Consider the following 69,233-nt stretch of genomic DNA (forward strand, 5'->3'; position numbering starts at 1 on the left):
AATGCAAAAATGACAGGCCCCGCTAGCCGGGATGTAGTAGTGGCATGTCACAATAATATGAGAAATTTGGGTTACCGTATGTTTTACACGTTAAATAAAAAAGTAATCTAATTCGGCATATTATGTTTAAAAAAGTAGTAGGCAAACACACAGACAATAGCATGACTATCCAGTCCAAGATGTTGATATAAAACCACTGGTTGGAGCACATCGCCATCGCTTCACGGAAATATTGTCCCCGCACAATGCGTCTAGAGCGAGAACGCCCAGCGATGTAAAATTGTTACAAAAAGACTGCAAAAAATGAGCGACTAAATACCAAATATCTTGGACTTGCCTGCAGCCAAGCAAGTGATTTGTCTACAAGTTGACTGTCTTTACCATGATCTAACGATTTAGGATGGTATATCAATGTTATAATTACAGTCTCTTAAAAAACATCAGTTTTATGATCAAACAAAATTTATTTAGCAAAAGAGTGGATTAACCTAGATTAAGTTTTACGACACAGAAGTCTTGTTGTTGTTTTTAGACAAAAATATAAACGTGGTCAGTAAAGGTTAAGTTAGCGCAAACTAAGGAGCAATTAATAATGGATTAAAGCTTTTCAGAACAAATATCTTGAAACTTCAAAAAAACAGGTTTTTGTTAGATTCATGTCAAAAGAGATATGAATTCAAAACGAACTCTTTTGGCCCATTATTTAGACTTTTAGGCATAACTTTTAGCTCTTTTCTAGGTTTGGAGGCTGTGCAGATCTAAGATATTGTTTTCAAAATACTGTTTTATCAATGTATCTTTCAAACCTTTTAGTTTTGTAATCGTTTACTTTTGTTAATGCCAAACTCGTGTGTTGCCAGCAATGAAAAATAAAATTGAATTGAAATAAGTAATTCGAAATATATCGTTTGGACAACAAATTTGTGGTGCTAAGTTGCTAACAGCTAGACTTCTACAGGAAGATACTAATTTCTGCTCAGATCTCATCAAGACCTCCACCCTGATCAAGATACTGATTATTCAAACATTACAACTTTTCTCTTTTAGGTACCGTATTACCCATTCAAATGTTAAATTACTTTCTTTCTCAATGTCATACTAGCTTTTGATTTGAGGTATTAAGACGAAATTAGATTGAAAAAGACTAAGCTTGGTCATAACTAACAAAACCTTTTCAAATCATCACTCCAGGAGTGACTGACCACCAATCTAGTAATAGCAAATATCGTCTAAAGTCTAAACGAACTCAACTAGCAAAGTTACAATAAACGAGTTCCTTTCCAGGTTCAATAAATTTACGACTTCATTCTGCTGTAATAACATCTGATGCAAAACAAAACTACCTGTCTGATGAAACCACGTCACTAAAGTGAAGCTTTTTGAGCTGATTCAAAGAAGGAACAGATGCAAAAAAATCAATAATTTATCATCAGAATTCATCTCGCACAGAACTGCGACAGAAAGTGCATAGCTCGAAGTTACCTGACAACTGCAGCAGCGAGGTCATTCAGGTTCACAAGCAATTGTATCATTACGTTGACGTATCGAGTCGTTTGAGGCAGCGACTCATGCGAAGGTTTTGAAAACTATTGTATGAAAATCTGATCGTTTCGTTTTCAGCTATGCATCTCAGAGATGTCACATTTCGATTTATAATAAAAACGTATTAAAAACGTAAAATGCGTCGTTGTTGTCGTTGTTGTGCTGCGCGACCTACTCTTGTACATCAAAGCGAAATAGATAAAAATATGTAACTTTCTTTCAATTTTCGATCAAGGGTTTTCATCAACATTTATAACAAACTGACTCCGAGTTGAAGCCTCTCAGTGTGCAGTTGATTATAATAATCAATTTTCGCTTTAATTATTATTAAAGTGAACTCCTTGTTTCAACACAATTGAGGAAACCACTTGAAAAAATACCTTTGAAAGCATCAATATAACTGCAAATGAATTTGTAAATTCTCACAGACGAATAAAATTTAAAAACCTATTCAGGTACAAACAAACCTCAAATCTTATTTATAAAAATTACTTTCCTTTACAAAAAATAGATTTTATTACAAGTGAAACTTGCTTTTACATTAATTCAACGTCTGAAGATGTTTGGCGACGTTAAATTAATGTAAAAGGACCAATCCCAGACAGCAAAATCCGTCATTTTTACATTCTGCAAGCGTCTGCAGACGTTGAATCAATGTAAAAATGACAGATTTTGCAGTCTGGGATGTTGTTGGCTGGGATGAGCAATGTTTGAGGTAATTTTGCTTCTAGCCTAACTTACCAGTAATACCTAGTAACTTAAAATAGCAATATTTCATTTTCTTTGTAACTGTTGACATCCAAACCTCGCAAAGCTTTTCTTGCCAATTTTTTTTTCAAGTTATCTATAAACTAACTCTCTCATAAAAAAAATCTGCAAAAAAAGTTTAATGTTAAACAGCTTTCTGCTCGGTGCCTCCCTAACCCATGCTGAGTCAAAAACTGCTGAAACCATACGACAATAAAAGCTTTTGTAAACTCGGACAAATCAAGCGCCTGAGAACGTCATAAAACAAATTCATTCAAAGGTAAAAATAAATAAAGGACCAGCTAACAATGAGAAAGGTTATTTGCTGTTGTAAATAGACGGAGAATCGAAGAAAAACTTCCATAAAACAATCAACTTATGTCTTGCTAAGAATACTTTGACACATTTGAGTTACAACGTCGTTCAGAAATAAACCGTTTCTGTAATAAATTTATGGTCCTATGGCTCTATATAGCCTACCACTGAGCCTACACTGAACAAGACGTAGTACATTAACAAATAGTTCAGTTGCAACTCACAAGTAATATATCCTTACCCTCACCTAGCAAGTAGACTTAATTACTAAACTGCGAACACATAAGTAAGTTGCATCAATTTAATTATTTTTCTAATTTCTTAAATAAGCAAATAAGTTAAGTGTAGGCCTACTAGGCTACATCCTTACACATACTTTAGCAATGTTTTGCGCTCTCATGCTATAGAGTAGACAATAAGAACAAAGAAAGTAACAACATAGAGGTGTTTGAAAGAAAAATTCTTAAATTATTTTATTGTTACATAAAAATTCCGTGTAGTAGTTTCAGTTTATTTAGAATTATATTATTATTAAAACCTTTAGTGTTGCTTCCAAAATTTAATTTCAAATTGTTCTTCGCAAAGTAAAATTTCTTTTCATTTCGAAGAAAAAGTCATCTCGAACAGTTCTTACAACAAACAAAGTTTTCCTTAAACCTCAAAAGACAAGTGACCAACTATTATTGATATAAACAGCAAACCATTCCATTTTCCAACAGGCAATCAACAGCTGTGATTGCTTTATTATCACATCCAGGCTTGTGCCGGTTGGTTGTAGATTTAGATTATGTGGACGAGAAGGGAACTTTTGTGTCCCCCTTCAACCATGTGGTTAAGTGTCTCACCGTTACCAAAGACATAGTCTCATGCTCTTGGGCGGTGTCGAACCGGCACCCTTTCTATCGCCGTGCCAGGGTTCTCACCAGTCGGCCACACAGCCGGCTGGGGGATCAATACCACGTCGTAAACGCCAAAAAAATCGATATACCGCGGTAAATTCTTTTCATACTTTGAGAGCAAACGCAATGGGACAATTTATGTTTTTGATTTAAACATAGCCTAGTTATAAGTTCTAAAGTTTTTTTCGATTTTCTTTGGAAATGTGTTTGATTTGCATCAATGAACACTAGTTGCATTATTTGTGCACACGATAATTTTCACTATTCCGGAATCGCGTCCAATTATCATCCGTTGTGTGCACATTTATTATTTTGCTGATCCGAGAAGTCAATTGGGTTGTATTGCAAAGCTTATAAACTACAGTCCGAAGCGGAAATATGTCATGCTTGGTATGCAACTCAAACTAGCTTCATCTATGCGCTGGGCTAAATTATTATTAATCAAACTATCAAACAGAAATCAAAATACGATCAATTCCAGCCAACACATCTCAACGCATGAAAATCGCTTTTTAACTAGAAAAGCAACAGCTGCATTGGAGAAGTTAGCTCATACCCCAATACAAACACGATAAGTACTTTGAAAAAACTTGCTTTGAAAAAGTATTTTTGATAATGACACTTTTGAAAAAGTAAACATGTTTTTACTGGCCAGCCGGCAAAACGTTAAATACACCCTTTTTGGAGTGATTTAACTTCAAAAGATGACTGTTTTAGCTGCGAAGACACAGATGACATAGGATTACCAACTTACCGAATTTTTTTCTGATAGCTCGAATGCTTTTTGACAAATCTTGTTTGGCTTCTTCTTGCCAACTGTCGCTGCACCGAACCTTCCGTCTTTTGGAAGCCTAAACAGAAATGTTTGATCAAAACAACGGGACATGTGCTTTATTGTAAAATACGAGCTTAAAATATTTTTTTATTTTTTTTATTCATTTATTTGCATCAGACTCAAAATGGTCGATATTACAATCAAACATAGAAAAAAAAGTATTTTTTAGTTGATTGAAAGAACTGCTCTTGCGAATCAACATCCTCGCAATGACATGGCCACAATTTCAATACAATTGCGTACAGTAGCCTAAGTTTGATGCAAAATCGGCCGGAAAACGCGAAAACGCTTTAGTATTAACATTGCATGGAACAAAATCCAGACCAAAATTTGAGACAAAATTTAACTTAACAACAAAAGACAATTGAAAGTAATCTACACTGAAACAGATGATGAAGTTTCAAACTTAAACTCTCGGCATTTGGGCTCATCAGAACAGGCTCTCATCAGTGCAGGCTCTCATCAGTGCAGACTTACAACTATTGATACAATGTACTTACGTTTCGAAAAAATCGCTTCATTCCATGCATCGTCATGTTAAATATTCATAAATGTTATTTTCTTACTAGAATTTTTTAAACAATTTATCTACTACATAATTACATTGCAAGCTCTGGGACTAAATTCATCAATATTATCTTACGTCCAAACATATTGCTCTAAAAACTATTATTTGATAGCTCCAAGTAGCCCACTATTAATATCTAAGCACTGTTTTTCTGCGTTGTGTACATCACTGTATTTTTATACAGCGTTACATTCATCGTATATACGAGTTGCTTTAGACTAGACGCTTGCAAGGCAGACAGTTTAAGCGCAGTTGCATAGGCTACAAGCGCGGCTGATACACACCCAGACAGCAAAGTCCATCATTTCTACATTGATTTAACATATATATACAACCAAGCAACCACACGGCATTTAATATAATCCATTAAAATTAAACATAAACTATAAGCTATAAACTATAAACATAAACTATAAGTGTATGGCCGAAAACGTTTGTAGCTTATAGTTTATGTTTAATTTTAATGGATTATGTTAAATGCCGTGTGGTTGTATATGTCTGTGGTTGAAGAAAGTGACCTCTTTACCAAAATTGTATGATTTAACATCTGCAGACGTTTTTTGACGTTGACGACGTTATTGACGTTTGACGACGTTATTGACGTTTGGCGACGTTGTTTTTTGACGTTTGACGACGTTGTTGACGTTTACGTGAGAAACGGATTTGCTGTCTGGCTTACCTGAAAGCAATTTCTTAATACTGGGCCCTAAGCAAAAATGATATTTACTATCAATATGAAAGGTCTTAGGTGTGGCCTGACAAGGTGTTGAACCCAGATTTATTACATTGGAGCCCCGTACTCTATCCATTAAGCCGCCGAGCCGTTAACTCAAATTATATCAGCAACAGTGAGAAAATTTTTGGCTTTACCCTGCCACTTGAAAAAACTCGGAATCCATTTTGAAAAACAGTAACTTAACAGCAGTAAATCACTATTTTTCCATTAAATGTAAACAATATAATTAATTTAGATTAAGCTGTAGCTTTGTCACACTTTCTTTGTTTGGCTCACTCACAAATGCTTTAAAAATGAAGTTAACCATAAACCTACTCGTTTAACTAGAAAAATACATTTTTTCTTTGATTCAACGTTTATATATTGAATAAATCAACGCGAAAAAGACTGATATTGTTTGCTGAATTCAATCAATGCTACAACTACCAAGCTAGATAACACTATTTGATAACATCATGCACAAAACTTGTCGTACCTTGCCTGGGCTGAGACCTTCTAGCAGCATTTCTCTGAGTCACAATCTTCTTGCGACAAACCAGGCAAAGTGGGCTTCACCTACGCGATCGTCTTGCAATTTCCAGGTAGAGTTACCACTACTACGTTATTTAGCTGAACAAAAAAAAGTTTTGCAATCACATTGATGCAATGCTTATGTTTGCAAACGTTATGAAAGGAGCTTCACCACTGACTGGAAACGCGCTTCATGTCTTCAGACTTCAACAAAATCCTTTTACGATAAATAGTCAACCGGTGATAACGATTAAATATTATGCACCAGCAAACTGTGGTCTATTTGGAAACATCAAACAAAGGGGTTGGAAAAGTTTGGAAAATTAAACAAAAACAAAACATGTTTGCAAACTCATGCTGTTTGCATTCCATGTTGAATTACATTATATTTTCAGTCAAACCGATGCATCTGTATTAAAGTTCTAGTTCACAAGTATTTCAAATAAGCCTTTCAAAACAAACATTGTTTCAATTAGTATTCACAGTAACCTGATATGCTAAAGTCTTTCGTTTTTGTTTCAAACTAAATTTCCTTGTAAAGCGTTTTGCTTTTTAAAGTAGACATTTCGAACACTCTTTTGGCCCAACTAACGATAACAACGATAAACTCCTTCCGCACGTCTTGCCTGTTCTGCATTGGTAGATACCTTCAAATAAAGGCAACTAGTGCACTGGGTTGGATGACAAATTCCTGATGTAAGAATTTGTCTATGCATGTCTCAAATGTAGATACGCAAAATGAACTCCATATATTACTGTGGCTTACTTATGAGTTGGTGTCGAGAACCAAACAGCAAAAATAGGCCAACTACCCCGGTGTGGTACGTAAAAGTAAATTAGGCTACATAATATACAGTAGCCTACTGTGGCCTGTGCATGCAGTGGGTAACTATAAATTAGTGGCGGAGACAGCTAAATTACATCCAGCGAACGCAATTGTGATGCAAAATATAAGCTGAGGTTCAGCTTTTAGTTTGAGCTTGCTTACTGCTGAGGTGTGGACGGTTGATCCTTTGCTAATCAAGCTCTTACCTGCATGGACAATTAATAATCTTATCCGACCCTACTCTCTATTCTGTAGGCTACAGTGAAAATTTTGAAAATACAGTAGTTGGATTCTCATATTTTTCAAATATTTTATTTTAGAATATTTCATAAAAATATATCACAAACACTTCCATGTAACAGTCTGCAATAAGTTTCTAATTATCTTTTACTGTATGTATTCCTTTCTCTATTGTTTTGATGAAGATCAAAATTGAAGCTGCCCACTTCCAATTTTGACGTCTTCACTGCTTCAGTGTTTTAGAAAAAACAAAACCTAAAACTGAAACAAATTTTTCTTTGTAAGCCTGAAGTAAAGTGCAGACCAATTCACTGGGTAAACTGTTAAATAATTAATTACATTTTAGCTTCCACTTCGTTGCATGGAAGCGGATGGTGCATTCAGGCACAGCAATCGATAAGTTACATTTAGTTATTGAAAGTTACATCTACCAAATGTATGGAGGCGTCAAAACAACATACGCTGTAGCTAACATACAGACAAAGTCATTGAAAAAATTATTTCATTGCAAGAGTGAGTTTGAATTGATCGATGTTCTGACGGCATTGAACATCAACAAAGAAACTTCATTCCACCAGGACTTCTTTCTGAATAAATTTTGCTTTTGATTTCAAAACAAAAACTAAATTTTAAGTCACGTATTCTTTTGAATTGGTAAGTCATCAATATTCTTAAGTTTCCGGCATAATAAGCCTGTCTCCCAGCAGGTAGTCTTTTGTCACTTTTGGCCAGGTTTAGGTCAGTCCGGAGAGCAAAGTCAGTCAAGTCGGAAACTCTTCCCACAGTTTGGGCCGATCCCACCCAACAAAACAATTATTCAACCTCTGGGCTGGTTTGTGGAATGAGGTGCTGACGTTCTTATCGTTGGTGATACCATTTGAAGCGCTTATTGATTACCAACCAGCAGCCCTTCAACCAAGCCTTGTCCGCCGGAATTGCGATATTTATGCTTAAAAGTAGCATTAAGCTAAAAATCCAACATTGTATGGGTTAAAAGTCCCGAAGCAAACGTATGGTAACTGCAGAAGCTTCAGCTTGTGGTGACTGTAGGAGCAAAAGCTTGTGGTTTTCCGTCAAGTTTAAATCTTCAAGAAGAACGCCTTGATAGGTTATTCCTCGTAGTTTCACATACTTGTAGAGGTTTTTGACGCAGGGCCGGTTACCGAGATTGACAGAGTGAAGTTTTCTATTGTTGTTGGAAAATTATTCCATCCACTGGGTGGCACTAAATGGAGAGCAGTCATTGAAATGCGTTGCTCAAGCGCACACTCCGAGAGTTGAACCAGCGCCGCGCGATCTTGAGTCGGGCGCATAACCACTAAGCTACCGAGGCAGACAATTGGCAAAATTAACACCGACGGAAGATCGTTTTCTTATCTTTGTTCTCTCATGCCACCGACGTGTGCAAAAGAAATTCGTCAAGTTCACGCCGCAAAAGAACATAATAATAATAATGTTATGGTTTTATTTATTGTCGCTCTACAACAGCTAAGGTCTTTTAGCGACAGGGCTCATTTTTAATTTATATCAGGTTTACGATGTTATCACATTATTACCCGACTTATTCTCACTGCGCTATGCAGGATAGAACACAATCGGTACCGTTTTTAAAGTCTTCGGTTTGACCCGACCTGGAATCGATCTCAGATCTACCAGCACCAGAGCCGAAGGCGAAACCACTCGGCCACTGAGCTGGTTGCAAAAGAACATCATGTCTGGAACAACCATGCGGTCACTATCCTCACTAAAAGTTAACTGCGACTTCTAATGGCTTTACTTTTTCACTTGCGACAGTTTGCAACAGACAAATTGTTTACAAATAGGCTACCTCCCACTATAACGTAGGGGTCATAGGGTGAACAAGAACAGTGAAAGGCAATCTATATTCTTTACCTTACGGAGCCCCTCATATCAATTGTGTAGTTTATCCGGCGCAATAAGAGGTCGTTCAATACTTTTATTTGTTTGATAACTTTCCATCTTATTATCCCTTCAAGTCCGAGAATAGGACAAACTAGTGGAGAATGAAGCAGAACAAAATTAGCGATCATAGGCTTTGCCGCTTTGTCGTGAAGTAGATTGTAAGGTCGCATCTGTCTTTATACCATTGTTGAGTTACCACAAGTTGCTTCAATCAATCAATCATTTTATTTTTCGTCATTAACGCGTCCGGGACGAAAAAGATACTAACTACAAAAATCGATATAAACCTACCAGCACGTTAATGAACGGGAAAAGGTGGCAAAACCTTGAAAGATTTAAAACGTGCCTGAATGAAAAATTATGCAGTAGGCTATATATCAGCAGTTAGCACGGCCACAAAACACAAATAGCAAAAAATATACATGTGTTGAAGTAGGGTGGTGCTAGTATAGTTTTCTGTTGCTGTTACGTGAAGGTATATTTATGTTCTACTGTTTTTCAGTTGCAGTGCTTATTTAGTTTATTAAAGTCTTTAAAATGGTGTTATCTATTTTTGTTAGGTAATTCTATTTGTCACAGACTTCAGCTTGCCGGCTCGTCATCTAGAAGACGACGCTTGGCCTAAGTTCCATTGCGCCTGAAGGAACGCTTGAGAACGACTTTCCAAGTTCTTGCAGGTTATCCGAAATGAACAGCTCAAACTTCTACCTTTCAAAATGGCTGCTTAAGTGCTATTTCTTACTGAACCAATGTGCGTCACAAAGTACTATATTGTGTAATCAGAATACAAACTGCAATAAGATACAATTGGAGTAAATAAATACTGCAAATGCCGATCAAGTGCAGACATGGAGGAGGAACTAAAAAGATGAGCAAGATGACGGGAGAGTGGAAGAAAATGAAACCCGCAACAAAAATAAATAAAAGCAACAAAAAACCACAAGGTGGCCTCAGCAAGTCACGCACATCTGTAGTCACGCAATGTGATTGGCACCAACGCCAGGCAAGCATGGAACGAAGGACGGTTTGCACTAATTTCACTCTGTACAACTTGGTGAAGATGTTTCCAACAATAATTACAATTTACATCATGATAAGTTTCATCCGCTGTACAAGTGTTAGTGGAAATGTTAGACACCAAGAATGAGATGACATTTTTGCAACCGACTACAAGCGATTGAATGTAGCAAAATACTTCGAAGACTTTTAGTTCATTATCAAGTAATTGTCAAACGTCCGTGCGCCAATATGCGGGTGAGACGTTGTAGACCCAGATAAACCCGGAAGGTCAATACAGCATTAATTATGTTAATCTTTTGAATAATGTGTCAGACGCTAATCACAGCTAAGCCAATAGTTTGACGACTAAAATTGTTAAGCATCAAAATCGTGTTTTCTCAATATTAGTGGTTTTCTTCAGCAGACGAAATTTGTTAGTCCGTTGAAAAAACATCATTTTCACCTAAAATCGCACATTCAATGTTATAAAAAACGTGTTTTTATAAATGTAATTTTAAGTCAAAATCATTTTAATCAACAAATTCTTGTTCTCGTGCAAACAGAAACGAATTAAGCAAAGTTTGAAGCAGACACTAGAGGGCGATCAAATGCACGGTGGATGACTGCAGTGTTTATGACATCATCACAGTCGCGTATATGACGAACGAGTGACACACAATATCATGACGAATCTTTGTGGAAGGAACTACCTTTGAAAATACAAAAGTGATGAGCCACCAGCTTAAGAAGAAATTGCAGCAATGCAAAAGCCGCAAAATATCCTGTTACAAAATAAGTTGTTCTATACATGACATGTTCGAAATGCTATGAGCCGGAAACAGAACATTTTCCTGTTGTGCCCACAGTTCTTGGCGCAACAATGGCGCATAGTGAGACATGAGTGTAACCACCATGCGTTGGCTGGCACATGTGCCTTCAAGTAATGGTGGGGTGTGTTCTCCCGCATAGAGATGGTTGTGACCCAAGGAAAGAAAGGGTTAGCGACCATAATCACCTATTCTATTCTTCTTACATTGATTCAACGTCTACAACTCTACATACATTGAATTAACGTAAAAAGAACCGATTTGCAAGCTAAGAACAAGCAATGTACGATTAAAGCGAGAATGGAATTTAAAGGAAGTTGTTGCCGTCCACCCTGATCACATGCAAGACACAGCCTAGACACCGGATCATGCGATTGAGGAGCGTGACTTATGACGTCATACAGCGGATGCCCAATCAAAGTGGCAACATGAGGGGAACGAACTCACGACCTTGGATGATAGATCCAATAAACAAGTTCATCCGCGGCAACACGACATTAAAAAGCAAAACATAGGTTGAGACATCTGCGTCCACTTCATTACTAACACAAATAATACAAAAACTCAAGTTTGTAAAATTCTTTGATGAATCGCATCATTGAAACTAACGATAAACAACAAATGTTAAAAACAAAGTAATATTCATCTTGTCTTTCACCACCGGCTCAGAAAGACAGCCTTAGATGTTTCACCAACACATTCACTTTGTCAACACAGTCGTACTGTGCGAACATTGGTAGTTTGGAAATAAAGAACCCATATCCGCTAGACATGGCAACACTGGCATCAACGATCAAAAGTAGTTCCGGCGGCCAATTGTGGGTTGGAGAGATCGCTTGCGATTTCTTTTTGGAAAGCCTTTCTCAACATACCAGGCAGAAAAACTGTTTTCTACATTGATTCAACGTTTGGAGACGTAAAATCAATGTTACATGACCATTAACCATACTTGATATCTGGAATCCTCGGTGCACTGATAAACATGCTTCGCATTTTTAAAAAGAACTCGTGAACCAGAAGAACAAACTCCTCCATGAAAAGGCTTTCCACCAAAACTAAGCTGGAGGACCACAGCAGAGCTGAAATAACAATCAACGTAATTTGTTGCAGCAAAGTGTCACGTACAAACGGCAAAAATAAAAATAAAATATCTCAAGACGGGAGACGAACCATAGAACAGTGCTTGATGAAAGAACTCGGCTACAATGTTTTGCGAAACTAAACAAGATATATTTAGCAGGTGTCAATTCAATACTATTGTTGCAGTCGTGTGGACTTTACGGCAAAAGATCATCTAAGTTAGACGAGCACACGCTTGTTTTGCTCATAGGACAAGCAGATGTGGGAATTCCGACACGATCGAGTACAAATAATTTTGTGTTTAAAAATCTTGTAAATATTCATCGTCTTCATCGTCACTGTCGATATTGCTTGTGCTGTCTGAAGCTAGGTCGGTCAGGTAGAGGAGGTCGTAAGGGTTGTAGCTGAGTTTTGTACGGGCCGGGGGGGTCACGTCTGAGGGGAGATCGTCACTGTTAGCTTTCGACGCCCCGTCGGGAGAAGCTGACACCTCCCGCTCCAAAAAATCGATTGCGGGTTTAGGGAGCGCGCTGGCGGAGTCGGGAAGTCCTAGAGGGTTCTCCGCTCCGACTCCCATCCCCCGTTCAGATAAAGATTGCAATGCGCTGGATGACTTCCCACTGACGTCAGACTTCCTCAATCGGGCCAGGTTGGCACTGTAGGCCTGTCGGGCCTCCATCAGCTTCAGTTCGAGGATGTTGAGCTTCTTTGTGGTGGTCTGTGGAAGTACAACATTCATCAGTTCATCGCCAAATGACCACGACGCACAGTGGTACTGATCAAATAAATCTTATCTTGAGCTAAAAATGCATTTACAAACAATTAATTGCTTATTCTTCGTAGTTTGGAGTAGTGTGACTGTAACCTACTTGCGAAGACTTGAAACCCTTCATACAGGTTCCATTGACGAGGCCGTTAGGTTTGTCTACACAGCTGATGCATGCTTTCATTACATTCATAATTGTCTTATGATGACAACACTACGATCTATAACTCTACAACACTGAAACACTAACACGGTCGTGTGCGTCCTCGATTGACCAACAAGCTGTAAATCAACTGCACGCTGTGTGACCATTCAAGCGTATACTTGACTATGACGTCATACCTCGAGCTTGTCTTGAAATTCCTTCTGGACTTGAAAGTAAGGTTTCGACTTGACAATGCTCCTCTGCAGCTTCTGCTGAAGGTCCGTCTTCTTCTCATCTGCATCCTGGAAGTATTTGGCGGCTCTCAGATGGACTTTGTGGACTCTGCTCTTCTCCTGTGATGCCTCATTGACCTGGAAGCACGGCGGATGTTCAACTTTTATTGCGTTCGCACAAAGACGATAGAACGTCTTCAGAGCCTCCAGTTTCTGACGTCAACTTCAATAATTACAATAGTGACATCGTTAAAACTAACAATGGACAGACGACGTCATGCTTGGGTAGCTCAAAGCTACAATAACTAGGATAATCAATAATAGCAATCCTAAACAAACGGTAAAGCGGAGACATCGTTCAGGGTAAAGTTAACATTCAATAACAATCGGCTTTCTATATCCGAGGGACGCTGGAGCACCCTGCAAAGGCTGGAGCGTTTTTAATGCGATTCTCAACGCAAATGAACAATAACTGCGTGAAGATATACATACAGTACTGTAGAAACGGTAGAACATGCTGATGTGAAGCTGGTTTCATGCCAAGCCAGGGAAAGGTTGCGCATGAAAGTGCATCTTGTTGAGTCACACTTTATGCTTTGTCACCGTCTACGTGAAATTTACATAGCGCTCACTGCACATACAACAAACCGAAGACAAACGGGCACTCAGCTGCTAACCTTCAAAGGCACATTTCCACATGTAGTGAGATGTATGTGATTGTAAAAACTACTTTATGTTTTTATTTTCTACATTTGTCAATTGGCAGGGCAACAGTTGGTTGTTTGAATACTGAAAAGTTTGGGTGTCCATCAGGACAATTATCGTTTCTAGCACTAGTTGCAACGTTCATCTGATGAAATTGAAAGTAAAAGCAACAATAAACAGGATGGTTTTATTGCTTCACTGACGTTTCGCGCACCATGACAATGCGCATCCTCAGAGCGAAAAAATACAAAATAAAATTTTACAAAGTTATTGGTTGGTTGTTTTCTATCTGAATATTGCTCGTGACGCGAAAGCCGAAGCACGTGACTAGTGACGTAACATAAACATCACAACCAACAACAACGTAGCAGGAAGTGCAGGCTGGATGTGTTCGCGATGAATCACGACGCATCGTAACTAACTCGATTATGAAGCGACAAAGGTCGTCTGGATAACAAAGGCGACGAGCCGTGGAAGGTCATGACTACCTAATGTCCATCATTCTACTAATGAGTGTAGGAGCTTGTGAACAACGACCGAGAGAGTATCCCAACACAGGACTGATGTACGTAGATGTCATAGTCATAGACCAGTTTATTCTACTTACATCATTCTACGGCATCAGCTGCCTTCATACACATTCCCAAACCATTAAGTGTGAAGAATACGTGAACCACTCGTCAGTTACATAAGATTTAAGCATAACTCAAGTTTCGAAATAACCTCAATCATAATAACAATACCCGATAACGCAACATCAGCAAAATTTACTATTTTATGTTTGTGGTGGTAAACCGCGCAACGAATCCGGTCATATGCTGCTGTATTGTTAAGTGAACTAGTCCCTGTTAGAACAACTCGATTCAGATCGGCTTCCGGTTTCGCATCAACTTAGTCAGGTTACCTCCATCCAGCTGAAGCGCACTGCGATGAACAAGCAAACAACCTATCTATTTGATTACCCAGAGAGTAAAATCTGTCATTTTTACATTCATTTAACATCTGCAGACGTTGAATCAATGTAAAATAACAGATTTTGCTGTCTGGGTATAGATGCAACACCGGCGTATCGATTTAAATCAACTCTCCGCCCTTTTGTGTTCAGTAGGTTTCTCACTATATTGCAACAACCGTGGTGCAAATGTGAAGAATGGCTCCATACATTTGTCTTATATGCATGACAATGCTGTGACGTGCATGCAATACGGAGCTAAGCTATAGCATCCTGTGACAACCTTCCATGAACCCTCTATTGCAAGTTCACCTTAATATTAGCCTGGTTCAACATTTCCTGCCACGTTGGATCGAGCTTGTCCTCCGCCTGCATGACTCTGTCCTCCGCCACCTTCACCATGTCCCTGGCCGCCTTCTGTAGATTCACCGCTCTCTTGTACTCGATGGCTGCTTGCTGTGTGGCGAGGTGGCACTGGGGGGTCAAAGTGGGGAACGGTAACAACATATGTCAAGGTAATATAAAGATACCTACTACAGTACAATAATAATTATATAAATGAAATAATTTATCAATATTCCTTCTAACTATACGTATAGATCGTTGGGTAAGCACTGTCGTGATGGCACTACAGATTGCTTTATTTGTGTTCAAGGGATCGGCAACTATGACGTCACAATGAAGACTGCGCGGTAATAATTACGTAATGCGATGAGTGTGGAGCATATGGTCGGTAGCTCCACTAAACTTAGAAGCAAACATCCGCTGCTGTAGCATCACCTCATCAGCCTCAAACTTTCAGTTTGAATACATTGGAAATAACAAAATATCGTCACCATGTAGGCGTTGTATGCGTTGACGGTTCTAAAATGAACTATGAAGCTTCCATTGCTAACAATGATATCATTTACTATTTTCCCCAAGCCTTGATTTATTAAACTATTTATCGTGAAAAGGCTGAACGCCGCAAAACGACGCAGTGCCAAATGCAGCCGAGTAGATAAAGTAGACAGCTTGGCATTTGCCAAACCCACTTTATATGTGATCGTGAAATGGCATAACTGTAACTGCTACAAGAAAATTATAGTTAATCCGACTATATTTAGCACACCGCAGGACAAGAATTTAGCTGGTAGATCAGTGTAACTGTAAATGCAACGGTTATTAGTCACATGGTACTTGTAAAATTCTTCAAAAGTCTGAAAAAAGAGTTAAAACTATGACCAGCAATCTTACTTGTAACAAAATATTTCTCCACTATGAGATACCTTTTTGGCTTTCTTGACAGCTTCAAAGTAGGGTCTGGATCTGTTGACGCATGAACCCAACTCTTTCGACATCTCCTTCAGCCGGTGGGCGTACTTTGTCATCAAAGATCGATACTTTGCGCGGGTTTTCTGAAACGAGGAAGATGTTATACAGCATGGAGGAGAAATCAGATACAGCAGTGGCAATGTCCGCTTCAAACTGCCGTTCAGACCAGCAAAATCCATCATTTTCACAAAGAACGTTATGAGGCAACTTTAAACGATAAAAACATCAAAAACGACTCACATCTAACACGACTTCTATTTTAGTGATCTTGTCATGTGACCTTTGAACCGACTCGAGGTCATGGTGGAGTTCACGCACAGATGACGACGATGACGTCATAGTCGATTCTGCGTTACTGATGAGATCCAGGCTATCGTCAGATCCAGCCCGACCTAAGGACGGGCCTTCGTGTATCTGTTGGAAGAAGGTGGGATCGTTACTATGCAGCACAATTGGTGGCATCGTATCAAGACTATGAATGGAATATGAGCTCACACAATTGCAGTTGGATGAACTTATTAGTTATTACCATGAAACAAACTTTGCAATAATTGAAAAATGGAAAATCAACTGCATGCAAAATGTGACATTCATGCAACAACTTTTGAGATCATCTTTTCTGGCGGCAACACTGATAGCACATGAAACAAATGTACATCAGCGAAACGAAGCTCAACACCACAGAAACAATACACGCAGACGCAATCCTATCTGTCGTCATTCTCTAAACAGCTACTCGCACGCGTTGGGAGGTGCAACTGTGGCTGGAGTTGCAAGGAATAGCCGAACAATAATTCAGACAACAAAATCCGTCATTTTTACATTGATGCAACGTCTGCATACTGGAAAGTTTCATAAATAAACAATGTCCATTGCTGCTTGTTGATTCTTCTTCTCTCGTATTGTCGCTATATGTCAGGGCATCCGTTGGTTAGCCACTGCCTGGTGTCGTCATCGATGGAAATTAGGCCTTTCATACCATGTTGGTTGATGAAAGACAAGCAAGCAACCTGGTCTAGATTTTTACATCCATTCAACGATTGTAGACGTTGGATCAATAATAATATTCAGGGCTGGGTTGTAGCTTCGAAAATGTGATTATCCGGTCTTTAATCGAAGGCTTCAGCGCCAATCAATACCCTGGTCTCTTGTCGTCACCTGAAGCTACCAACTTGAAATATGCTGGCATGGTTTGGCAAATGCAACAAGCCATTGCTGCCAACTCCACGGGGACCTAGAGAAGATCTCAGCAGTCAAACACACACCACGGAACATCGAATAAAAAGTAACCATATATATATGTGAGACAAGGCGCATGCAAACAAACGAACATCAAGCCATGATCAAGCATTCGTCGGCTTCAAAAACAAATGTTTCTACACGCATTCTTTGATGAAACAAGTCATTTCTAACATCTCCAATCTCTAACAAAATCAAGTATTAGCAATAGGGACAAATCGAAAAATTTTGCAATACAGTAGATTGAGTTGGCTTACTTCACAATGTAGATATTAACGAACTGCTTTAGCCTGAAAACTTTTAGCCTAAAAACTTTCTTTCGCACAAAAGTTAGTTTTCAACGTTAGAATGTGTAAAAGTTAATTTTCTTTGCTGAGCTATCGTGGAATGAAAGTTCCTTTGGACTATGTATTGACTTGGGAGAAAAAATGTCAATGTTGCATAACTGAACCACGCAATTCCAAGCAAACTATCAATTAGTCTCTGGCCTCAGCTTCCTTAAAGCGATAATTAACATCAACAGTAGAACATCAAAGTTAGGCATTTTCTCACCAAAATGTGGAAGCTTTTGATAAAAATAAAACGTAAATTTACGTCCTTAATCGTGAAATTGATGCAATTTTGAGATAACTTGCTTCATGAACATGTTTGGCCGTCCAATGCAACTTATGCAAGGCAAGAACCGACCAGAGAGCCACAAAACTAAATACCCAGCGAAGCGCATCTTTTATTAGAAACACAACCAGCTGTTCGGCCACAATCATCCTGAAACAAAATCACAAGACGCATTCAGCGCAACCGGACGACAACAATGCGCTACTTTGACGTTGCTTCAACGTTACGAAGCGTAGTATCTACAACAAATTGATAAACGCGCTGCTGATGAGCTTGACTGGCCAGGATTAGTTTGGAACAAAAGAAAATATATATACAATAGATGCTATCCAGCTAGAAAATTTGATCTTTTTACATTGATTTATCGTCTGTAAACGTTGAATCAATGTAAAATGGGTAAATTTCTCTAGTTTGGCATGGTAGGTTGGAAGTCACAATAAATGCTAGATCGCGTTACTGCCGCGTTATGATAACATTTGAAATTCCTCAGCGGCTTCGACATAAATGATAAAACGCTACTGGCGTCGATATCGTGAATTAAGTTCAATTTCTACAAAGTAACTACATTCTGAATGGAAGTGAACGTCATGGACATCAACACTACCAGCAAACAAAATCCATATGAAGACGCTGAATCAATGCAAAAAGGATGGATTTTGTTTGCTAGGAGTTAATGTTGTGTCTCACCAAAGGTTGAGCGTTCAGCCACGGACGGATCGTCATGCTTGAGTGGCGGTCTATAAATACATTTCCAGCCAGATCTGCCCTGAGGGTGCGGTGATGTTATCTCAATATCCAGGAATTTCTATCGTTTTGAGTCACTCACAAAACTCGCCAGTCGGCTTCACAACCAAATAATCACACCTGTTCGCCGTCTAGCAACGTTAAAGTGATGTAAAGTAATTTTTAGTTCGGTCGCAGCTAAATACCTTGAAATACCATGTCAGAGTTGCCAATTTGGCTTTTTTGAAGCCAGATTTTGAGAATCTGGCTGTTTTTCAACTCTCTTGGCTTATTTTCTTTAAATAAAAAAAGCCAGAAAAATTAGCCTTTTTCTGGCTTTTTTTCATGTTTCATCGATTTTTTTGTCAAATTAATAAAAAGCTAACATATTTTTGGCTTTTTTTGGCTTAATTTTATCTTTTCCGATTTTTTTTAGGAAAAAAATTCAGTCTGCGTCAATCCGAACGGTAATTTCTATCTTAAATTTGGTTGTAGTGTCCAACCGAATGTTGTTTTGAAGCCGAAACTAGAAAATTTTCTAGTTACTTGTCTTTTCATTAACTATGTTTCTGCGTTGTCGCTGAAGTCAAAGTTAGGTGGGACACTATTTGGTTGTGCACTTTTTATATGTGTATGTTTAATGAATACTAATTGGCTTTTCTTTGGTTTTTTCAGCTATTTTCTGCTGGCTTTTTTAGGCTTTTTTTGTGACTAGGTCTGGCTTTTTTTGGTGAAGACAGGTTGGCAACCCTGTACCATGTAGTGATCTCCAGCAAATGCTAGGCATTGGCAACGGGGCTTGACGTCAAAATTGGTAAATTAGCCTACTGAATTAAAATCTATTCTTTAGAATGATTACGCCATCTTTTGTAAAATATATCTCCCATTCGTCCGATAACGAGAGCTCAGCACAAAATACGTAAAGCTTGTTACCTCACGGCAAAATATGATTTCTCGTTAACTTGTTTGAGAATTTAGTGACATTTTGTTTCAAAGTTGTGAGCGATTTCGTGTCGCTTTAGTGTTCTGCCCGATGTGAGACAGGGAGTCATTACTTGATTTACCAACGAAAAGAAGCCAGTCCAGCCTGATCGATATACAACATCTTGTGATAACTTAGCTTTACACTCCGTACTGTTGTTGAATATATTTGTACCGGTTTATATTTGTACCGTGTACAACATACATACCGTTTTTTGCAGCAGACAAAATAATAGATTTCTCTCTCTCTCAATGAGAACGCAAGTTATACGACCAAATATTAAATTTTATCAGCGCCAGTTTATGAATCAATGTAACAACACTTTAAAATATCCACTATCTAAGTTGCAACGTGTAGTTTGAGGCATTTGACCAATGAATTAATTAGTGTCGCAAGAACTTGAAAGACAAGCAAAAGACCGCACCCGACCATAGCCGCATCCAATCTTTTGAAATATTGCGAGATTTAATTCTTTTGGCGCTTAAAAATCACGTGACGTTAAATTCCGAACTTTGAATGATGATCAACGCAGATATAATTTGAACCTGTTTTGTATTTCGTCTATTTACCAAACACTGTTCAATAAATTTAGCATGTCAGTTAAACTTTTTACCTTAGCTTTCAGATGGCTGTTGGAAACAAAAATATTCCGAAACGACACGAAACTTTGCATCGCAAGTTTTCATACCTTCTTTAGTTTCGGAATCGAAGACATTTCGTTTCGATGCAAATGTCTTGTGTTGTCTTCATTGTTAAGCTAAATACTCTTCTTTCTACCTAATAAACGTCGTTTCGAACAGGTTTACTTTTACAATCTCAACAATAAGTGGGTTTGCTAATTCTATGCATGAGACAACTAGGTGGGATGAAAAACGAACGCAGCTACAATCAGCGGCGTATATTCAGGGTGTTCAAGGTGTGCACTGCACACCCCAAGAAATCTAGAAAAAAAAGAAAATTTCCATCGGTTGTCGATGTTCTTTACTTTCATGATATTCTAACATCTTGCTGCATGCTGATTGCTTTCTTTTCAATTGCAAAACTCGTCCCCTTCTAATTTTAATATTCCAACGTTTGAGGTCATTGCCTTTAATTTTTTTCGGTCATTACCTTTAAGCTAGGTGTGCACTGACAGCTTGGCGAGTGCTATTTAAAATAAACAATTAAGAAAAATGACGTCACAAGGCAGCGAAAACAGCAATGGTTTTAGGTCAGCCAGGCTGTGCACTCGCTGATCTCAACACCTTGGCGCGTCATTGGGGGAATCCCAGGCAATAGCAAGTTTTAGCTTGTTGGATTAGAGTTTGAGGTGATCAGCGTTGGAAACAACTTTTGCTAGAACTGAAGCAAAAGCAAGCTTTCTACGACGATGTAATTCAAAAATTTATTGCACAAACAAGAAGAATCGAATTATGCTATAGATGAATTTTCCTTCTGTAGTCGAGGTGTTAAACAGTTTCGTTTTTACTAAGTAGTACGGCGGTTAAAAGTACAGCCGACCAACATAGCAATCGACTTTCTTTTCTTGTTTATTATCGAGTTGCTTTGCTATTGTTTTAACTTTCACCTGTTTGTTTTCAATTCGCTTGTACATTTCTCAAGGTGTTGCGACCGTGCCTAATCCTTGCATGAAGTAAATCATTTCCATCTCGAGCACGCTTTAACTTTCGCGTTTTTTCAGACTCCTGCTGTGTTATGGCAAGTAATATTGTTCGTTTTGATGGTCGGAAATAAAAAGTGAACTGAAGTATGTGACTTTAGAACTGCAACTGAATGTTTGATATTATTAAGTCTTTCATTCAATGCGCTGTCAAATAAATATTTATTTTGTATTCAGAGATGGGCAAGATCACCAGTATTGGTGATCTTGAAGATCAAGATCAAGATCACCAAGAATAGGTGATCTTGAAGATCAAGATCAAGATCACCAAACTAAGTGATCTTGAAGATCAAGATCAAGATCGTGATCTTGAAGATCAAGATCACTTTCAAGATCACTTTTTGTGTACTTGAAAAAAAATGAAGTTTTTGGTCAATGATGTTGCAAAAAATAGTTACTATACTGTATATAAGCAACCAGGGTAAAGGTATATAGTTGGTATTGCTAACTTTTACTTTTAACTACTCGAACGCTGGCCTAAGAATTGTAATGAGTTGGTGACTGTTGCTATTAGGCCTATCAATTGTTGACGTAGTTTGCGTAGAATCGCAACGTCACCCCAAGGCCGAGGTTAATTACAATAGTAGCCTACTGAAAAAGCAATTAGTTTTATGCTTTTTATTTATAATAAATAAATAATAATAAAGTTTAACTGCATCATTTTTTACCAAATTTTTGTCTGGTTTATGTGGGAGTTTTTATTCGTGTTCCTAAGTTGTTATAACTTTTACTGTATTATGTCAATGTTTATTGCACCATTTACCCATCTGGCAACCTTGATACTGTTGTCTGCTATCAAAAAAGTTCCAGAGGTTTGCGGTCAAACAAACCGCTCCATACTCAGACCGTAAACAAGTCTTGGTCTGGTTGATTTGCTGCAATAAACCACTTTACATGACCAAAGTCGGCTAGAGTCCAGATTTTTTAACACCGCCATTCTACACTTTTGAAACATCTAAAATTGGGTCAAAGAAAGCAAACATTTCTTTAAAATTCACACATGGAAATTGTGAACAAAGTTAAATCATTTTTTATTATACGTCAACATAAAGTACACGGAAGTTGACTTATTTACTATGACCAACACCGAAAACTTTTTCAATTTTGAAATGGCAACACTGACCAGATTAGATGGAGATTTTAAATCATCTTTTGTTCGACACATACCAGATTAGCAGTGGCTTAATGTTAGTAGTCGCCACTAACTACTTTGTACAGTACAAGTTTTAAAAAAATGCCTCTATCTAGGAAGTAAACTTTAATTTTAAAGTGATCTTGATCTTATTGTTCTTCAAGATCAAGATCACACAAAAAAAAGTGATCTTAGATCAAGATCAAGATCACCAAAAAAAAAGTGATCTTGAAGATCAAGATCACGATCTTGATCTTCAAGATCACTTGTGATCTTCAAGATCAAGATCACGCCCATCTCTGTTTGTATTCTTCTCCATTCCGACAACATTATTTTTGTCAGTTCTGTTCATGTTCAGAATTTGTGCTGAAAATGCTCTCTGAACGCACCAAATTCAATGTTAATTTTAAAAATTTTCTGGGAGAGGCCCCCCAGACCCCCCGCTGTTGCTTTGCCGTCACTGAACACCCTGTCAAAGTGATCACGGTACGCCACTGGCTACAATGGGACAACATGGAATGTTTCAAGACTTGTCAAACGGGCGGTGACAACATAACGTGCGTTTGATAGACATGACGAAACCATTGTGTTTGATTGGAAATGAAATAAACAACTTTAAATATAAAACAAATGCCCTGTCATAGCACATGACTAGGGAACTGTGTTCCGAAAGCTAGTGCAATTCGATACTGCCACAACAAACTCGCAGCATCAGGCTAAAACAGATCGTTAGAATCTACACTGTGAAATAAAACAAATGTTTGGACTACCTAGTTAATAAAAATGTTTCTCTTAAACTTGCTTTGTAAGAAACAGTAACATGCAGCTGAGGTAACTAAAAAAAATAACAAAACAGATGAGGGAAGGTTGAAATGAAACAAGCTCAATGGTGATGCAATACACACCAAGGTTCTGTCAGAGTGAGACGGAGAAGATTGTGATTTTATAGAAGATTCTCGCATTTTCGCAAGCGGGGTGCCACCAGGAGTGCGCTTATTCAAATCGTTACGGAGACGGTGGTGTGAGGAAGTAGATGTGCCATCAAACTTAAAAACCTATCACAACAAATCCTGATATTACTTCAGCATCTCATAAGCTAAGATCCTGCATCAGTGTTGCCAGATGGGGAGTTTTGTCCCAAATTTGGAAAAAGTGTAAGGTCGTTGTTGTCAAAAATTTTGAATTGAGAAAATTTCCAAATTCTACAACCGGAATAGGTAACGAGATTAGCCTTAAAAATAAGTAAAGACTTTTTAAAAATCACTTTCAGGTTGGCAAACTAAGTTTTGGAGTCGATTTGAGGTGAAGAAGTGTTGATAAAATGAAGTTGAGTTGGGAAAATGTGCAAAGCAACTGTGAAGAAATTAATTTGGCGGTGTCTGGCAACACTAAACTGCATCATTCCAGTTTAACACCCAACATATCAACAACAGCATCAAAGGACACAAACGTAACGACCATTAAAGTGTCTTGTTCGGAACAGATGCGTAACGATCATCTAAGAACAATGGTAAATCAAGTCACATCGCTTTTCGAAATATGGGGTCAAAGGTTAAACAATATTAAAGTAATCCCAATTGGTACGGGCTCATTTCTTTTTAACTACCGTCTTTAGGATACCAAAATAAAGAAACGATTTATGTTAGTCAATATACTTATGTAAATATATGCATTATTATGCATACATCTGTTCGGCGCATTACTAAAGCAAACTAACTTGGTCAACAGTTGATTAATATGCCCCTAACGTGCAGAGCGCATGGTGAGTTCACATGCAATAAATGTGAACGATAAACAATAAAACTATCAAAAGAATTCTCCAGCAACTGCAAATTTCCTTCGAATTTAGCGTTTGAACAATCCATTCAGTATAAGAAAACAGAAACTAATCTCCAAACGCTACCCAACATATATGACATGCGAGCACCTGCGAATGCAAGGAGCCGACTTTATTTTGACCGGAACCGAGTTCAAGTTCTCCTCCTTCAAGGCTGTTCGAAGTTCCTCCAGGACGATTCCATCCGTTTTTTCCATTCACGCTTGAGCAAGCATGCTCTGACGCACCATCGCTGATATCCAGGAAGGATCTTCTTGAATCTCGGTATTCCTGAAAGGTTTATTTTGAGCAATAACTAGAACTGCTTGCCAGGCAGTAAATCAATCCTTTTTTACATTGATTCAACGTCTCCAGATGTTGAATAAATGCAAAAAAGAACTGACATGTTGGGTGGATGGGCATTGCTACAAACGGAACAATCCTATAAGCTTCAAAGCCAACAAAGTTTTTTATTATAAATTTGTAGCTTTCATAACTTTCTAAATTGCGTTCCCTGTTCCTGTTTTGTTGGAAGCCATCACGTTTAGTTTGGATCCGACCACCAGGGATAATGTTTGTTTGATCGCAAAAGGCTGACCACACAATGCACAGCTTAACAATTCAGCAAAAAGGCATCCGTCATTTCAATAAGCAGCTTTTAAACTTGTTAAACCAACACTTTAAAAACCATCAATCCAGCATGGTGCCTTGCAACCATTACACCGGATACGAATGGGATGGTCTCGTTGACTTTATCTGGCCATGAAGCCAAGTCTGTCCTAGCCCTACGTTAAGTGAGTTAGGCTTTTGAATGCAATTTCTAATGGCAAACAACCCCTCCAGCAAGATATTAGCAGGCTGAAGCAAAAACACAGCCTCTTCTAACCTTTGGTTGCGATCGTAGTGGTAGAGTTCTTTAATTGACAATAAAACAGTCAATGCAACTTTTGCAGCAGTTTTACCAACTCTGAAAATATGTAATTTCAGCTTAATAGAGGGTTGTATTGCAGCAAAAGCTGGTGATTGCACGATCAAACAGTTCAAGAAACCTCACTGACTGAGTCATAACCTCATCAAGGAAGTGATCTAAAATTGTGATTATGAAAACGCATTGTGTCCTAACAACAGCTGAATGTGTGGCCAGTTAATTGATGCTTTTATTATAAATTTGTGTTGCGACTGGGAAATGCCTTTAAAACCTGCCACTCACACAGAGGGTATGATGATGATCAAAAAATAATATACATTTTGAAAATCAACTCAAACATGACAAAATAGCATCTACAAAGTAGTTTTTCAAACTATGTATGATTTGAATCTAATCAGTTTGTGCCATGGTAATTTAATTGTTACAGTGGGAATGTAGAAACCAAATTCTAATCACACACACAGCTCACATTATATACACAAAATTTAAACTGTACGAGCACACAAAGTCACGTACACAACAAATGCTGGTAAATATCACTAACAAGATGTACAGTAATTGTGAATATAAAATGCAGTTAATACACAGAATGCTGTTTGGGTGAGTTTCAGATGAGACTGTTGCTATGCATGAAAATTTAAAACTCATCTAATATCATATATGTCTTTACTGATTCTGTCACTATGGCAACTAGTGAAATGTGTCCGGGCATGAAAATGCTTCTGTAACACAGCAATCAACACTGCTACAACAACTTAAACAGTTGATTGTAAACAGTTTAGTCACTTAATCATAATTTTACATAAATGCATGCCTATAATTTAATCCTGCCCAAACTGCAAATCAGCCATTTTTTACATTGATTCAACATCTGCAGACGTTAAATCAATGTGAAAAATGTTGATTTCCTGCCAGGATGGGGATTCAAGCTTCATTTCAATTCTGACTCAGCAACTTTACCATATCTTTGAGTTGTGCAAGGCTGATTACAGAACTGGAACAAAAAAATAAAACTTGTGGAAAAATTAACCTTAATAATTGCACTAACTAGGTCAAAACTTATTTACAAATGAAATCACCTGCAGTTCTAACAACAACCGCGTATGATCTGAAACAATTCCTCGTCTTTGTGAAACCAACTCTTCTACTTCTTGTGCAAGAAATAGTCCTAGCCGAGAACATAAATAAAGTTCTTTTTCTTTTCGTCGAAGCTCTACCTCCAATTCTTCAACAGAAATGCCATGGAGCTCTATGGCAATAACATTTATTAGCAGAAATAATAATAAAATAGCTCAATTAAAAAATTTTGCATATCAAGTCAAATTTACTTTTACTTTTACTATTGTTGTTAAATGTTTCAATAAACATGTACCGGTGACTGAGCCTGTTTTGTATAATAAATCTTTATTTCTGAGACCCGTAATACACTGAACGGCAAATAGGCTAGTCTTTATTAAGGTAAGTAAATGTTTAGTGGCGCAACATTTAAAAAAGGTGCAATTGTACAGAATATATGGGTTATGGAAGTGCATTAAGCAAACAATGACTAAGAACAAACAGTAACAAATGTTTTGTTCAAAGAAAAAAAAAATGTTAGCCTAGGTTACACATTTGATTAAAAATAGAGATGTACCGATATATCGGTATCGGCATCGGTATCGGTGATATCGGCCATTTTTTGAGTATCGGTATCGGCATCGGTATCGGCAAAATTTGGCCGATACTGTGGCCGATACTAAACATTAGGGTGCGTCGTGTGCCCCCAAAAATTTAAAAAATGATTTAAAACAAAATTTTTTTTTTTTGGTGAGGCTTGACTAAAAAAGCAAAGTTACAAAATTTCAAAGAATTTGGTCAAGGTTTAGGTGCTCCACATCCCAATTGCCCGTATCCCCTTGTTAGCTTGACAATAGGGTGGATTGGAAATTTTTTATTTATTTTAGATTACAAAAAAGGGGTCTAGACCCCTGAGAAATTGGCAAAAAACAACAACATGGTTTCAGGGAGTTGTACCACCTATTGGCCGTGCTACCCCCCCCCCCATTTTATGGGGGAAGACCCCTAAAATTCTCAAATCGGATGTAACTTTGGAACTGCTGGTGCTAGGAACATGAGTTTGGTATCAAATGATGCAGAATCGTAATGTTTTTATCTGCTCTAAGAGGACTTTTTGCCTTAATTTCACTAGAAAAAAAGTTATGACAAAAAGCGTATATTTGACAATGTTTTGGACAAAAACGGTAGCGCAAGCACAAAGTAATGGGTAAATGAACATGCTGTACTGCATATACTGGTCACAGATGACTTGGATACTTTTGCTTATTGCATTTGCAATAAATATACAGCATAGTATACATAATATACGGCACACATGACATAGAGAATACAAGGGTTAATCGAGAGGATGTTGGCAGTGGTCTAACGGTACAGTAGTGTGATTGGTAATACAATATTATAGTGCTCATGTCATGTACACACACAGCTGCATGACCTGGGGGTTACTAACTGGACTGTTCAAAGTGTAGGTGCATAAAACATATAGTGTAATTGGTAGACGTAATTGGTGATGGGTAGACTGTGATCTGCCATGAAATCATTGTCAAGAAAATACCAGCACACAGATTGATATACTCCATACTGCTGTCTGCTGCATGTGCTAGACTACCGGTACTACATTGAGACTTCAGTAATCAGCACAAAAAGGTGAACATGTCAATCTAGTGGGTTAACCCTAGTGGGAATTGCTTCTTGCTGTTGAATTCTTTCATAAATTGACAAGATCGTACCTGATGAATCAGCCCAGGTCATCCCTTCTTTCAAAGCCTACAGCATATAAGCTTGCTTCAGTCACAAGATTGACGTGACGCTCCACTGCTTGGTTGTGGCAAGGATAATCTAGCGCAGAGGTTCGTCGATGACATTGTCAAGCTGTTGATCTGTTAGCGATCACATGATAGGTGGCTCAGACTTATGAACTGTGCCAAGCTTCACAAATTGGTGGTATGATTTTGTTTTAGTATTAAGCTGTGGCACAAGAAATCTGCATATTGCAGGTGGCACCGCTGGTGAAATTTCCTTTCTCAGCTTTCGATTTTCATCTTCTGGTTTTTGTGAGGAGCCAACATGTATCTTGCTTTGCTTTTCCTGTGCTTGTGAACCTAAAGAATAGATTTATTGGACTGCTGCTCTTCTAACTTGGCAGCCTTCATCACCTAGCATACCAACAATGACATTTTCAGATTAAGCGAATAATGCATTGCGTTCCAAAACCTTCTTGGAAATCTCTTATACTTCTTGCTTTGGGAAGATTTCTTTGCAACATGTTGAAGAAGTTTTTTGACCCATCAGATAATGAATTGTGGTGGTTTATTTCAAACCAAGATGGGAAGCAAACCTTGATGCACTATGCAGTACTCAGACAAGTTCATGAAACTTTTGGAGGGGTTGATTACATGAGTCGTAAGTAGCCTACAAGCAAGTGTTAGCCACCTTGAATGACATAATTCCCCCGACTGACAAAAACTGCAAGTCTTCTTCAACATTCAACATGCCCAAGCGCAATGCAGGCATAATCCATATATTATCACTGGTCTACAAAAAAAAAATTTTTTTTTGCTCCATGAACTTTGAAGACTGATTTAGAGTAATTTTGGGGTGCTGAATCCGAATCTGACCTCAGATTTATCCTATCACGTCAGTTTGTGAGATATGATAACAACAAATTGTTACTTTTGTCAAAAGTAGAAGATTTGACGTTGCGTTCACCACCAACATATGCAGTGCTATAGCGAAAGGTTAGTGTTAGACAGGACAAAACAGCCTTAGTAAGGTTACTGGCTAAGCATTGCCATAGGCCTGCTAAAAATTTTGTAGTTTCATGCAAAACATTGATGGGGAGGGGGTCAGTTATACTTTTATCCTCCCTTTTAGCTTGTTATTACTGCCTTGTTAATAATGTTGCTTAGAAAACAAATTGGTATCAAAATTATAATTGGTGACTTGGTGAGTGTATTCCAGCTACTTATGCACCACATGGCCTGGATTTCTGGATATAGCACAATGTGTATGTGCAATAAACGCATCGTCAAATCTTCCACTTTTGACAAAAGTAACAAATTGCTGTTATCATATCTCACAAACCTGACGTGATAGGATAAATCTGAGGTCAAATTCGGATTCAGCACCCCAAAATTACTCTAAATCAGTTTTCAAAGTCCATAGAGCAAAACTCGTGTTGTTATGTTAAAACAAGGTATTTATGGAGTATAGGGTCAAATGCCTGTATTTTTAACTGCAATGTGGAGGACCTAAACATTAATATTTTTTGCTGAAACTTCATATTATTGCTATTTCAGTGAAACCTCACCATTGAAAAAAAATAATACAAAAAATATGAACATTGGGGCACATGACGCACCCTACTAAACATGTAAAAAAAGACGTTTGCTGCGGATTTTCTGCAGAAGCAAAGATATAGATTTTTTAAAGTAGTAACTGAAGTCACATTGAAGTAGAAAAATAACAACCTGTTCAAATTTTTGATACCTCACGCTCCCATGACATCATGCGCGCACCTTTTGGCATTGTTTGCTTACAGTGATTCTTTCACTCAAACAAACGGTTTGTTTCAGCAGTTTTGCGTTGTTCGATTCTTAAGTTGTGAAGGAGACTCAATTTCTCCAATATTTATCATTTGTGTTTCTTTTCTACTCTCAGCAGATGATTAAACCAGGCCAAGACTACCCAGGTGGCGGGAATGTGTAGTTTTGCATCGTTTTTGCGTTACTGGACGTTTGAGGGACCCGTGTGGCTTGGTTGTTTTTGGTGGGCTGGTTCTGTCAGTTTGTGATTTGGTTTTCGTCTTTCGTTGTGGTGGACTCACCAAGCTTGAACATCAACAATGTCGTGGCGGATTGGGTGGGCTTGGGGTGGAGGCAGTGGGACTACGAATCTTCACTGAACTAATCAATAAGTGGTCTTGTTGCGCCTGGGATGGCGGCCTCATTGTGGGGAAGGGTGTCCTTCCCTACTGTCGGCACGGGGCTGGGCGCTCACTGGTGTGGCGGGGTGTTGCGATTCACTGGCCATAACAGTTTAACTTCCACGCTAGTCATTTAGACCATCTAATCAACTATATGTTTCTCGGCAGCTGTTTTGTAGCAAGAATTGACATCGACAAGAATTGAAATGGCTAGTGTGGAAGCTGCACCATTGTGGTTGGCGGGTCGCGGCAGCTCGCTTGGCTGGTGAGTGCTCAGCCTTGTGCTGGTGGCCGGGGGGCGCTCCTTTCTTCGCAATGAGGTTGTCATCTTGGGCGCAACAAGACCATTTTGATTGGTTTGGTGAAGATTCGTGGTGCCATTGCTTTCTTTTTGGGCCTACTTATTCTGCCACGACATTGGTTGGGCTTGGTGAGTTTGTTGCGGCTAAGGGTGGAAGTTAGATCCCCGACTGGTGGAGCCGGCTTGTTGGGGGCAGCCGAATTGCACGGGTTTTTTTAGCGTTTGGCGCGGTGGGAGCGATGCAGAATTGTGCATTTTTGCTACCTGGGTAGTCTTGGCCTGGCAAAAGCTTTTCAACCAAACGACAAGCGTCCTTAGGTTGCACATTACTTGTCGAATAGTTTTTGTACGACTACACAAATCACTTGGTTTACATTTTACAATTATGATGTAATGTTTCTTCCCTTATACACCAATCCTCAATTACGATAGCCTTTCATTACTAAAACCTACTATTATGACAAAACAATATGGTTGAGATTGGATTCTTGAATCTTTAATAAATTATGCCAATTGAAAGCTTTTTTTAATAGTTTTATGCAAATAAGGTAAAACTTAGCATTTGATATAATTCCTTGCAAATACCAAAATTGCTTCTTTTTGTAACACCAAAGTATCGGCCAAAATATCGGTATCAGTATCGGTATCGGCCTAAAAAAGTGATATCGGTATCGGGATCGGTATCGGCCAAAATATTGGTATCGGTACATCTTTAATTAAAAACATGTCGGTAATAAGTTCAGTTCAGTTTCTTTTTGTTTTGTTGGCGAAAAAGAAAGACACAAAAAGCAAAACACAAATAATTCGCACAACAAGGATGGCAGCGACAGACCAAAAGGTCACCAAACTCAGCTGCCACCCAAACATTTAAACAAAAGACCCAAAATTAAGAACATTAACACATAAGTATGACATATATTACTTCACCACGTTAGTACTTGTAAGTAAACCCACACAAAACTGTTGTCTTATTCCACAAATTGTTGATTTTTAAGCATATCAGACTATTAAATTTGACATTATTTTATAAAAATGTGGTGTGATAGAACAAATTGTGCATTTACCTACATTTAGTGAATCATATAGATTGAATCACTATTATCAAAGTAACCTTTACAGCTTACTTTTCCCTTTGCGGGATTGACAAAAGGGGCTTAATTACTCCATTCACTAACTAGATCAGTGAGTTATTGAGATAATGAGACATATATTCATAGTGAAGGACTTAGCCTACTGCAAACTGTATGTTTTTCTGTTCTTGGGATAAGTAGTAGTACATATTACAGGGGACATCAACAATTCTTACACTCTCCAGTCTCCACATGCATACCTTTGAATAAATCTTCAACATCATCCCGAATTACATCATCCTCACTCTTATAACTTGCTTCCACATTAGGCTGGAAATGATTTGCCTCCCATAACAATGAAGGTTCATCATCCATTGTTTGTAAGCATCAACTGATTAACTTACAAAATAACAAAAGCCTCTCCCTATTTTAGTAGGCTGTTGAGGATACTCTGCAATCACCACAAAAGAAATCACATTTTAACCTCAACAATAAATTAATCAAAATATGGAGCATCTGCATTTTGACAGCATTTCAGTCTGATTTAATTTGTGATCATTACAAAACTTATTTTAAATACACAACACAGTAAGATTTAAAAGATAAATGCAACTGGCCAACATTCCTAGCATCTATTTCTTTAATTATTATATAGCCTATGATATGGATGCAACCTAGTTCGTACCCTATGGGATGCAAGTTCATCCCCTATGATATAGCCTTAGGCTTGTTTGAACTTGAATTTACGTCAAGTTTTGTACTTTGAAACTCTAAATATTTGAATATGACCTGAGCACTGAGCACAACTAGCCTATATTGTTTTAACATTTTTCAACATTTATAACAGGTTATCAAGGTATCTCGAGCCTATTCAAAATGGTTTAAGACTATCACCTAGTACTTTAATTTTAAACTACCTTTCAAACACTCACTAGCCAAGTCAGCAACAGGAAACGAAATCGAAACTGGTTCTCCTGAACTGAGCCACTGACAGCTTGACACACATCGACATAAGATTTGGAACATCCTGTGACTGCTGCGTGCTTCGCTGGGTTTGTAGGCTGCTGGAGTGCTGGTTGCTGCAGGATGCAACGATTTTGCTTTTTTTCTTACTCTGGCGCGTTCTCTAACGGCTTTAGTTTTATACGTGATTGCCCCTTACTCGTCTCCAAGCGGTGGTTTTGTCTTTAATCTTCTTCTTCTTCTTCTCTCGTTTGACTTGTAGTAGCTTAGATTGGCAATGCCTCCTCGTGCAGCCAAGATACGGTAGTTGGGTCCAGTTGTCGAATACCAGTGATTCCACTTGGGGGTCGTAAGATGGGACATTCGTGGAGTAGGCTATGTGTTGCATTGTTTGTTCTACCGCTCCGCAGACACATATCGGCGAATTATGCAACCCCCACCTAAACAAATTAGCTCCAGTACAGCCAACGTCACATCTGATCCTGTTCAATGTGACCCATGCCTTTCTTGAGAGGTCTGCTCCAGGAGGGATGGAGAGTGCTGGCATAACTGAAAACTGGGGAGGGATATATAAGACACCACAATTTATGATTGATGTGACTTCGAAACCCTATCTCTGTTAGAAGGGGGAGAATCGTATGGGGAGAATACAGGGATATCTTTAAGTTGTTCTAGATATCTCTGAAAGCGTCAAGACAAAAATGCGTGGGATTGCGTAAAAATTGTTTATTTTAAGACAGGGGTGTGCAACCTTTATTACAGGAGGGCCAGATATAAATAACTGGGTGAAACCGCGGGCCGCACGTTTATTTAACATATGATTTCTGGTAGTTGCAGGCACAAAAGAGTAGTTTTTTTGTTATTCATATTATTCTTATATTAGGGGTTATCTCCTTCCAGAAATAATAAGTTAGGACGCATACATTTCTGAAGAAAACTGCTATTCAAATTTATTGTCACACCGTTTTTAAACGAGCTCAGTGAGAACTTTGCAGCTGGCTTCTTTTCCAGACGGCTTTTTCCAAATTTACTTTAATGGATACTATACTTTACTTTAATACTTTACTATAATGATCGCAATTCGAAGTCCATTTTCCAAGTGTTCGTCTGTCAGAACCGATCAATAGGGAGCTTTTATGACGCATGTTTTAGAAAAAAATGTTCGCACAAATACGTTGAGCCAAAAAGTGCCATTTTTGAAGCCATGGATTTTTCAAATGTGGAAAGTCATCTTAGTTGAAATGCTTTCGGTAAAAATCGCCAAGATTCATTTCTAAATACTTTGCTTTCAAATCCGTTTTCTCTTGAAGATCAATCAGTTCAAGTTATATCGTCTGGTGCTTTGTTAATGTCTGTGTTGAATGGCGAAGCGAATATACCAAACAAATGTTCATGAGATTTGAAGTCCTTGAAACGAGCCAAAAATTCATACAACAATTTTTCAAGTTGGTCAGCAAATTCAGTTTTCTTCTCAGGATGCATTCCATAGTCTCTTAAAGTTGGAAAGTGGAAAAGATTTCCTGTCTGTACGTGAGCTTTCCAAAGTCGTACTTTGTTCATAATGCCTTTTATGTGACCATACATTTTTACGTTCCAAATAATTAAATACAATGGATTAGCGGTGGCCGGTGGGAGACTTCTAAAATGGTTAACAGAAGGTGCGAAATCTGCAATAATCCACTCCACAATGAATTGTTCACACGTACCAGACTAAACTAAATTATAAACACGTTTCGCGGGCTGCACACAATTCAAAATTGGCACATCTTCGCGGGCCACATAATTTTTCTTCGCGGGCCGCATTTGGCCCGCGGGCTGCACGTTGCACACCCCTGTTTTAAGATAAACTGACTGCTTCACTCAGAGGTGTTTCAAACAAGAAACAACTTATTTCAAAATTTTATTTTGTTTAATAAATAAGTAATATTTAATCAGTTGCAGATGACACTACCCTTTTGGCCGAGAACGCACAAGATCTTAAAGACTTAATCATCAAAGTGAAAAAGGAAAGTGAAAGGGCTGGATTGAAACTCAACATCAAAAAAACAAAAATTATAACAACTGGTAAAGCAGATAACATAAACATCAAGATCGAAAATCAAGAAATTGAAACAGTGAATGAATTCATATTTCTAGGCTCAAAAATAAGCTGGGATTCTAATAACTCACCAGAGATAAGGAGAAGAATAGCGCTGGGAAGAAATGCATTTGTTGGAATGAATAGCATTTGGAAGAGCAAGGATATAAAATTAGAAACAAAAAAGAAGCTGATCAAAACTATAATATTCCCAATTGCAACTTACGGATGCGAAACATGGACAATGAACAAAACAGACAGAAGAAAGATTGACGCATTTGAATTGTGGTGTTGGAGAAGGTTACTGCGTGTTTCTTGGACAGCCAAAATAACAAATGAGAAAATTCTTGAACAAATTAAACCGGACATATCCCTAGAAGCTAGAATCGTCAGGCAGAAACTTTCATATTTTGGCCACATAATGAGAAGCAAATCAAAGGAAAAAGACATCATGCTTGGTTTGGTGAGCGGAGGAAGAGGAAGGGGGCGCCCAAAAACAAGATGGCTTGACGCGATTGTAAATGACAGTGGTATGGGAGTGCATGAATTGAAGGAGGCTGCGTGGGATCGAGAGATGTGGAGAAAGATGACGTATAGAGTGACCGAGAGTCGTAAACGACTGAACGGATGATGATGATGATGAATATTTAATCACAAGGTTTGTAGGGATTGTTATCATCTTTAACCCACTTTTTCTGTCCCAAAGTAAAAGCAATGCACTGCAACGAGTAATTTAAACTCTTATGCTACCAAATGCAATCTTAACGTAACTCAAACGAAAAACGTCTTCGTACTCCACAAGAAAAACAGCCAAATTCTGAATCGACAGTGGATAGCATTCACGATTTACATTGCATATTTGGCTTTGCATTAACCAACAAATTTTTAACAACAAAAAAGCGTGCCGTACGCTAATGTTCGTCAAGCTTTCTCGACCATCTGGTAGCCCTAATCAGTAGCACAATGACAGGCAGGGGCTCCGGACACTTCCTGAGAGTGGGGGGGTAATTTAAGCAGAGCGGGAACGATGTTTTGACATCGACAGGGGGCTTATTGGATTATCGCATCACATATACTTCTGGGAGGTCGCTTCCCAGACCCTCCTTCGCATTACTGAAAGCTTCAGTTTCTTATACAGCGTCTTAGGCGGCATATTTCGCGCCGAAGGCGCAAAATTTTTGCCTTTCAGCACGATTTAAAGTCGAAAAATTATTTTCAACAAATCTAAAATCGCGAGCAAAAGCTCTTTAATATTTGCCACATTTTTTGAGGTTTTTAGACAAATTTGACTGGAAGAGGAGACGTAGGCCTACGCAAAAATTCCTCTCTGTATTCTTCCTTGGCTCAAGTCTTCCAAACTTTGCGCTTCAGACGCTAAATGGTTAGATTTAAAAGATCAAAAGCGTTAAGGTCCAAGCTTTCTATAACTTAATTTACAATTGCATGAATACAACACGATAACCTGTGCCATAACATCCACAGTGAAAGGAAAAGTTTCGGCATCTAGGGTCTAGGCCAACGGTGTTTAACCTGCGGCCGTATGGCCGCATGCGGCGTCGATGAATAATTATGCGGCCGTTAACACGTAGCCTAATTTCATAAGCATGTGTTGGCGACCGTGTCCTATTGTTGAAATGAAAAAATTATTTCATTAAAAAAATGAAATGTATTTTAAATATTATAGGCTACAAGGATATCTAGAACCACTGGGTACCTTCAAATTTTAGAGCTTGAAAAACATTTTCATCGTAAGTTTTTGTAGGCTAGACTGTATTATTAAAATCGTTTAGAGACAAAACTTTTCCTCGACCCAATTTCATTGTAACATTAGCCTACATTGCATTATGTCCTTAAAAAGAAAAAGAACACTAGCAGAGGAGAAACGGGTATTTACTCACTATTCAGTTCCAAATGGGAGTTGGATCATTTCATGATCGAGGCGACAGCGCATACTATGATGTGTCTAATATGCAGTCAAGTAGTTAAAACTGTTAAAGGAGATTATGCAAAGCAGCATTTTCGTCGTCATACGTCACACAATTACGCAAAATTAGGCAAGTCGAGGAAAATCTGTGTCGAAAATGTGGAAAAGTGCACTTGATTATCCAATGTTGCGAGAATTGGCAAGAGAAACACTTGTTCTTTTCGGAAGCCCTTAGGCTACGTGTGCGAGTCTGCCTTTTCACAAATGAAGTAGTCTACCTGAAAAACGAGTAGCCTACCGAACGCGATTGTTGGACGGAAACCTGGAGTCTCAACTAAGACTGTATCTCGAGAGGTTCTCAACTTAGCAATTTTATCTGCTCGTATGCAAAATCAAGGGAGTCACTTGTTGCAATGTCGCAGACGGAATAAATTCATTTCAAAAAGTGTTATGGCGCTATTAGGTATAAGTATGATAAGTTTAGTAGATATTAACGAATAAATTCTTCTCTTTAATAACGCAAATTAAAAAAAAATCATTTAAAACTCACTAGCGGCCGTGCTTTGTAGAATTACTCTGAATGCAGCCGGCAATAGCAAAAAGGTTGTGCACCCCTGGTCTAGGCCTACATTCAATTCACAAAAAAAAATATAAAAGCTAAAATGCATTAACTTTTACAACAAACAAAAGTATAAAGACATTGAAACAGTGCAACTGCAGTGGGTTTCGTTCGTGAGTGGTAAAAGCGAAATTAAACAGTTTGCAGCAGTGAGAAACTATGACGTCACACACAGCGCATTGCGATGCGTGTATTTTTGACAGGATTCATAGTTTTGCCATATAGATGACTTGGCGTTGTCTTGCGAGTCGGAGTTTCCAAGCAAAAGCCTCAAAAGTTGTGCAAAAAAAATAAAAACATAAAAATAAAACACAAAAGTAAAAAATATATTAAAAATGAAATTTTTATCTCTACATTAGTGGGGGGGTAATTTTGCATTAGTTACCCCCCACTCCGATTGGTGGGGGGTAATCACCCCCCCGGCCCCCCTCTAACGGAGCCCATGTTGACAGGTGTACGTTTAGTGACCTGTCATAGGCTCACTTTCGTTTCAGCCGTGAACTAAATGTTGGTTACGATTAGAATGGTCTTATGAATTTTTTTCAACCTCCGTCCATGAAAAATTCCTGCGTACGCCACTGCGGAAGCCAATGACGAAGACACCACATATGCGTGGACGACTGATCCACTTTATGAAGATGAGTTTGTAACTTGTAGCATAGATAAGCGAGTGATAGAGAACATACAAGAAGATAGACGTAACAGGCTGTGATGCTACGCCGTATACATTGCAGTATATTTGCCGTCACTCAATGTCAAGGTTTTGTGCGTAAATGCGAGATAATCTCACCACCTGTGGATCTCACCACCTGTGGGAGTAAATTAGTATTGATTGCATATTTCAAACATGTACCTATGTTCCTGTTACTGACAAATAAACCATTGATTGATTGATTGAACTGCAAACGTCAGATGTAAAAAGCATCAATTTTCTGGCTCGAAAGTAGACAACAGCAGAAAATCCGTTAGAAATTTCAAATGGCAATAGCTCATTTTTACATCGTTTAAACGTCACAAGATCTTTTAAACAATGCTAAAAGAAAAATTGTCAGCTGAGATGTATGTCAGCTGAGATGATGTAAGCTGGTTGCAGTTTGAGAGGCAATCGATTCGACAGACTTGCAATAACACAAATACCGGTTTCATTTATGATGCAATAACTGCTGGCTGAAAGGAGGGTTGCAAAAGTCAATTTCACAAGTCCCAGAGCGGTAAGCAGCAGCAACAATCCCAGGAAAGTTTAAGGAAAGCTTTATGCAAAGTTATTTGAAACAAGAGGTATGTGCAAGGTACGACAATATGGTGGCCGGTCGATTGGTCGAAAGACATTTGGTCGACAGTCAATTGGTCGACAGACATTTGGTCGACAGGACGTTTGGTCGACAGACAATTGGTCGACAGACATTTGGTCGACAGGACATTTGGTCGACAAGACATTTGGTCGACAAGACATTTGGTCGACAGACATTTGGTCGACAAGACATTTGGTCGACAGACATTTGGTCGACAAGACATTTGGTCGACAAGACATTTGGTCGACAGGACATTTGGGTTAGAGTTAGGGTTAGGTTAGGGTTAATGTTAGGGTTAGGATTAGGGTTAGGTTAGGGTTAGTTAACCCTAAAATGAATCGTTCTTTCGACCAAATGTCCTGTCGACCAAATGTCCTGTCGACCAAATGTCTGTCGACCAAACGTCCTGTCGACCAAATGTCTGTCGACCAAATGTCCTGTCGACCAAATGTCTGTCGACCAAATGTCCTGTCGACCAATTGTCTGTCGACCAAACGTCCTGTCGACCAAATGTCTGTCGACCAAATGACTGTCGACCAAATGTCTTTCGACCAATTGACCGGGTACCGACAATATATTGTTACATCGCTTTAGCGACTTAATGAATAGAGTTCGTAGTGCAGTGAGATGGATTTCATTAGAAGCAAGTGTCTTTAACATTTTTACATTGATAACATATATTAGCAATACCAGACCGACATGCCGCTAGCCTGGGTTTCTTTACCGTAGTTGACGCAATACTATAATTTACTTTGAAAAGCGACAATTGACCCCAATACCTTGCCTGGGTTGTAGAGATTCTAACATTGTAGTGACATCAGTTACTTGACACAAACAATAGAACTCAAGCAAACCCCCTGTGTGCGTGTATCCAGATGCAGAGTGTTTGTATCTGTTTCGTTCTATTCCCTCTTGTTCGTGTTAAAGTTATTTGTTTGTGTAACATCATTGTGATTTAATGATAATATACAAATGCTTTGCTGTTAAAAAACACCTCTTTTTTGTTTCTTCTTTTTTGTGGAGAAATGCTCTTTATTTCAGAGAGGCATTCATAATTCTTGGTCACAAAAAGGTGGTATTTTTGAATTAATTCGTTATCATTGTAATGACATTTGAACAAAGTAAAAAAAAAACAGTTGCACTGATTCAAGACTTTGCGGCTTTAAGGACTTGTTAGGCTTCATCAGTAGCTGAATGAACAAAAATTGCAATTTTTGAAATTCTTTGAACAAAAGTTCATGTTATGAATTTTCGTCCATTAATAAGCATATTTAGCAACGCAAGCCATTATGTCGTCACGTCTGTGCTCTGTGACGACACCATTTGTGGTCACATGTCGGCTTGCCTTCAGGCATGACTTATGACGTCACACGCTAAAACAGGCTATACTGCAAACTTACTGTTTTTCGTTTCATGTTTGCATGTGATATGTTTGATGGATAGAAATCAACAATACAGGCCTTGTTTTGAAATCAAGTTGAGATGGACCTGGGCAGTGAATACAGAATTAAGCGAACTTGCTGAAAACAATTTCAGCAAAGAGATAACAGATTCCTAGCAAAGCACTCCTTATTCGAAAGACGTTGAATCAATGTAAACAAACGTGGATCTGCTAGCTTAATTTAGATTGACTAGCACTTATCTAGTGTTACGACAGAAAGGTGGTAGGCAGGCAGTAAGGCTGCCACAATAAGTTGATGAAGTCAGCCAATGGTACAGTCGTTGCTTTAGCATAAAAGTAACACAACTATATATATCACAAATTATAAAGCGGAGACTGCAATTATATTTTTGTTTTTAGTTGCAAAGTTATTATGTGCAGATTTCAATGAACTGCACCGCAGACTTACTATGTATAAAGCATGGAATGATATGTTTTGAGATCAGTGTGTATAGTTGAACAAGGCTTAATTGAAGTATACGTTATGGCGTGTTCCTCAGCTCTTCTTTTCCAAATCAACGAGGACTACTTGACCTGCCAGATTTGCATGGAACCATTCGAAGCTCCAAAGGTGTTGTCATGCCAACATACTTTCTGCGTGAAATGTTTAGGTTAGTAACGTTATGCGAGTAGTAGCCTAGTAACTTAAGTCCCTACCCAAGTTCTTAAAAAGCTAAAGGGATATACGATTCTTTCACTAATAATAGTGTTATGGTTTTATTTATTGCTGCTCTACAACTGCTTAGGGTCTTTTAGCGACAGGGCTCATTTTTAACTTATCTTAGGTTTAGGATGTCATCACATTATTACTAGGGCTGTTCGAAACGAACTTTTTCAAGTCGAAACACAACGAAATCCTTCTTAAAGATTTTTGCTCCGAAACGAAATCAAGACAAATAATTTTAGGTCGAAACGAAATATTTTACAGCTAGCAGGTCATTGCTTTATAAGACAACAGGAAATTAAACACCCTTTTGCCGTGCCCTCTGGTTTAGAACCACTGCTTTTGTAGATTTTTCAAGAGTTTTGCTAATTGCAGAATCATGTGAAAAGACAGCACAAGGGTCTTACGTTCTGTGTCCTGTTTGTCGTCAACGTACTGTGCTTGGTCTTAAAGGAGTGGAAGGTTTGAAAAATAACTTTGTCTTGACAAACATCATGGAGATGATGGTTGATTGGAGAAAAACTCATGTCAAGTGAGTAAAAAGCATTTTGTTTAATGACGGATGAATGAAACATGTGAATATCATGCGTTTCATTCATCCGTTAGCTTTGAAGTTTGAGAAGCTTAATAGTGGCAATAGTTTCTTTAAGGCAGGCTGTGATTACTGCCGAGCATAAGTTATAATATATCAGAGGTGGGCATCAGCTACTTTAAAAGTAGCGAGCTACCGCTACTCGGGCTAAAGTAGCGCGCGCTACCGCTACTTTTCTCTTAAACTGACACAGCACTTTGTGACGTCAAAATGACTTTTATGACAGAATCATATCATTCCTTTAGCCTACACTGCCATTTCAACATCGTAACGGAAAACACATTCTAGGTGAAATTTATTGCTACGCATCTTTCAAAAACACGAGCCTTTCAAAATGCGAGTCGCTGATTCCTGCCCGCTTCAGTACGTCTTTTCCAACGGATAAAACGCTATATAAAACGCTAGTAGCCGCGCTACAAAAGTAGCTCGCTACTTCCTACCTCTGGTATAGTAGCATAGCAGTTCAATGTAAATTCCCTCAGATGCCTACGAATCTGTGAAATTATGTTTGTTAAATCTCATAAGTACAAACAATTGAAAAGGTGGTTCACCAGTTCACTTGCGATGTACCAAACTTTAAACAACTCAAACTTTGCAGAGATGAAGCAACTGAAGGCACCGAAAAGTGTCAGACTTGTCCACAAAATGAATCCACAATGGCCACGTATCAATGCATCGAGTGCTTGGATCCTTTGTGTGCTGATTGTGCGGCTTTCCACAGCAGAACAAAACTTACCAAAAATCACGAGGTAAGTTCTAGATTTCCAATCTCTCTGACAATCTTTTGTGTGTCTGCGGCTGTACGCAGGCATGTATACCATATGTAATATTTGTATTATGCATATGTTAAGCTGTCGTTGTAGTTTCAAGTTTGTGCTTTTACGTAAAGGCACGAAGGTAGAGATTAATATTTTTATGTTCATTTGTGATAAATTCGTATTAAACTGTTGCTTTTAAAAATTTTGGTGAGGTATCAATGAAATATTGTATGGTTCTCACCTCACTTATAAAGTTTTGACGATGACTGTGTATAATTGCGCATGTTGCTGCGTAGGTGGTGCCGCTACAAGAAATTGAAGCTGGAAAGCACAAAGCAAAGATTCAGATTCAAGAAATGACCAGATGTAGTTCACATCAGGTGAGTTTCATTTAATCAAGTCAAATGTTTTTTATTTTAAGGTCAGATTTTTCGTGAAGATTAAACTACAAAATGCACAAGAGTAAAGCTTGTCTAGCCATAGAATTTTTAATTTTATTAACTTTGCATCCTGACGATCTTTAACTGGTCTGAGAAACTTTCTTGTTCGAAAAGCTTAATTTTGAAGTTTAAACCTGGCAGCTTCGCATATTTGTAAAGGCTTTGAACCTCTGACGCAGGCCCTGGTTAACAGTTCAGAGTTTGGTCTTAAAATGCGTTCATTTTTAGGCATTTTTGTTAATTTTCAAAATGTAGCAACAAGTAGAATTACGTCAATGTCACTTTGCAACTAAAATTACTTGATATGTACAATCGTCGCATAAGAAAATACAACCACAGTATCTAATAGCGCAGTAGGCCTAGTGGAGTAAAAACAAGCAGATAAGTTTATAAACTTGAACTCAACTAAATGTAGCCAAGACTTCGCCGGTCAATTTGTTTGACTTTGTTGGTGCAAAATCAGTGGCAGCACTTCACTAATCGCCGTTTGTGTGCACAGAATCTGAAATTGGAAAAATACTGCTCGGATTGCGATATCCTGGCATGCAGAGATTGCATAGTGGAAGATCATCAAGGACATTTCCTCGTTCCGGTAGATAGCGCAATGGAGCGCATTCGGAGGGAGGTCAGTGATCGAACTAACTAAACAAGATTGATCAACATTTTTAACTAGTAAAGTTATTGCTCTGTTGCGCTATAAGCGCTTTGTTGAAACATAATAAGCTGAGCTCACATGAACCACTAAAACAGTTAAAACAATTCATTCAGCATGGACTTACCAAAGCGTTCAACAGGTTGGGAAGATCCAAAATGAAATGGAGAACAGCGTTGATTTGTCTCGGAAGTCCTTGGAAGTGTTGTTAAAGATGGAAGAGGAAGAGAGAAATATGTTTGCCCAGATTGAACAAGATATTGAAACCTTAGCTGAAGACTTCATAGCGGCGATTAAACAAGTGAATAGTTCTTTGAATTTATTTATTCAAACTAGGGACAGTACTACTTCTACCATCCCTAATTCAAACTCTTAAGTTTGCTTGATAAAGAAATAATTTTTTAGCAGCTGAAAAATTGAAGTCACATTTAATTATCAAGTAAATCCACACAACCTGCAAGTCTGCTTTTCATAAAACCGCTGTTCAACTTGGGCGTAACTGATAGAGTAGCCTACAATGGGTGAACCCTCTCTCAGAATGCTTAACTTAAAGCTCTTTGGTTTCTCTTACAAACAAGAATCATTAGTTACCATAGAAAATATGGCCAATGGTTTTCTTCCACTTAGGCTTGGCGACCTCTGACAAGTTTCTAGTAATGCATTACGCCACTATTTCTACGGCATTTTCACTCCTTGCTGTTACACATTACATCTACACAAGATTCTCCGCAGAAAAGAACCGAGCTACTGAGGGAATTGGAAGAAACCCAAGCAAATAAATTCTCCCACCTCACCATGGCCAAAGACCACCTTGAGATGCAACTGAACTGCATGATCAACTGCACGCAATTATCCAATCACGTTCTTCAGGTAAGCTTTCCACGTCGAGATCTTGCTTGACAAAACAAACGCTTTTTTGACGCCTAGAATGCTTTAGCTTGGAAGCATGGTATGCAAGTACCCGTACCGTTAGCTCAGTGGTTACGCGCCCGGTTCAAGATCACGCGGCGCTGGTTCGACTCTCGGGGTGTGCGCTTGAGCAACGTATTTCAGGACTACTCTCCATTCAGCGGCACTTAATGAATGGAACAATTCCCCGACAACAACACTTCAACAATCGGAAACTTCATTCTGCCAATCTCGGTAACCGGCCCTGTGTCAAGAGCCTCTACAAGTATGCGAAACTACCAGGAATAGCCAATCAAGGCTTTGTCAGTCCGAGGATAAAGATTCAAAACCAACCAACCAAGTACTAATACGGAACCAAGCCAACTTTACTTAGAATGTCACCCCTAAGTAGATGTAGAAACCGTTTGTTCAAATTGGCATTATCTTTGTTGAGAACTATCAACTATCAACATTTTAATTGAATAATGTGGCTAGAAAGTGACGCCCTGCAGGTGGGCTGCATTAGCTATTTCCTACATCGGCATCTATAGTTGATTAGTTGCAATACCAAACTTTCCAAATGGCAATTTATAAGAAGTTTCAGCTTTTCATACACAACTTTCAGTAAGTGCAACTGAGTTTTATCACAGGAAGGATCTTTGAACGAAGTTTTATCACTGAGAAAGAAAATGTCAGAAACAATTGAAGAATTGAAGAAAACAGCACGAACATCCGAAAACGTGTTTTCCAATAACTTTTCACATCACCTCTGCATAAGGTAAATTATGTTTCTAATTAAAATTCTTATCGCAAGAGACTTATAAATAGATTTGATAGAGTTACGGTAAATCAAGTTTGAAATATCTCGGAGGGAATTTAATAAAAATATTTACAGTATTACAAATGGACGGGACATAGCAATGATTTAATAATTTAATCAATAAAACTAACTCTTCTTTTTGTTTAATGACCGCTGAGGACAATAAATCAACGAACCCATGACGTATTAGTGTAACTTGTTACCCAAACTTCAAATAAAGTGATTGTAAAATATATGAAAGATTAATATTATCTCGGTTCATAAATACTTTAATTGGAATGTGCTAGAATGGTGAGTCCAGTATTGGTTTTTGCAGATTTATACCAGGGAATATACAAGGCAAGGCAAACAGAGGAATGGGACTGTTAGAAAAACAAAAAGCTCCCACCGCTAAAGATTTAGGCCTCAAGCTGAATGTCTTCAATGCAACGTCGCCTGAAAAGGAGGCACTTTTGAGGCACGTTTTGCAAACAAACGGAAAACTATTTGAAAGTGAAAAAATATCTTTTAGAACAACTTCTCCACATAACGAACCATGTTGCTCTTCTTCAATTAAGCATCCAGGGATCACGATGACCAATGAGGTCTTGTACGTGGAAATCCCGGAAGACCCAAACACATCAAAACCTGTACCAACACCACGAAGGCGCACGAACAACCCTGCAAAGTTATCACTACCAAGGTCTCCACCAAAGCCACCAAGTCCAGCATTGAAACCATCTAGGCCTCTCGTGGCAGTAAAGCCACAAAGGATTGAAACAGAAGACCATTGTGATGCAAGCGTGACGAAACAAATCGTCCCCGTACCAGCTAAGCCAATCACGAAAGTCCTTCCTAACCACTACCCAACAACTCCATCTAGAACCAAACGACAAGCCAGACCGCGATCAAAACTCTATTCCGCTGGAAGCCAACTATCTCTCTGTTCCCCAGCAAACGAAAGTGATCTTGGTAGACGTAGCCAACCAACGCCTTTCAGAACAGCACCCGATCCACCACCCAAACCAATGAGCCAGCAACCCATTCCAAAAAGTAATAATCAAAACCAAAGTCCAACAGTGAGGCAGAAGAAGAAATCATCAGCTCCTCTCCCCCCATCTACGCTGCAAACTCAACTGAAAGCGAATATTTTGAGAGTATTTGGAACTAAAGGCCAAGGTTACCGCGATTTTCAAGGTCCACCACAAGGTGTCGCTATGACGAGCGAAAAAATGCTAGCGCTAGATGGAGACGGAGAACAGATCATTGTCTTCAACACCGAAGGATTTTACAAAAGTCGATTTAAAGTCAACATCCCAAATCAAGGTAAATATGGATAATCTGCCATAGTTTGAATTAAAACTTATTAGGCTTAACACTTGTTTGCATCGATACTTTGCTGCATACGTTATCCTCACTACTAATTACGTTATTCTTCGTAATTTTAACGTTATTATGCCGATGGTTTATTAACTCCAGTCAATAAGCAACGACCACAGCTACATCTTAAACTCATCGTTTTCCTGGATTTCTTAAGCATCAAGGCAAACATGAACACAAGGACTTTTCAACATAAAAGAAATTGTTTTCGTCGTTTTAACCAAAATTTGTTATCTCGGTTTAATTTCAAATTTAGTGTCCATACGTGTCCACAATTAAGAGCATCATTTGTTTCGTTTTGAAATACCATAGAGACAACATTGTTTCTTTATTAACTCGAGACGGACTGCACTCGAGCTCCATCAAATCACTCAATCAAAACAAAATCTCGCTGTAATGCAAAGCTTTTTTGTCTTCATTTCGCTTCGAAATATTTTTATGTGAAACATTCGTTCCATGTCGCGCTTCCTTTCATAGAGTAGAGTTTGTTCCGTTGTGACGTGTTCAAGATCGAAACAAGGCACAAAGCAAACAATGATGAATCCAACACTCCGAAAACATTCATTTTTCAGCATTTATTTTCAGACAAGGTCAAACCGACAGGAATAAGCATCTCACCATTGGGTCAAGTATACGTTCTCTTCACCAATCTAGTCACTGTGTGGACAATGGATGGAATCCTTCTTTCATTATTTGGTCACAAAGAGTTGACAGATGCCCATGGAATCGCAATCGACAGTCAAGGTTTGAAGTTGCATGTCGTTTTCGATAAAAATTATGATAAATATTTAAGCAAATGCTGTTAAATGATTTAAACTCTGAAAAAAAATTAGAATAAATAACGAAGTTGGCAAAAATTGTACAATGCAAAAAAGTTGAAGCATAAACATTTAAGGAAAGCAGCACTGACTTTTTTTGAGTGCTCGGGTTTGTGCGAGAGACAAAAGTTGCCATACATTGTTGTCTCAAAGTATTGAAGTGGTAGCCTACCCGGTCTGGTCTAAATTTGTGCAGGTGAAATGATTTCCTGAGATGTGGCTTGTGCGTATCCTGCCATAATAAAACTTCCCCTTTCTGTGAGTCCGATAGTTACAGCCGAGTTGAAGACAATGTCTTGCTTCAGCCGAGCAATATTGCAATAATTGAATGCAAAGATTAAAAAAATCCTAAGGGAAATATAACAATTGTTGTGAGCGAAATTCGTTATTTTGTACACAACTGAATGTTTGCTGTTCTTTTATTCACAACATTTGTATTACCACTTACTACTTCTATCATTGCATTCAGAAAGAGTGATAGTGGCTGACCAGGGAAAGCACCAAATAATTGTTTTCCATAAGCGCGGTCACATAATGTTGAAATTCGGAAGCTATGGAGAACTGGATAATGAATTGAAATGCCCGAGGTAATATGTTTGTATATTGAACAGTTTGATTACAAAGTAGGCCTGCACTAGGAAATAATTAAGTCACAGCAGCCTGCAGTAGGCCTACTTACAGTAGGCTAGCTTAGCTGTCGCGCCCGCTATAGAAACATATACGTAGGCTAGGCTATAGAAATTTTGTTGCAACAGATTGTACTCCATAAGCTCCTGCAGGAATTATAAAAATGGATCCTTTAAGTGGGTCATGAAATCCACAACTAAATCCCCGCTAATAACCCGAACGGAGCATAAGCTACATCCTTCTTGAAAGATTTATTCGGATCATCTAGCATGCAAATTTATACCATTTAATAAGTCTCAGAAATATCAAAGTTTAGGTGGTTAATGGATCTTGCTTGATCTTGTATGTGATAACAATAGGTCTACCTCTTCTACATTCGAGTCGCCAGTTAACTTTGTCTTCCATGTTCTATCAATCCCTGAAGATGAAATATCGGCTCGCAAGAACTTTAGAGATTGTTGTTTTTTTTTTCAAATTGATCCTGGTTTGAGTCTAACGTTTGTAACGTCATAGATACGTTTGCACTACCACCAGAGATGAGATCCTTGTATCCGACCAACATACACATGCTGTGAAGATATTTGACTGCAATGGCCAATTTATTGCCAAGTGCGACACCAAAGGTTTGCTTGATGATGTTTATTACTAAAGTAATTGGGTTAGAAGTTTTTGTTAAATATTTTCGTTGCTTCACATCCTACAATCCCAAAACTGTAATTTTTGTGATCAGGGCCATTAAACATTTTTCTAAAGACACAGCTGCATGCTTAAGAGCGGTTTAGAACCAGTGCCCTTTCGATCACTTCACCAGTGCTCTCACCACTCTGCAATGCAGCAGACGATTCACCATGCAACCACGCTTATTAATCTGGAGTATCATGTTTGATTTACTCAAGGAAGAACATAATTGGCATAGCTTTCAAACGTGTCTGGTATTGCCGGCCTGGGAAGTGAACCAAAGTTACCAGAACAATTACCCAACTTACGATTTCTTGCATTTATTTAACAGAAAACAACATCAATTATCCTGAGGCCATTGCAACGATTTGGCCGAAAAAAGGCCAAGCCGAGATTTTGTTGGTTGTAGATGAGAGTAACAACAGAGTCTGTGCTTTCGATCTCCGAGGGAAGTTTCTGTATCACGTCTTGGACAAAACAAATGATCCAGATTTGAGAAAGCCACAGTCCATTGCCACATGTGGGGAGAAAAAGCTTGTCGTTTTACAAGCAAACTGTATACAAGGTCGAATATACGATTTGCGCACTGTTTCGTTATAAAATCAGATAAATTTATAATGGTTTTTTTATTTATTTTTTTTATCATGATCATCTGCTTTTAGAAATGAACTTTCCTTGACATTGTCGATAAAAAATCATATCATCTTTCATATTTTCACTGTGTGCAATGTGCATGTTTATATCAACGTTAGAAGCAGTAGGCTATCGTTGACAAGGGGTTCTTTTGGGTGATTTCAAGGGCCCGAGAACTTGATGAAGCCATTGCGTATTCTTTGAATGTAGTGTATTTTGGTGTCCGACGTTATCACTGCTACCCATGGGCGCCGATCGCTCTCTAAAATTGGTGGGGACATTTACTAGGAAAGGTAGAAAGGGGCGACGTGCGAAGTGAGCTAGAAAGATCGGGGGTCTGTTCTGACAAACAAACAAATAATAGCCTAGGCCTACAGTAGGTAGGCTACAAGTCTAATGCGATGTATAGGGTAGGCCTATATAGTTTAATTGTCAGCATTGGACAGCAGACGTCCAACCACTCGGCAACGAGTCTCCGGCGAATTAAAAACGAAGTCCTTGGAGAAGTTTGCCGAATTTAAAACTTTGTTGTGCACATGGCAGACCATTGCATGATTTAGCTGTTGCTGTGTTATGGTAGATCGTAACCAAGTTTTGACACGTCGCAAAGTTGAAAATGACCGTTCAGCTGAACACGAGCTGGCTGGTGGAATGAGAAATTACTCCGCATAATAAAACATTTCTACTAAGGTCGGGGTTTCCTCGCACAAAACAAAAATGTTGTCCCCTCTTTTTAATAGATTTTAAACGTCTGACGAATAAAATTGTGACATTCGGTTAATTATTTCCCTTTTACGTTATAAAAATAATGTAAAAAGATGGTGGGGACATGTCCCTGCTGTCCTATAGGGATCGGCGCCCATGCTGCTACCGGGACCAAGTTACCCTCTCAGCGGACCTAAGTTAGAAGAACCGTACACAGATCACAAGCTGAGGTTCCTGGTGAACCACATTGATGATGCTTCAATAGTTTCTACGTTAGATGAACATTGCAGTTGAGATTAGAGGTTGTTCAAAATCAAATACCACTCAGGACTGTGTTGGAATGCTCATATTGCGTAAAATAGGTTGATGACGTCATATTTGGAATCGTAGGCTATGGAGCAGGCGTAAATGTTAAATTGCTCCGGAGCTCTCTTTTATCATAAATTAGTTCCAGAGCTCATTGATACCACTGCTCCGGCTCCACAACGTCAAAAACTGAGGTTTATGGATGAACGCTCAATTTGGAATATCTAGCGTTTTAAAAGGTTGTTGTTAAATTATGTGAATTCAGCCAATAGTAGTAGCATCTTATGAAATACATCGGAGCCGGAGCTATCTTTCAAATAACTGGCTCCAGCTCCGTTGATAATGCACGGCTCCGAAGCCCTGGCTATGGGGGGGAGTAAAGGAAAGCCATGGAATGAAAAGTTTCTACCCTCAAAATTTTTCTGTCAGGACTTTTCTGTTCACTACACGACTTCGATTGTGACACTATTCAAACACCGCTTATTCTAGAATTTCGTACACAGCGTTTGTCCCCCATGTCCTGCACAACGCGCTATTCGAGTTGACACACAAGTTCTATGTTTACGCGAATTAATGACTTTGCGACGACGGAGTCTTGCATCGAACATAAAGTTCTTGTGACGTAATACAAGGAAAGCGAGCATGTCACTTTCAATAATTCTGAATGAAGGTCCCACAAACACAATAATCATGTTTTATTTTGCGTCCATTGCGACAACGTCCACTGAGAAAACAGATGCAACGTAACAGAAAGCAGCAAAGGGACATGTAGCTGGAGTCACCGAGTCAACTGCTTCCATTATTTTAGCGCGTTACGTGTCTTGTCGAGACAGCCGCGAGCTTAAGAGCGGTGTCGAACCCACGTCCTTAAAAAAACGTTTTTACAACGTAAAAACGCTCGGCCTTTCATGAGCGAAGTAAAGGTGAGTCCCATACTTAATTCTAGCATCGGGAAATGGGAATATAAGGTTCTCATTATACTAAGCCTTCGGCACTAAGGAGAGTAAGGTGGCCAGTTCCTTTCTCTCGGCCGCCTTTCCTTCAGCAATTACGCCCACCCAATTTATTACACCTTGGGTAGAGGTGAGCGGTATTTGTCAACAACCAGCTTAAGCCGGGAGTCGAACCAGGATTGCATGTCTGGAAAACAAGCGCCTTATCCGCTGCGCCATCCCACCGCTTCATAAGCGAAGTAGCCCAGCGAAAAACAATAGCTTCACTTGTAATGTTTTTGTGGGGTAGCCTAAATGAGCGCAACAGTGGAATGTATACAGCTGATAATCCAAATCTATCTTATTGCTCATGGTAGCTCAAAGCTACAAGTTGTCGTCAGACTCTCTTTAGTAGCTATCGTCAGAATAAAATAAGACTAAAAGTGGTGAAGTATTTATAGTAGAAGAAAAACAATATGTAAATTTGGCTGATCAGAATAATTCAAAATTAACAAAGAAATTTTAAGGCACAAACGAATTCTTTTTGGCGGCATAAGATTGGATTGAGCTATCATGAGCAACATTCTACTCGCAATTTTCAATTTTTGTACAACCAACTCTTCTAATCTATCATACCAATAGCAATAGATGAAGTGCCTTTGCAGCACAAACAAATCATCCAACATCACTCAAGAATGTCATAGAAATGCAACCGGCCTACAAATTTTCAGTAGGCTATAACTCAGTTACCTACAACGCAAATGAGTTATATAGCCTAAGCTTTTACCTAGACTAAACAGTAAATCAACCGTTTACATTGATTTTCTGTTTGGGTACAAAATAGTTGACACAAGACTGAGACTACCACAGCCAAGCATATAACATCTACACAAACTTTAAAATTGCCGAGCCAAAATAACGTCACCAGTGATAGCAATGTGCGACATTAGGAATTGCTCAAAGGTCATGGAACGCCATTGAACGGGAGTGATAGACCTTCTTAGGCTATTGCCTTACGTGTACAAGTTGACAAAAGGCATCATAATTTATTTGGTGCCACTCGGGGAGGGGTGGAAAATAGCCTCAAATGATAGCTGAACAGTCTTTGAACAATTTTATGCTACAAAGCAAACTTTAAAACTATATATAGTACCGTAAATAAAAAACAAAAGCAGAGTCTTGAAAGCAGAGTCACAGAGCGAAGTCTTGCAAGGATAGATCAGCAATGGTAAGAAAGGTTTGCATGCCCACAATAGCCAAGCAGAAATAGACGATTGTTCCAACTTCATCAGTACCGGGCATATTCGGGCCACGCGGTTGTACCCGGATTCGGCAACTGAATGCCTTGCTCTGCTCGCTGATTGGTAGACACCCAGCTTAGTACTAGTAGGTGGAAAGGGCCAGTAGCGCAGTAAACGATGCACATTAGGGTGGTGTCCCACTTTTAGGCGACGTTTCAGGAGAATTAGGTTCGGGTCAAATTCTGACTGGATTTTCGTCACTGATTTCAAAAATGACGTTATTTTTTCATTATGACGTCATCTTGATGCGCCAGCTAGCGGATTTTTGCTATTTTGGCCTTATCACAAATATGGTAAGAGGTAGAGAGTTGGAACTTGCGCCAAAATGACCGGAAGGGACAATTTCCTATTTGTTATCAATACAATATGAAACGGAGTTATTTTGCAACAGAAACAGAAAAGGAGTTATTTTGAAAAAACATGTTTTTGGTCATTTTTGGACAAAAAAATGAGAAACATGGCAATTTTGCTACAGTGACGCTTTTATATCGATTAAGTTGCTGTGCTGCGCCACATTGTTTAACAATTAAGTACAGTGGTACTTGGTAGTAGTCTACTAGCATATTGTATTTACAATTAATTACCTCAGCATTGATTTTTGCATGCATGTTGCAATTACTAATACTAGCAAACGTTAAACCCTTGGTCATTTAGTTCAAAGATCTATCAAACAAAACCACCATTCAACAACACAACATAGTTCAATGAGATTATTTATCACACCATACTGTGCAAAGCAGCACAAATGCGCACGTCTGTTTTGGCCAAATCATCTTGGTCATCTCGAATCAAGCCGTTCACAACGCCTTTCAGTCTTCCAATGAAGCGCTCTGTTGTTGTTGTCGATCATACGCCAAAACACTGATGGAGACGAAAAACATGCTATGCATGAAGCCATCTTTCTTTCTTCGGAGTAAAAATCACGTAAGTTGCCACACTTCAAAAGCGTCTGCTCGATATCAACGTTCTTGGAAAATTTTTCTGTCTTACCGCATCAGCAGCAAAAAGGCGGAGCTTCAGCGTGGGAACTTAAAGCAACGTTTTTAGTGCTCAACCAGTAGGATGCATGCTTAACGATGTATCAGAACAGCGTTGAATACTGGTTCATCAACATATTTATCTGCAAGTTATAAACCTCTTGTGAACAGTACAATTGAGGGACCTTCAGCAGCGGAAGGTTTAAGATGGATGACCAAAGATGCTGGCAAATGAACACAAACAGTGAAAGAAACCATACGTTGAAGTTTAGGAATATCCTGAGGCTCAACACAATACCCAAACTCAGCATTCTTAAGTAACCACTCGCTGTTGTTATCCAACGCGCACGGGACACGCCTTCTTGACGATAAAAAAGTGGGGGTTTCAAATTTCCTGGACCATCCATCAATAAATCAGCTGCCAGAGCAAGAAGACACATATGGTCGCTCCGAAAAGATGAATCTTTAGCTTCTTTCTTGTGGCTCAGAAAGCCATAAGATCTTGGCTTTTAAATGATTTGCGGCTATATCTGTGATGGAAACTTTACAATCTTGTCGGATTTTCAGATGTTGGGGCTTAGGTTTTGGTATTTTCTTTATTCTATTCATCAAACCACCATCTGCCAGACAAAATTTATGAATCTTGTTTGCAAAACATCCCGAACAAAAATGATGCAACATTGCATCATTTTTATTTTAGGATGTACTGTTGATGATATAACAATCGAAATAAAAGCGTCACTATATTCTATTGTTAAGCTACTACCACTGTACTTAATTGTTAAACAACGTGGCGCAGCTTAACAATCGAAATAAAAGCATCACTGTAGCAAAACTCAAGCAAAATTGCCATGTTTCACTTTTTTGTCCAAAAATGACCAAAAACATGTTTTTTCAAATATTTCATTTTCTGTTGCAGTTAGCGTTTCATATTGTATTGACAACAAATAGAAAATCGTCCCTTCCGGTCATTTTGGCGCAAGTTCCAACTCTCTAGCTCTTACCATATTCGTAATAAGGCCAAAATAGCAAAAATCCGCTAGCTGGCGCATCAAGATGACGTCATAATGAAAAAATAACGTCATTTTTGAAGTCAGTGACGAAAATCCAGTCAGCATTTGACCCGAACCTAATTTTCCTGAAAAGTCGCCTAAAAGTGGGACACCCTAATGCACATGCTGCAATTGAACCATTTCCCACTTTGGAATGCAGACGTCGCAACAACATAACTATTACTAGATAAACAAATTTGAAAACATAACATAAATAAAACACAGCTGGTCTCAAGAAAATAACAATGAACATAGATAATATTATAATAATTTACCAAGTTGACAAATTTTAGATTGTCGAGTAGTTTGCGATATTGTAAATGTAAGCAAAGTTATTGTAATGCCAAGAAAGTTAACGCATTTTACTGTTTCCGAAAACGTTCCAGCTAGATTTGTAGAATAGCTACGTAGTTCGAAAGATGGCGACAAACATCTTGTCATAACTATTGATCGACATGGCTATGCTCATTAAATTCACAACTAGTCTGCCAAGCACTAACATCAAACTAACAAAACAATTTGATGAGTTGTGTTGCCTGTATGATCGAAACGCACAATGCTGCAGTGCATTCGCAACTCAAGACGATGTGATTGTACATCCTTCTGTTTCATTCGTATAACTGTGCTCGTGGTGCTGGTGACACATTCCACTAGAATAAAAATAAACTTGGCAACAAAACTACAGTTCAAGTTGGAATCATTTTATCAACAATTAACGAGCCGTTCGCGTCTTTTATGCGCAATCTTCCGGATGCGTATTGGGTCTCCTGGCGTCCGTCTGAGAAGACAGTCTTCCGCGTACCATCCGGATATTCGCGTCGTTTAAATTCTTTGGTGTGGATCTCCCTTTGGCCGTTGCTGAACTCTATAGTTTTATCTCCAGAGGATGCAAGGACCATCATGGTCCCATCTGGGAAGATCGTTTCTTCAGTTCCGTCCAACTTCATCATTTTACTTGAACCATCCTCAAACGTGATATGTTTTGAGCCGTCCGGAAAATGTCGCTCTATTTGCTTGTTACTGAACTCCATGACCTCCATGCCGTTGGGATGGGTCGTGTGCCATGTTCCCGATGCGATGTAGTGATACTTCACCGTCCCATCAGGAAGCACAGTTTTCACATCTCCGTTGGTGAATTTAATCTGTACTGTCCCATCAGGAAGAACATATTTGTGGGTTCCATTCTGGAATGAGATCTCCAGCGTCCCGTCCTTCTTTCGTCGCTCCACTTTTCCTTCATGCATCGTCACTTCTGACACGTTCAACTGATTGTCACTGTGACTGGAAAGCGGATTTCGAAGCGGTATGGATTTTGGTTGCTTGGCTGCATTGTGTACATTGCTATGGTTTTCAATGTAATCGTCGATGTTCACGTTCTCATTATTAGTCGGGATGGAGTCAACAATGTCGTTTATTGCTTTCCAAGCAACTTGAGACTTTTTGTTTTTTCTAGTCTTCTCCTCACGTTCAAATTTCTGTACTTTTTCTTCGAGAAGCTGAACTTGTTCTTTCAGTTTTTCATTTTCCCCGTTGGCAACTTCAACCTGGCTTCGAAGTCGGCTATTGACAGCAGATAACCTTTGTTCTTTCACTTTAGCTTCATTTTGAAGTTCAGAAATTCTGGTTTCTAATTCATGAATATATTCCCTGTCCTGTTTACTTGGCAGGGATTTAATGCTGGCAACATGGTCATCAAATAATTTCCGATCTTTCTTTAACTTTTTTGTTTCTGATTTTTTGAAATCTTCCAATCGTTTGAGTTCATCTTCCTTTTGTCGTTGGAACTCTTCAAATTCTTCCTTCAATAATTGTAATTGACTTTCTTCTTCTTTTCGCACTGTGTTTAACTTTGCTGTCTCAGACTGAAACTTTTTAATTTCTGCTTCCATTTCTTCCAGCTTCTTCTTGAGAATTGTTGATTGAACAGAGTCTCCTTCAACTACGTCAGCTTCTGATATTGTGCTCAATTGTTTCCTTTCCTCTGTACCTTTATTTTGTACAGCGTCCTTAGATTTAGAATTTACGGCTTTGTCAGATTGATTTGAACTGTTCAATTTTCCTTTTTTCTTGCCGTCACTGCGTAAGCTTGGAAACAGGCTCAGCATAAGTTTGTTTGGAGGAAGCGGTTCAATCTTCTTCATGATAACTGAGTCATCATCATCTAAAGTTTTGACTGTGCTAACGTCGGCGTAATGTTCATTACAGAATTGTTCCATTTGCTCAAAAGTTTCATTCAATGTTTTATCAAGATCATGTTTAGTATCTGTGGTGTCAAGAACCAATGTAGTATCTTCAACTTCAGACCACGCGGATTCATTGTGTTCGTCTGCATCTCCAGGCTGTTCACAATCAAGCAACCAATTTTTCTCTGTCAGAGAAGCTTTAGGCTCTTCAGGAACTAATGTTAACTGCTTCATAGGTTCTCTTCTAGCCAAACGAGAAGTTTTACGAATACGGGGCTTCTGCACAATTTCAGTTTCTTTGAGACAGTCGGCCTGTTCAGTGTTGAGGCTTTCTGGGAGTGGGAGGGCCTTTCCAACCTCAACTTCACAATAGTCAGACACATTGGCTGGCTTTTCAGAAACTACCTCAAATGTTGGCTTGGAAGCAACTTTGATTGTAACCGAAAATGACTTGATTTCATCAACTTTTGGTGGCTTCTTTTTTATTTTGGGCTTTTTAGGCGGCCCTTTAAATCTTGCAATTCCTTGGCCTTTTTTCAAAAAAGTCCGTTTTGGTGTAGAAGCAGAAGCTTGTTTCAAAGTGTTGGCAGCTTTGTCTTGCCTCAATTGATCAGCAAGGATTTCTTCAAAAGTTTTTCCTCCTTTTACAGGCAACTCATCAAACGCAACAGTTGGTTGAGATGATTTTTCGAAACTGTTTTCTACATTAATTTCCTGATAATCACTTTGGCCAACATCCGAATCTGATTCGACATGATTTGCTGTTTCTACAGCAGGTTCAAACTTTTTCATGACCACCAATTCTTGTGAAAAACTATCATGTTCATTTTGATCAGAAGTTTCCTGCAGTTGTTCAGATTCAATGTTGCCACTTTGTCTAACAACAAATTTGTCACTTCTCAAATGATTTTCTTTATCAGAATCATCAACAAATGCGAGTTTTTTGGCACCGCATGAGGTTGTAGACTGGGTCCCCTTAACAAGAGGAGATGATGGCAAATCAGAAATTGGAATCGCCAAGATTTCATCTTCAGAATCTTGTTCTTGTGCTACTGGCTTTCTGGAATTTTGTTGAGATCGGAGAAGCGCCAGTTGGGTTTGTTGTTGTTTCTTTAATTCTTCCTGCTGCATTAATTGCCACAAGCGAATTGCTTGAAGTTTTTGGATCACATCTTGATGTTCAGAACCATCGTTGGTGCTCATTTGCTCAAAGATGGAATCCATGTCTCCAGAAGCTTGCTGAGCATCATCATTAGAATCCATCATAAAAATTTATTACAAGAAGCTGTGAAATGTTACAAAAAGTATTGTGTGCTATGATATACTTGTATTGTAGATGCAACGTACCTGTAATAAAAGTTGAAAATTAAACTTGACTTCAATTATTACTGCACTTGTTTATAAGTAATTGCAGTACCAATATGAAATATTTCAAAAACATTTCGATTAGAGTCAGTATGTTGTAGCATATTGTATTTAAGTGTCATACTGAGCAACAATTGTAGAAGTAACAGAGTTGTTGCTACAATGCATTGGATATGTTTATTCTACAATCAACTTAGTTTGCTTAGTCTTACTTTAATTTAAAAGAAGTGTAACCAAGATTTACCAGTAAATATAAACTTCCTTCTACATTTAGCAAGACCAGAAAAGTCAAGTTTTAAACTTATACAGCAACTCTTTTTTTGTTGGAAAAGATCTTCGATATTCTGCAAAAACGCTTTTCAATTAATGAGTGCAAATGAAGCTTTATTTATATAAGACAAAATACTTATTATTAATTTAAAACTAATGTGATATTGCTTACTGTATTAAAACAATCAAGTTCGTTTTCTATCCAGCAACATAAATAAAGGCAGTGACTATACAGTATTTATATATACTACCTTTCACCATGAGTATTGCCAGAGAAAAAATTCAATTCTAATTTCAAAAAAGTTCAAAGTCGTTGAAGACAAAAACTTATTAGGGAAATTTTGAAGACCTAGACAGAGAGCAAATTTAACCTAGGAATTTTTCAGATTTGAAAATTTCTTCAAATTTGGAACAAGCATTTTTTTACTTTGCAACACTGCCACAAATCAAAGCGCTTTGATATCACACCATGGCAAAAGAGTTGTAAATAGAGCTAGCCTACTTCCATAATCCATAAGTAAAACTACTGGTCTTGATAGCATAAATAATGATCTTTACTTCAAAATGAATGAAAGATGGAAGGCAAACAAAAAAAAAGAAATATTAAGATATCACCATTCACCTAATAAAATAAAAAAAAGGGAAAACGAACAACTACAACAGCATCAATAGATCAATTAAATAAACATTAGTAAAATATAGTTTATCTTTTGTAGAAAAAAACTCAGCAACAACACTTCTCACAATACCGGCAATGTTGTATTTTAAGGTGATAGTTAAATTTGATATTAAGCACGTCAAGCCAGGCAACAACACAATATTTATTATGACTAAAAAAGACAAAAGTCTTACTTGATGTTTGGTTTTATCTGCTTTTGGTTCAACAAAGCAAGGCGACATAGAATTGATTTATTTTTATCATTAAAGATTCATCCCATGCAACTTTATGTGAAACAACTGAATATGTTATAGATTCAAATCTATTGGATTGTAAGTTGTGGGCTCGTGGCTAATAAAATTGCTTTTATCGTATTTTTTTCAATAGACATTTTGCTACAAAGCTAAAAATGTAAAGCACAATCAGAAGCACGTTACTTTTGTCTTGAACTAACACTGGATAGCTCTATTTAAGTACCTTGAAAACAAACGATATCATCTTCCAATACCACATTCGTTTACACTGCTATTTCAAGGCTATTATGGAAAACAAGTTCTAGGTGAAATTTTATTCTTATGCTTATAGTGTTTCCATAAAAAATCTCTAAAACTGATTCATTGTTTTCTACTTTTAATTGGAAAGCAGCGAGTAGCGGAAGTATGACTGAAGCAAATGTAGCGCTTTTTTGTTACAATACATTGGGAAAAAGTAGCATCTCTACAGCAGCTGCTACTCAAACAAAAATGTAGCACTGCTATGGCTGCAAAACAAAATTAGTGGCATTAGTAGCAGCGTTACAAATACTAAGCGCTCTACTGCCCATCTCGGACCACAATGAATTCAACCCTTTTAAAATTATTGCTGTCTTATATTTATAAACTGAGTCTACAAATACCTGGAGTGGTGATAAGGCAGTAACTTTGGCTGGACACACGCTTAAACAATGGATGACTTAACAACGATACTCAAGCTAGGCATTGGATACCAATAAAATGTACATCTTTTGAGTATGTGACTAGTGACTACTTCAGTGAAAACTGAAAATTCAATTGCATGACCTTTGCATAGCCTAACAAATATTAGCTTTCATGCAAAACGATACTTTTACTCAACATTTGTAACATATTTTTGCCAAAAGAGTTAATTTATCGATCTTTTTTCCCCACTGTTGCTTTTAATTGATGCATATTTCTTGATGCTTATAATCAGTTAGCTAGTTACCTTCAAGAAGTTGAAATTTATTTTGTGGGCAATTAGGTTAAGCTGAAAACGTTTGAGTATTAAAACTATTTGTAAATATGTAACATTTAACGCTATAATGCACAACCCTGTTGTATTGTTGTGTCTTGCCTGTCTTTGCTACAAGAAAGAAAACTCTCTCCCGAAACTACAATATCAATAACATCAATCAGGTTTTTCCAACTAAGTCTGCAGAAAGGTTTCAAATTAAAACGATTTGCCGGGAATGTGTGAAAACATAAGCGTTAACCGAAGCGTCATAAAAATATGCGATAAGTAAAGTATAATTATACGACTAACACGAGCACAAGGATTCATATCGATTGCTCTCTTCAATTTCAGTTGCTATGTTGCCACTGTCAATTAAAACTTTTCAAAACTGGTTGTTTATCACTTTTTTATTATGTAAAATCACAAACGAAGATGTAAACAACCTTTCAATTGACGTGAGGTAGGGCCATTGAAAGAATAATTTGGGCCCGGTATTAATCATATATTTTGACCCCAAATCAAGAGACTTCTTAGAAAAACGCACTATATTCAAATAATACGCGATGGCTGTTTCAAGTTTCAAGGCTTCTTGGAAAGGCTCCGGGCCCTAAAATCATCCTGGGCTCGACTCCAAAAGTAGCCTACCCCTGGACCCTCCTGTCAACGCTACTGAGTGTGAGTGTTACTTATGAAAAGTTTGGCCCCATAAATAAATAAAATAAAATAAAAAACAAGCCTATGGGTTTCGGAAAGCATTAGTTTATGATAAAAATATAAAACAACAAAAGTAGTTTTGTTCCAAATTCGTATAAAAGTGTTACTCTGGCTGTGACTATTTTAGGAGGATTGGGCATAATAAGACTTGCTCGCAAGTCGTAAATATTTTATTACAATGAGCGAGAACACCCACTTCGTGCGTTTGAGCGAGCTCATTGTTTTCCAGACCTTTGCGTCAAATCGGATCAGCACGTTTAATTAAACCACAGCAAGATAAAACAAAACTGCTGTTTTTTGAGTAGCCTATCGCAGTGCTACTCAAACTTTTTTATGCCGTGTACCGGCTGAGCACCTACCAAATTTAAGTCATAAGTAGAGTAGACAACCGGAAACAGACATTGCCGTCGGCTGCAGCGTGGGTCAGGTGTATGTCGGAAGGCGTACACCGATGCATAGCGCTCAAGTCCGCTTTCCCGCAATGCAGGATAAAGATAAACAAACAAACAAACAAACACTTAGCGTCCCGGTCAATTTGCGAAAAAAAGACAAGAGCAAAGTCCTTATTACTTTTGTAACAAATACACAAAAAAAAACAAGTAAAAAAACACTTTTATTAACGGTCTTTCGAATTTTGATGCGAAGTGTGCGCTTGCTTATTCGCAACCAGCTTATCCAATTGCGGTTCAATGGAAGACAATGCTACTCGAAGAGGAGCATGGATATCTAACGCGTTTCTGTGTTATCCCTTTAAACAGCTCATGGTAGAAAAGCCGGCTTCACATAGATACGTAGAAGGGAATGGAAGCAGTGTTTTAATAGCCATGCTATTAAATGTTTTAATAGCCAATACAGTCTCGGATATTCTGCTTTTATTTTGACCCAGAAGCTTGCAAGGGAGTTTTATTTAAAAGATTTTCGCAAACCTTCATCAGCAGATAAATCCAATAATTTATTATTTAACTCTTCTACGTTTACAGTTGGTTCAAATGGGTTTCGAATCCATACATTTCCTCTTCGTGGATCTTCTTGTTCCGGAAAATAATGTTGAATACGTTCCACCAAATTTGACAAATGTTCTGTGGCAGTATCTTGAACACATTTTACGTCCAAATTGTCTCCAGCATCGTCAATAACAGTAGCTAACTTAGGAAACCTGCCTCATCTGCGCCAATGAAGCCAAATTTTAAATACGATGGAACATATTATTTTCGAACAAATGTTGAACGACTTCTTTTTACAGTCAACACCTCAGTCACCTCAGTGCTTCCAGCATTACTTTCGTTTGAATCAGAATCATCATGTAGGTCTGAAACTGATTGTCTATGTTTCGTATAGATAGGCCCTATCAACGATAGGCTCTATCGTACCTTTGCAAAAATTGAAATATCAACTTAAAGTGCAACTGCACGATCGAATTAACATTGGCTAGAATCCATTGCCAAGACATCCGGTACCTTCTGAAAAACTCACTTCCTTGCAATGGAGGCCCACAGCCGAGAAACCGACCCTTTTCCCACGCTCTCTAGCGCTTCTTTCTCACGCTACCTGGAAGTAGCAAACTCGTCAACGCCACCTAGTGATATGACGTCAGTTGGAGTCGAGCTTAGTGGAGACCAAACTAGCCGAGATAGGCTTGGTTTCTAGTGAATGCGCAAATTTATAAGGCATCCATAATGAAGACGCATCTTTCAGCCAGCATTATATGCATACAAATTTAGTTGTTCTTGCCTGTGTGCCAGGAGTGGTTTGCGAAGCCCATCGCTGAAGGCTAGTTTCGTAGATTAAACAGCCAAACTTGGTTATATCGAAAACATTTTGTATTGTATTGTAGGACATGGTACAGTCGACTATCATGCGATTACGCTTTAGCATTCATTGGGACTGTCTTCGGCAGTGTTGACATCTAGGTTTTTTCAAAAATAATCTATTCTAGATGAAGCTAAAAAAAAGACCAGAATAAACCAAATTGAAGCAGAAATAAACAAAAAGAAAAAACCAACATACAATACTGATGACAAATCGCATTACGACACACAAATCGAAAACAAACCAAACCAAAAAACACACCAAATCGAAAAAAATAAACCAAACGGTTGCAAATAAACCAGATTTGGTTTTAAAAAGACTAAAATGGTAACACTGGTCTTCGGAACCCAGCATAATCTCCATCGTCGCTGGGGTACTCTCTGCGGATGAAAGAGGCAATGCAGGATGGCAGCATGACTCTGTTCGAATTGCCCAGAACTTCTCCATCCAACAGCCACTCCAGCACGTGCCTATAAGCGACCAGCCTGAATTGCTTGGGAGATATAACAGCTTCGTTTAATAGTGAATGAAACAATTATGCAACCAGCTCTTGAAAGGCTGTTGAACAGTAAACAAGCTCAAGTAAACTCACTCATTTGACAACTTTCCATCGCGTCCTCTGGGCTTTCCATCTTTTTCCCAATTATTCCTATCAACCCTGAAGAAGGTTTGTAGGACTGCTGGATTGACCATCGCATGGAAATCGTCCAACAAAGTGATGCAAGAGGTGCTCTCCGCCATGCCGTTAAGCACCCTTACACACTGCTCGATTTCGTGGTTCGAATGTCACATAACATTGGTTAAGACGTACCGTACTACCTCGGATGGGCCTATGACAGCTTTGGTCTGTCCCTTAACCAACAATTTCAATGGATAAGTCAACAGACATGGCTTATTTTTTTCAAACTCGAGATTGCAAAGAGCCTATACCACCTGCTTTCACATAAAAAGCAAGTGCAACAAGATCAAAGCAGCGAAAAAAAAAACTCCTTCCTCTAGGACAGTGGTCGGCAACCTGCGGCTCCGGAGCCGCATGCGGCTCTTTAGCTCCTCTGAAGTGGCTCCCTCCAGATTTGACATGATTTGGTATAGCCAATGAGTTCGACTGTGATAATAAAAAAAAACAAAAAACGGCATCAAAATGTTTACTGGTTGTGCAAGATGATGCAGCAATGAGCCAACTCTGATCGAGTGATACTCTGTCAGAAAATAATAGACTTTTTTTTACAATTTTTGTTATTCAAGTTTTGACTTTATCAGGTCAGTTTACAGCTTTTGGCGTGAATACTGAACAGCATACTCTTTTTTATCAGTAGCCATGCACAAATAAAAAAGAGAAAAGTTTTAGGCGAAAACAGAGATGTTACTCAGCATAGACAGTCGGACATAAACATGAACTTTGCATTCAATGTAAATGATGTTAGCATATCTGCATGCTTAATAGCCTATGTGGGAAAAAAAATCCCAAAATAAATGACTTCAAAAGGCACTGTCAGAACAGCCATAGAGCATTAATTTTGCTGCACATTATCCCATTTTGGAGATTAGTTAAAGTAGGCAGTATTGGAACTTATGCAAAGATCGGAGCAGAGTAAGGAAGCTTTCAATAAAGGGATAACAGCCCCATGCCACACCAATGCTGCTAGTTTTGTGGCAGCTCAATAGATTGTTAAGCGAGGAAAGCCGTACACAGTTAGAGTTGACAACATAAAAAAGAATTGTTCGGTAGCAAAGAAACTGTGGTCTGATCTACTTAAAACACATATATTATGTTTTGTGGCTCTCAGTAGGAGTCAGCTGGTCATATCTGCCAAAATATGTAACAGAATCGCTCTTTTGTTAAAAAAGGTTGCCGACCACTGCTCTAGAACAAACACAAATGAAGGACTTGCAAAAGCGATTGTCGCTCAGGGTTGTCAGACAGCTTTTGAGAAAAAGAGCCAAATAATGTCTAAAAAAGGGTCAAACTGGATAAAAAAGAGCCAAATTGAACAATAAGGTTAATAACGTTGTTAATAATACATAATAACGTTAACAACGTCAATAACGTTACAACATTACAACAACAGAGTCTTCTACATTCTACAAGAACAATTCCAAATCTTCATCTTCTACAGTGTTTCCACTCGAATCTTTGGCATTGGCATAAACATTGTCAGCTAAACACTGTCTAAAAAATCGTAAACACTTTTCAGTCTCAATTTCCGAAAGACATTTATTTATATAGCTAGTTTGATAGTATGTGCCAACTGCTTCTAAAAAGAGCCAAATATTGAAAACAAAGGGCCAAGGGGCCAAACAATTTTTTTTTGCGCCAACTGCCTCTAAAAAGGGCCAAATTTGTGAAATTTGGTCCCAAAAAGGCCAATCTGGCAAGCCTGTTGTCGCTTCGGTCTGACTCCGCGTGTTGCGCAATGCAATCCACCATTGCAGGAATGTGGCCAAAAATACAAGCGCTTGGAAAACCAGAGTTTTGATAATTTTTATTGAGATAAATATAGCTTTAAAAAGTAAGGGCGAGGTTGGTATTTACAGATTGAAACATGCTCTTTCAGATAAAGTGCACTTTAAGCATATAAAATTCTAAAATATTGAATTTAAAAACTTATAGACAAATGATTTTATTATATATCAGCATAATTTCTAGTAAAATGTTTGCCCGGATTGCTCAGTTGGTTAGCGCGTGACTTCTGGAACGAAGAAGCTTCAAGATCAAGCGGCCATGGTTCGACTCTCGGGGTGTTCGCTTGAGCAACGCACGTCAAAGACTGCTCTCCATTCAGCGGCACCTAATGGATGGAATAATTCCCTGGCAACAAGACTTCAACAAACGGAAACTTAACTCTGTCAATCTCGCTGACCGGCCCGCGAAATTTTTTTTCCCACGAACTTTTTGTTACTTCACATAGAGTTTGAATTTATACCGTGTGAATGCAAACGTTTTTTGTTGGCGTGTTCGGTTCAGTGGTTTCGTCTTTTGTCTTATGTTCGTAAGGACATCGGTTCGACGCCTATCGAAGTCAATGTTTTTTTCTTTACATTAATTTTTGCGGTGCACAAAAGCTTTTAAAAAAAACGTAAGGTTAGGGTTAATTCTTAGGGTTAGGGTTAATTCTTAATCAATTCGGAAAATCTTACTTTTAGACTAGTGACCAGAATCGATTTCTTTTCTTAACTTTTTTAAACTTGACTAGACTAGGTGTGTCTCCAGGCTACGTTTTTTTTTCAAGTTCAATGTTTAGATTTGGACCTGGAGGGCGACAATCGGCTGTTGTGAGGATGAAAATCGGTAAAACAGTTACGCGCGCCGCGCGCCTCTGGAGCGGTGTGGGTGTTCTTTCGAGGGTCGGACAATTGTGCAGGCGCCACCACTTGGCTCCGCCTCCCGTTGAAAATCTTGATATGGCATGCAAAGTTTTGAGTAAGCCTAAATCAAGAAATTAGGATTTTTTTTCTTTACAAGTCAAATGTGTAATGGCTTCAGTCGATTATGCGCCTGCAAGCTGCAAGGATTGATCAAGTAGTTCGTTGGAGTCGGCGATTCTTTGTCACAAATATATTAAAGGGATACTAAAGGAAAAACTGGACTTGGCGATTGTACAGTACGTTCTTTGTGTTTAACATGCTACCATAAAACGATTTTCAATAAAATTTTGCCCCATTTCGGTCTGACCAGTATTCCGCGCGTGCTTTTGTCAGAGCTTTCAAAACGGGAATGGGCGTGAGCAGCGAAGCGTGCGACTGTACAGTCTACGTCACTATAGACTAGCAATCAGCTGATTGAGTAATAGTTGTCACTACGGGCGATTTAACTGTAGGCTATTGTTACGGCCAATCTCTGTACAAATCAAACGTCATATAAAACCGTTCAAGTCTACTGAATATTACGTCATGGAAGTTGCTAGAAAATGTGCCAAAATTGCACCATCGTTCATAGACTTGTGTCAAACTTGTTTGGACTTGTTTGGGCCTGTTTAAACAGGAAATATTACATCAGCTTTAAACACCTGTTGGAATGACTTCATAATTGTCTTTCATTTATTGCGTCACAGTTACTTTCTACGTGAATTTGAGATATTGATATCTATTCTGGTCATTCGTAAAATGATTGTTTGAAAGTTGGCCGCACATTTAACTGTTGGCTTAGTGCTTGCTAGCTGGACAAAAGTTCCGTCTTTTATCCAAGTAATCTGTTCTGTAGTGACAGTTTTCAGTGGTGTACGCGTTGCACCCCCTCGTTTTCGGTAGCCGTGGGCTAATTTTTACAGAAATACACTTTTTGAAAAGAAGTTCAAGTGTGTGTTTCTTCGGTCATTATATGCAGACGAAAGGATCCGGGAACTTTAAGTTACAATTTTCCCACGAAGAAATTATGGTTTACCGCTGTGACCAGCTATGTATGTATGTATGTACATCAGATTTCAACATCAAAACATCAGACAGTTTGCTCAAAACATCAGATCTGATGTTAAAACATCAGATGTGGTAACGTGGCTTTTGTTATTGCTGTCGATAGTGACGTATTCTCGAGCAGTGTTTTCACTTTTTGGTCATTTTGAAAAAAATTAAAAATAAATGAAACAATGGACTTGGGCCTTGCCAATGCCATTGAAAACATTTTTTTTTTCGGTAATTTTTTTTTAAACGTATTATTGAATGTTCAGTTTCGCATTTTAATGCTTAATTCCCGTTTGAAAATTTCATTTAGTATGCCTTTAAGTTGTGGTGACATCATTTCATTTTAGGTTTGTTGGTGCCTAAAATGTCCAAAGCATCACCAGCAAGCACTGTCGGGAAGATTGCAAGTGGAAAGTTTGCCATGTCAGTTAAGATAATTTAAACCTGGTAGCCTACTGATGAAATTGTTGTGCCTCCATGACACTCCAAAATCTCTGCTCCACTAAAAAGGTTCCGAGGTAGATTGGTAGGCTATGATTCTGATCAGTGTTGCCAGACAAGTTTTCCAAGTTGCATTTGCAAAAAGGTTTGCACCTTTTGTAGGAAGAGAGTATCCGCCAGGCCAATATTTACCAAAAACGACCCTGGCAGAATCATCCCAATCTCAATTTTACGACTTCACATTTTCCTCAATAATTTCCCATCTGACAATCATAATTTCAACGAACCTTTTCATCAATAAGATTATACTGAATATCAGCAGTAACAACTGCAGTATTTTTATTTGCGTTCATTTCATCGAAGATTTCTCAAGAATCTCACAATACACAATGAGTATAAGCAACTTTGAAACAAATTAATTCGCATAAAAACTAAAGCTTATGTTAGGTTAAAGAAACTTTTAAATTGGGTAAATCAAGTTGCTCAGATACCTGGAAGACTATAAGATAATACGTAAACAAAATAAAACTAATGAATTAAGGTCCAAAATCTGTCTTTACAATCACACAACTACATTTAAAGCAGAAGAAATCTGAGAAAATGAATATTGATCATAAATTAGAAGACAAACATATAAGCACAAACTGCAGAAATACTCTTATAAATGGTCGGCCTAGCCCTGTTTCTTCTGTCAGTCTGCAATAAACAGGTGTTGACGAAATAACTACAATTGACGAATTCAAGCTTAACAAGTCCCCTGGATAATAATTATTATTAAGAGTTCAAAGTTCTTCATAGTCTTTTACTTTACCCGAGTCTTTAACACAGTGGCGTACGCAAGGAGGTGGGGGGGGGGGGTTAAATTATGCAATTTGGATTTTGCAATAACAAATGAAATGTAACAATTACTCATTTTCACAAAAATATCATAAACAAACTAAACAATCACACAGGGGTGAGCAAAGGCAAGGTGGGTACATCTGTTCCCTGGTATCAGGAGGGCACAAATTGATCAGTATAACATTGACTCTTATGACCAAAGTATTGTGATTTGGGAACGTAAGAAATATCATTCTTTCCGGAAATCCTAGCTACAGTACAATTTATTTTTGTGTTTGAATAGTTTAATCTTTTACAATCAAGTCCATAAAACGTTTAATCGAAAGAATGCTTCCCTCTACTTTCAGATCCCCACTTGCATAAACCCCCATTGGATTCCTCTTTCTGCCCAGTATGTCTTTCCAGACTGTTGAAGACATTGTGACTTTTGCATCAAAATCCTTGGGAATTTGGCTTGGTTCGTTATTGTATTCCAGAATGCAATGCCGCATAATAAAACTATAAATTTCGTCAACATCAGAAAAAGCAAAAATGACAACTGAGACCATTTCATCGTCGCATGAATCTGCGATGAAACGAATTGGAAATTGTTCCATAATTTCTGAAATCTTTAGTCCGCTCATGGCTTTGGCTTTTGAACTTGTTGTCAAACTGATTTTAAGATCAAACTCTAATTCCCTGGCGCATGTCAAATAATAGTTTCTTGCATTTGAATTCATTGTAAGAGATGATAAAGATTTTAGAGAGGCGACGGCTAATGCTTTAGCTTGCTCGCGTAAAAACGAACCGAGGCTAGTGGATTTCAAAGCGTTGAATGCCAATTCTAAAGACCACTGCAGATCTTCATTCAATCCTTTACCGGTTCTTTTGAAATCAGTGGCAAATTTATCGTAACATTCTTGAGACTTTTTTAACATTTTTTCAGTCCCTGATAAATTGGCTCCAAAATCCGTATCTAGGAGTTCTTCAAGGCGCTTTGCACGGTCTTGCTTTGAAAGTGGAAACAAATTCACAGGGTCCCCATCAAACCAACCGAGTTGAGCGTTGTATGCTCCCCTAACGGACCAAGGCACAGTGCCGTAATACTGTTGAAGGTACGGGTGAGATGCCAGGCTGGGAGGAAGTCGAACACGTTCTACAATTTCATCAATGTCCAATCCTGCATTCATCAGTCGAGTAGTCTGGTCATTGATATACT

The 69,233-nt window shown here is 38.4% G+C and overlaps 4 protein-coding genes across 5 annotated transcripts in view; 1 reads left to right on the top strand and 3 right to left on the bottom strand.

Annotated features, from left to right (window-relative positions):
* Nucleotides 1-9,893: 9,893 nt before the first annotated feature.
* LOC145775915 (SH3 domain-binding protein 5-like) lies at nucleotides 9,894-31,995 on the bottom strand. Of its 2 annotated transcripts, XM_082587320.1 has the most exons (9): nucleotides 31,870-31,995; nucleotides 26,337-26,506; nucleotides 24,441-24,620; nucleotides 23,419-23,568; nucleotides 16,403-16,576; nucleotides 16,117-16,245; nucleotides 15,161-15,322; nucleotides 13,156-13,329; nucleotides 9,894-12,765 (listed from the first exon to the last, which is right to left on the bottom strand). In XM_082587320.1, the coding sequence occupies exons 1-9, from the start codon at nucleotides 31,982-31,984 to the stop codon at nucleotides 12,349-12,351; spliced, it is 1,671 nt and encodes a 556-aa protein (XP_082443446.1). In that variant the 5' UTR covers nucleotides 31,985-31,995; the 3' UTR covers nucleotides 9,894-12,348. The 2 variants fall into 2 exon arrangements, with proteins under 2 accessions (XP_082443446.1, XP_082443447.1); XM_082587321.1 differs by lacking the exon at nucleotides 23,419-23,568.
* An 8,414-nt stretch (nucleotides 31,996-40,409) lies between these two features.
* LOC145775931 (uncharacterized) lies at nucleotides 40,410-48,871 on the top strand. The gene is made up of 13 exons (XM_082587341.1): nucleotides 40,410-40,536; nucleotides 40,965-41,121; nucleotides 41,780-41,930; nucleotides 42,236-42,319; nucleotides 42,879-43,004; nucleotides 43,174-43,332; nucleotides 43,764-43,901; nucleotides 44,570-44,697; nucleotides 45,056-46,044; nucleotides 46,684-46,842; nucleotides 47,386-47,503; nucleotides 48,057-48,166; nucleotides 48,553-48,871. The coding sequence occupies exons 1-13, from the start codon at nucleotides 40,410-40,412 to the stop codon at nucleotides 48,819-48,821; spliced, it is 2,715 nt and encodes a 904-aa protein (XP_082443467.1). The 3' UTR covers nucleotides 48,822-48,871.
* A 5,932-nt stretch (nucleotides 48,872-54,803) lies between these two features.
* Nucleotides 54,804-57,647, bottom strand: LOC145775822 (uncharacterized). The gene is made up of 2 exons (XM_082587198.1): nucleotides 56,115-57,647; nucleotides 54,804-56,078 (listed from the first exon to the last, which is right to left on the bottom strand). Exons 1-2 carry the CDS (start codon nucleotides 57,574-57,576, stop codon nucleotides 54,814-54,816), a joined length of 2,727 nt encoding a protein of 908 aa, XP_082443324.1. The 5' UTR covers nucleotides 57,577-57,647; the 3' UTR covers nucleotides 54,804-54,813.
* A 9,868-nt stretch (nucleotides 57,648-67,515) lies between these two features.
* Nucleotides 67,516-69,233, bottom strand: part of LOC145775549 (linear primary-alkylsulfatase-like) — a 10,071-nt gene continuing 8,353 nt past the window's right edge. The window contains exon 5 of the mRNA XM_082586848.1: nucleotides 67,516-69,233. This exon is cut by the window's right edge and continues 282 nt beyond it. Within this exon, the coding sequence (XP_082442974.1) occupies nucleotides 68,320-69,233 (914 nt within the window). The 3' untranslated portion in view covers nucleotides 67,516-68,319.

Source organism: Aplidium turbinatum, chromosome 8, assembly GCF_918807975.1.
Source record: "Aplidium turbinatum chromosome 8, kaAplTurb1.1, whole genome shotgun sequence".
Classification (NCBI taxonomy): Eukaryota; Metazoa; Chordata; class Ascidiacea; order Aplousobranchia; family Polyclinidae; genus Aplidium; species Aplidium turbinatum.

Bases quoted from the DNA above. Each gene is read 5' to 3' on its own strand.
- LOC145775915 (XM_082587320.1), bottom strand. From the start codon at position 31,984: ATGGATGATGAACCTTCATTGTTATGGGAGGCAAATCATTTCCAGCCT. The intron at 15,323-16,116 runs GTATCTCATAGT...TTGACCCCCCAG, and splicing joins CTGTCAAGAAAGCCAAAAAG to TGCCACCTCGCCACACAGCA. The intron at 12,766-13,155 runs GTATGACGTCAT...GTACTTCCACAG, and splicing joins AATTTCAAGACAAGCTCGAG to ACCACCACAAAGAAGCTCAA.
- LOC145775931 (XM_082587341.1), top strand. From the start codon at position 40,410: ATGGCGTGTTCCTCAGCTCTTCTTTTCCAAATCAACGAGGACTACTTG. The intron at 41,122-41,779 runs GTGAGTAAAAAG...CAAACTTTGCAG, and splicing joins TGGAGAAAAACTCATGTCAA to AGATGAAGCAACTGAAGGCA. The intron at 43,902-44,569 runs GTAAGCTTTCCA...GTTTTATCACAG, and splicing joins TATCCAATCACGTTCTTCAG to GAAGGATCTTTGAACGAAGT.
- LOC145775822 (XM_082587198.1), bottom strand. From the start codon at position 57,576: ATGATGGATTCTAATGATGATGCTCAGCAAGCTTCTGGAGACATGGAT. The intron at 56,079-56,114 runs GTACAGAGGAAA...GCACAATATCAG, and splicing joins GGACGCTGTACAAAATAAAG to AAGCTGACGTAGTTGAAGGA.